Consider the following 72089-nt stretch of genomic DNA (forward strand, 5'->3'; position numbering starts at 1 on the left):
ATGTAGTGTGGATTTTTATCTTTCCCACCATGGACATCAGAAATAGTCCAAGAATTACACTTGAGCTATATTGACAAGAGTGGCAGCTTGACGGATATCCTTGAATACTAATTCCAATACTAATAGGACAATTTTCTAGGGATCAACAGCAAAATACCCAAGGAAGAAAAATAAGGCATTTTTTTTTGTCATGAGGCAGAAAGCAGAAGCACACACATGCATGTGCATAGATGCATGTGTGTATGTATGTTGAATCAATTTTCCGGTCAGTTTTGACACCTGCAAATTACCTGGACCACCAGTCCCTGCAGTTTCCTTTGGCCAGGTTTCAGAAATGATTTGGCCTTGCGTCCTTCCTAGGGCTGAGAGAAAGGGACTGGCCCAAGGTTACTCAGCTGGTTTTTGTGCCTAAGGTAGGATTAGAATTCCTGGTCTCCTGGTTTCAAGCTTGATAACAATAGCAATAGCTATTTACATTCTAGCGAATTAATCAATATTTCATCTTGTAAAATGTGACTACACCAAAGAAGGCAATAGAATAGAACAAATATTTTCAGGATCTAGTTAGGAATAATTCTGATTCACAATGTCTGGCGTCATCATGGTGTAGATCTGACTTTGACCTAATGATACTCCAAACTCTTTATCTTTTCCCCCATGAAAAAGCAGATGGTATTGACTCTTAGTGAAAAAGTGACATAAAACAGTGGGGAACCCTGATGAATGAAGGATAATTTTGATGCTCATCCATGCCATGAGTGCCTATATCCTCCAAGACTTGTGTAATAATAGGTCTTTGATCCATCTCCATGTCTATGTAGGCCTTTTGTCCACGTCCATTAATACTTCGGTAGTTCCAAAGAGTCAAAAGATTCTCCATTGGCTCGTTTAATAGCAGGCTGGCCAGTTTTAATCTAGCGTATACTGAACACACAGACTTGTTTTAGGCCATGCACGCAGACTTAACTGAATGCATAACTTTATTAAATAAATGCTTTGTCATAAGAAAAGACAAAGATCAAAGAGTAACATAAATTATAAGTTGAATAAATAGTATACAGCAATCTTCACCTTTTAATAAAATGTGAGATTCTTTTTTTTTTAAGTACAAAATGCTAAACAGAGCATTACACTCCTCATCCATTGTCAGGTTTTTTTTTTCTTCACAAACTGCATTTCCCCCCCACTGGTAAGAGTATGAATATTCTTGTTTACTGCAAAGGAAAACAAAAACAAAACAGCCACAGAACTAAGGTATGTATGTATGTCTGTAAGTATGTATGTAAAGCTATTAAAAGCTACTGTAAAATGTGTAGTGAATAAATGGTGTAATGAAAATCAAAAAACAAAACCAGGCAGGTATCTCGGAATCTTGTCTGTTCACTGTGCTATTGTGGGGTGTAATCATTGCATTGGAAGGGCAAGGTTGGAAATGGAAGGACTCAAGTTTTGGGGCATTAGCCAAGCAGTCCTAACAAGAAGAGAGTGGGAGGTGCTGGGAACTGGGGTAACTGGCTAACTGCGTAAATTTATCTAGGCTCTATTAAAAGTGAAAGAAGGAAGGAGAAAGAGAGGGATGGAGTGGAGAAATAGTGCAGTCCTCCTCTTTGAACTAGTGGTTTCAAAATACAACTGTCCACCACAGCACTGACAAAGGATCTCTGGCTGCAAATAGGTTTGGGCTATTCTAGAAGCTGCCTGCCTTTGAATATTATCAGCTGCAGTGTGACTCTCTAGAGAAGCCTTCTCTGACTTGGTGCTTTCCAGATGCCTTGGAACCCTAACATCTGGCCAGGGTGGCTTAGGATTATTTTGGAGAATGTTAAGGCACATCTGGAGAGTCCTCAGGTTGGAGAAGCCTGTTAGAGGCCTAGGTGTGCTCCTAATCCCAACTGGCTGATGATTCTCTTGGAGCTCAGAATTTACTACCTGCGGTGCCTCCAAAGCCTCCTTCGCGCTTCCATTGTTTATGCTTCTGAAGGGAGCTTCCCCCACTGCTTTGTCTTTTATCATTTTTCTTACCTCCTCGCATTGTGATTTGCTCCTCTGATGGGAGGAGGGTCATTTATTGGGGGACAAAAATAATCAGGGGAGTTTTCTCCCTTTGGTCAAGAATAAAGATGGGAATCAAAGCAGCAGGGTTGTTGGCCAAAGTGACTTGCTTCCCTTTTCCTCCACATAGGGCAGGTCTGATCAAATTATTTCGGAACTTGGGCAGGAAACCTAGAAAGACCTCTCCTTTGCTGGAAAGAAAGAAGGATGATCTTTACCCAGAACCAACTGCCCGAAGCAATTTCATCTTCTTCCAAATGGCTGGACTTGAAGGTAAAGAAGATTAGTAGGGGGAGAAAGAATAAAGGTTAATTCTCAGGATAGCTGCCCTCATGGGGAAGAACTCCCCCTCCCCAAATTTGCTTTATTCACCTTTCCTGAAATAATCAAAGCTTGCAGGGATGGCTTAGAAAAGGAGCTCCATTGCATTTCTAGTGAGATTTTAAGTGCTGGGGCAAGAAATCCAGCGAAGACTTCTATGGGTTGAATCTATCCTCCAGGCTATTTAAGTTAAGATTAAATAATAACAGAGGCAAGAGAGGTTCTACTCTAGCTAATGCACTTGGGTTGGTTTCTTTTTCTTATCTCAGTCAGCCAAATAGTAAGATGAAGGGACTATCCTTGGAGGCAGTTGATGAGTTTCTGAAACAGCAGTGCCAGAAATATTGCATTGGGGCTGACAAGGGAACAGTTATATGGGGAAATTATTCCCCCGCCCCCAGTCACTTCCCTTAACAGTAGAATTTGTGTCTCACGGATAGGAAGACCAATGACCTTCCTCAAGTCTGTTTATAGAGGAAGAAAAGCTAGCATTTTCTATGGGTAGGGTAATGTTTTCAAGTGTCAGGAAACAACAGACACATATCAAGGATGGTGGTAGTGGTGGGGCGGGGAGGAAAAGGAAATAACGAGGTTTGAGTTAAAACTAGGGAAGGAAGGAAGAAGCATTTGAGTTACATTCTTTCGTCTTAGGTAATTTAGGATGAATTTGTATCTCAGGCTGACACTTAACAAAAAAATTTCTTTCTAAATTAACAACTATTTCTCTTTCTAGGAAACTTAGGAAATTCAGTCACATAGTAGGATTCTGGACACTCTTAGAAAGCTATTGTTGTCAGGATACTTTGGAAAGAGCTAAACAACAAAAATATATTATAGTAATAGAAACCCAGCAAGACCTGTACATTTGCCTCACTTATTTTTCTTATGTGCCTAGTGCATCTCCTCCCACTTTATGTTCTAGGCAGATGTACCTGCTGCAGATGTATATACCTCACCTTCTCTTCTTTAATGCTAGCTTTACAGAAAGGGGTATTGATTTTAGAGTCCTCAGACTTTCTCTCTCTTAAAACAATCATGTGTGCATGGAGACAAATGGTTTTGTTAAAGAGTCTCTGCCCTATAGAAAATAAAGAGGCTCCAACCCACCCTTAGGCAGGGACAGTTTCTTTCGAAAGGGGACCAAACTCAACCTCCGCCATCAAACGTCAGAAGTTAGCAGATATGACACACATGAGAAGGCTCATTTGGTTAGTCTAGTCTAGCCTAGCCTAGCCTAGCCTAGCCTAGCCTAGCCTAGCTATAATGGATGGAAGGCAAAGGGGTTTTCTACATGAATTTCCCCTGGAAATGTCAGGCCCAGAGTAAAGATAGGAATAATCATGGCAGCGATTGGTCATTTGAAGGAATTCTAAGACAAATTACGCTTTCGCAATATTAGGTCATCCCGATTGGGAACGCTGGCCATTTTTCCGAAGAAACCCCTGACTGCCATTTGGCTATCATTGGAAAAGAAATTCTGTCCTCAGGGCTTGGATTAGCAATAATTGATGGGGATTGGATTTAACTCTTCCCAACTCCGCTTAGAAGACCTGACAGAAAATCTAAATCACACACAAATCTCTTGCTTAGGCATAAGTTACCACAGAGGCTGGCAAAAAAAGTGCCTCAAGTTGCCAACAGCAGAGATAATCTTCCTCCTGTCACCATCACATTGATATGTACCCTTTTCATGCCTCATATACTTGGGACAGAGAAGTCCATTCATACAATTTCTGGATTTATTATGTAGACCAACCTTCTCCTACTTGATGCCATTGATGCCATCCTAACAGAAGAGCTTTTCCCTGGGGGTTTTGAGGATCACTGTCGCAATACTTTTGAGAGTTGCCAAGTTGGAGAAGCTGGCGCAGAATTTCTAAATGAGCTACACCGTCATTACTTAGCATTAGTGGTCTCTAGCATCTTATCTATTATAGAATTTGAAAGGAAGGTTTAGGCTTTTGACTAATTATAGAACCAGCAGAATACTTCAGGGCTTCCTTAAAACAGAAGAGGACAGAAACAATTCAACCAGCTACCAGCCCAGTGGAGATAGTAAACTTAGGCATATTTTCCTCTTCCTAAAGCAGGACGGGAAGGGGGAAAGTACTTGGATCCAGCTGTCACAGTAGCAAATATTTCAATCAAAAGTACAGTTCAACCATTTGTTTGTATGAACGCTCATGGTAGGCTGAGCCTCAACTCTTAGAAGAATAGCTATGAAACCACTGCTGCCAAAGCCCAGGGAAGAGGACAATTTCTGGAAATAACAAATAATTGGATCAGATATCAAGATGTGGGACAAATGGATTGAGCCGAATTTTTCTTTCATGGTTGATAGTAACCAACAGCTCATCAGACTTCAAACAGGTATACCTACTGAAGAAATAAGTGTTTGCATCCATCCTTATAAGGAGAGGATTTTGCCCATCTACCTTCTGCTTTCATAGTGAGCCCAAATATCCCAATTTTTTCTTATCAATTCCCATATCCCTGCTAATGCCAGATATTCATTAGCCTTCCAATGTAGGTTTTGAACCGAGTTGAATATTAGTGGCGAAGAAGCAAAACCCACCACAGTCACTTGGATGCAATAGCCAATCCTGTCAGGAGGGTTTCTCCTTTCCTTTCATCCATGTTAGCTGTGAGTACTGTGCATCATGGGTGTCCTTCTGGTTCTCCCATCAGTAGCACCCTTTCCGGATGCTGGACAGTTGTGAGCTTGTTGTTCCTGCTCCTAGGAAGCCAGCTTTTTTTCTCCATGCTTCTGATCAGGACTTGGCTTGGAAGTGCTTGCAGTCAGCCCCAGCAAGATCCTCAAGTCCTTTAGAGTCCTCTCTCGGAAGGGAAATATATTCAGGACTGTCTTATATTGGCTAGTTAGATCATGGTGGGCCAATATTTCTTGCCGGCTGCTATTTCAAGGATTCATCCCACAATCAGAATGGGAGCTGTTCCTTCTTGTTGTGGCCTTGCCTTTCATTCATTGTTATGGGCATTGGGGGAAAAACAACAACAACCTTGTTATGGCAGCGTCCATGGAAACATAACAAAGAATTAAAGCAACAATTATAATTACAAAGAAATTAAAAGGCTTTAGTGGTCTGCCCGAGCCTGAATGCCAAAGCTGTTGAATCAATGGTCTCTACAAGTGGTTGTATGGGTTTGGTTTCTCTTCCTTTCCTGACAGGGTCCCTAGGTTTTCCACAGTGGGGCACTGTCAAAATTAAATAGGTGCAGCTTCTCCCCAGGACAAATAACACATTAGTGTAGTAGGTCAAATCTTCACTGTTGAATTTCTGCTTACTAAGCAGCTGTTAGAGATGCCGAAGTTCTGTCAGGAGAGAGAGAGAGAGAGAGAGAGGCAGGGGGGAAAAGGGATAACCTCTTTTCAGCCAGCCACTCAAGTAGGCTTTGAAATTGTAAAGGCCTCTGCCGACAGAGACTTCTCTGAATGTTGTAGATATGGGGAAATGGTAAAACGTTGCCCTTATTACAGATCGTGTTTACATTTTTAGTATGGGTAAATTTTATGAAGCATCAACCAGCCTCTTGGAATTTTCATTGTAAAGGACATTTGGGATCTCGTAGTGAAGAATCAGGTGTCCTTCCAGAGTTAAAAACAAAAACAAAAAGGCAAAGGGATCTTACTGTTTAAGCCTGTCAGAAGGTGGAAATCCACAGGTGTGTTTATAGAAGCAACAAACGTCTCAGGCTTTAAGTGCCTGCAAGATGTCTGGCGAACCATGTTTCAACTTGGGCACTGTTCCTGCAAATACACGACTCTGAACACCTTTGACTTACGCAAGTAGCCCTGAACAAGTTGCGGGGCCTTCATGCACAATTAAAATCAAAGGGCTTTGCATGGAAGGAAATGGGATTGTTCAATCGAGAACAAAGAGTAAACATCTGTGCACGCATCTGTATTTACATAGGAAAGGACTGTACAAAACACTTTAAATAATCAGGTTGAACCCTTTTGCTGTCCTGGGAAAGAAACTCACTGGGAACAGTAAGTTTTTAATTCTTAATTTTGCTTCATCCCACTATAGGATTCTGTTGTCATCTGACCTTTTGCTTTTTAATAAAAGGAAAGTCATAGAGGGCAAGGGCACCAACACGCTTTTAGTCCTTGTTAGGGGAAAGAGAGAAGAGGTTCCAGAAATGAACATTTTTTTAAAAAAAAAGAAGAAAGAAAGAAAGAAAGAAAAACATGCCCAAATAGATAATAGATAAGGAGAAGCCTGCTTGTCCTAAGAATTGTTTGTTTAAACTAAGTACTTTTTTTAAACTGGAAAGGCTTTAAACTGCAATATCAAAGAAAGGAAAAAAGAAATTATCATTCAAGTGCCTCTGAGAGCTTCCTAGGTCAGTGCTTCTCTGGGTGGCAGGCTAGAGTCAAGGGCAAGCATGGTGGTCTATGAGCTTCTTGATGGCCCTGTCCCATGGAGGTGGTCATCATGGTCATCTTCCTTCCTTCCTTCCTTCCTTCCTTCCTTCCTTCCTTCCTTCCTTCCTTCTTTCCTTCCTTCCTTCCTTCCTTCCTTCCCTTCCCTTCCCTTCCCTTCCCTTCCCTTCCCTTCCCTTCCCTTCCGCCTTAATGGGTTGCCTTTTCTCCTTCAGTCTCTGTCATTGCCACTGAGAGAAGCTGATGACATATGCTGTAGATTCCGAGGTCCACAGTTCCTTAAATGAGATGAAAGGAATCAGTCTTTTGGGGCATCGTGAGGTGTGGGTGGGTAATGGGTGGGGGAAGGGCTCTGGCAGAGAGAGGCAACCGGGATCTTCATTCTGTGTTTCCGCTGTCAAAGTTGTGACACTGCAGGTCTCCAGCTACATAATCAGTTCCTGGAAGCTTCAATCCATACTTGTCCACACACCAGCACAGGCCACGTTTTCGGCCCCGAGATGGTTTGCACTAGAAGGGGGAAGGAAAAGGACCAACAGTGAGCAGGAGGATAGCCGGGCTGCCATTTCTAACACCTGATTTGTCTTGCAGGGAATTAACCTGAACTTTCAATTTATCATCAAACTATCAGGAGAGGAGGACAGAAGGTAAATCCAGCTTGTTACTTAGCTCAGCAGGATTGATCTTACAGAATATTCTCCAAGGTCAGAAATTCATTTATTTGGGGTGCAGGAGAAGGCTATGCAGTGCACTCCTGATATGATGACTGGCCTCCCCTCTAATACAGGGGAAAAGCTATCCTATCTGGAACCATGCATCTACAACAATTGCAGTGGTTCTGGATCTAAAATGTAGCCAGCTTCTCATCATTTTGTGAGGGCTTCTATAGCCTTCATACAACTGAACAAATATAACTTCTCTCTCAGCTATGGTCTGGAATTCAAAGCTCCAAAATGGTGGTAGGGCAAGAGGTTCTCCATTGGTGGGAACTCAAATCTGGTGTCTGGACTGACAATGAAAAAAAAAAAAAAACGGTGCAAATTTGTCCCTGCTCCTTATCTGCCAAGCATACATTTTTATTTTGAATCCAGCAGGAAATAATACCTGTTTCCTTTTATAGAAACCTTTCCTGTCACAGTTGGGAAGATGAACAGCTCGAGGGATCATTCGCTGGCTAGATTTGAGCTCCTGTAACGACGCCTCCATTTGCCGACGGCAAGGGCCCTGAAGAAAGAGAAGCAACCACAGAAATGTTGGTTAAGGAATACCAAGAAACTCAAGGCTTGAGTGGATGAACACAGAGCTTCCAATGTGGGATCAGATGCACCAGACTATACCTCATAGGGACCCCATTCTTGACAATGGCTCAATTTATCTGAGTGTGAAGACTGATATTGTTATTTATTTAAACATATTGGCCACAGTCAACGTCAGTGGACTCTGGGCCACTTTTTACAAAACTGAAAAACAAACCAGCTAAAAGCATAAAATCAGACAGACAAGCCAGACTAAAATGATCTGATAAATAACAAGATGAATGAACAAAACAGAGGGCATTGAACAAAGAATACATCTCAGGCTTGGGACCGAAACCAGGTTTTTTAAAGCTTTCCAGAACCCCAGGAAAGAGGGTGTCATCTTTACCTGGGGGTGGGGGAAGGGATTCTGTTTGGGGGCTACAGCAGAGTAGACAGGGTTCCTAAGTCCCACAACATGGCAATAATTAGTGGAGGGGACTTGGACTGCACTCATTCTGCTGGAACATACTCATCTATAGGAGATAAGTTGTTTCTCAGGTATCCAAGCTCTACGCCATACAGAGCTTTATATAGGTAATAACCAGCACCTTGAGGTTATTGAACTCCTGAGGATCCAAACAAATTTCTCTGAATGAAATTCCAAACTGAATTCACATGCCAGCATTTTTAAGCAGGAACAAAATTGCAGAAACTTTCTGATAGTGCCTGCCCAAATCATAGGAAGGCTACTAGAAAAAGCAAGAGAGAAAGAAAGCTCTCAAATTGAAATGGGTCTTTTTATCTGAAACAGGAATTTTTATCTGAAATTTGGCAGGTCTGATAACCTCATAGAAATTGGAAAATGCATTGTTTGGTTGGAAAATATGTGTGGTGCCGGTTAGAATCCTGGTTCGTTCCTCAGCTTAAGCCAATTGAAACAATGCAACCAACGTGACAAAAATGGAAAAAACAAAAACAAAACACCTGTCTTTTTGTGAAAATATCAGGAGAAAATGGAATCATGGCTGACTCATGTGCAGCTTTTTGTCAAAGGCCACAACAACCATGTCCTTCTCAGATGTAATGTTTCCAAGCTATGAGTCTCCTATCTTGTATGTGCATCCTGTATTTTTTCTCTCTAAATATAATAACTTACATTTATCCTTGTTAACAGGCATCATGTTCTTCTCAGCCCAGTCTTCCCATCTAACCAAATTAGACTGAAAGCTTGTTCTGACATCTGACTATTGGCCATAATGTTACTTCTGGTAACTCCCAATGTTGTCCTCTAAATATTTGATAAGTAGATCACCAATCCTATTGTTTATTTATTTATTTTTAATCCAGCCTTTATTATTTTTATAAATAACTCAAGCTATCAGACAGATACACACAATACCCCTTCCTCCTCCTGGGCTGAGAGAGAATGACTGGCCCAAAGTCACCCAGTTGGCTTTTATACCTAAGGCCAGACTAGAACTCACAGACCTCCCAGGAGAAACTTCTCCTAATTTCAAGCCTGGAGTCTTAACCACTAGACCAGTGGTGGGATTCAAAATTTTTTACTACCAGTTCTGTGGCCATGGCTTGGTGGACATGGTGTGGCTTGGTGGGCTTGGCAGGGGAAGGATACTGTAAAATCTCCATTCCCTCCCCACTCCAGGGGAGGGTTACTCCAAAATCCCTATTTCCTCCCATTCAGCTGGGACTCGGGAGGCAGAAAATAGATGGGATCAGTCAGAGGTGGTATTTACCGGTTCTCCGAACTACTCAAAATTTCTGCTACTTGTTCTCCAGAACTGGTAAGAACCTGATGAATACCACCTCTTCACTAGACCAAACTGGCTCTTATGCAGGTAATTAATAAAAATGTTGAACAATACTACCCACAAAACAGTTCTGATTACTGTTTTCCCACTTCATGTTGAGCTTTTAATGCTGTCTTGCTGGTTGTCCACCAATTCTGTGTCTACCTCATAGTATTCCAAACTCTTCTGGGTAATGGCCTCCACTCAAAATAAAGGTAGCAGGAATATGGGAGGAGAAAAGCAAGACAAAAAGATATAGAGAAAGTGTCAGAATATTCATGACTGGGAAGACGTGGTAACAAGGTCAGCCAATGAATAGGGATAGCAATTAAGTCAGCCAATTGGAAGCTGAGACAGACAGTTGGCTTCCAATTGGAAGCTGAGACACGCCAGGGCGTGTCTCAGTCTGCAGCTTCTGAGTCTATAAAGAAAAATTGAAACCAGTGTGTGTGAACTTGTCTGCTGATCTGAGGTGAAATGAAACTGAATCTGCTGTTGGTATTGTAAACTTACTTCATGTATTATTGTGTATACAAAGAAGTTAATGAATCCAGCTGAATCAGTTATCTGTGTGTGCTCCTGAATTTGTTTTTTTTGCAATAAACTCTGACAGAAAGGAAGACATAGAGATCTTAGGAAGGATGGCTCTTACCAATTCGAACTCTGGTCTTAGCTCCGGAGCAGCAACTCGAGGGTGTGCAGTATTTTCTGCCCCACCCACAATCTTAGATAAGGTCAATTTCTTCTTGCGGTCTTTCTTCACTGCCTCTGCCTTTAGTTCAGAGTAGCGCCCGAGCCCCTTGTTTCTATACATTTTGGATGAATAGGTCTCCTCAGCCATCTCAGAAGTGGTCGGGTCTTCGTGCTCCCGGGATTCCCTTTCTAGATGGGAAAAACAAGAAAGAACATTTTCAATTTGGGTTTGGACTTGTCACCATGTTCACCAATGTACTGGATTCCAAATGGCGATCACATGATTTTGGAATATTGCAATTGTCATAAATATGCCGACTGCCGAACAGTTTAATTTTGATCACATGATTGTGGTGATGCTGTAATAATTGTAAGTGTGAGGATCGGTCCATAAATCATTTTTTTCAATGCTGCTGTAACTTCAAACAGTGGCTATCTGACCACTTGACCTCATTCAAACCAACAGATGAAGCCTCATGGACATTCAGAGGACTCTGCATACCACCTCTGGCATATGTGCCCTAGGTTCGCCATCATGACCCTAGATCATGGATAGGCTCCCTTCAGGATAGTGTCATCCCATCAAGAGGTCAGCCCTGGGGTGCCTATCGTATTTTGGCTTCAATGGACATTCCCCATCTGAATATACTATTAGCAAGAGTAACAATCATTTTTATCAACATTGTCAATATACAAGTGTATATTCTGACAAAGGGATAAAAAAATTTGGACCATCAGAATTTTTTAAGGTCAATATTTCTTTTTTAGATCTCCCAAGACAAGCCTGAAATGCAGGCAAATAGCAACATGGATTGCATCTGAAAAATAGATTTCCTCTCAAATGTGTATTAGATAAAAGTATGCAAAAGAGAGAGAGAGAGAGAAAGAGAGAGAGAGAAAGAGAAGAATTTTACTACTGGAAAAATATTTGCATTTCAAAACAAATGCGTGCACAGAAGTTCATATGTTAGGAAAAGTGTATGGAAAACTGCATTAATTTACATTTGTGTATGTTTTTGTGTGTGAGAGAGTGTATGAGTGGGAGAGAGAGAGAAAGAGTGAGAGAAAGGGAGGGAAGAAGGAGGGAGGAAGGAAGGGAGGGAAAGTTAAGTAATAAAACTGTAACAAATTAACTTGACAGAATTACCTGCCCCTGTTCTGACATTGGCTTACTGGCTGGCCCAAGAAATTTCAAAGCAGACAAATTGCTGATACCAGCTTCTTGCTAATCCTCAGTATTTGATCACTAAAAATACATTGCCACTTAAAAGGAATTTTACTTTTCTGAGTTTCATAGTCTAATTGCCAGTTGTTTCTTGTCCAGGTGTTTGTTTTATTATATTTTTTTCTGGAAAGCAGTTCACGTTGGTGGTTTTACCCATGCTTTTGTGGCATTGAATTCCAGAAGAAAAATACATCCCACCTCTTAAGTTTTGTACCTGATCCCTGCCAATATGATCTCTTTAATAGATGGTCATTTTCAGAGCTCCAGGGTGGTTTATATATAGGAGCAACTTGGTGACAGCTATACTTAGCTAACTTATGACCTTTAATATGGCTCTTAAAGCAAAAGAGGGTTATTTTTGGTTCCCAATTTAAATGAATCTTAACTCCCAGAGTCTATGGAATCCTCTACTGACCATGTCTACTACTAGAAGAAAGGAGAGGGGGATGGGGAGCACAAGCTGGTAACAGGAAAGAAGAGTAGAAACATGGCTTTCTGTATCTATAGATCCAAAAAGATGAGAGTTTGCTGAACACTCTCTAATCCCCAATTGGTGCTAAGCTTGCTGCTCATTTCCAAAAGAACTTTATTTCCATGCTCACATGACCAATGGGCTCAGGTTGGTGCCTTCCAAATACGTGGGGATGCAACCCCTTTCATTCTGAGGCAATAATCTCTTCAGGCAGAGAATACTGGATTTTGCAATCCCAGTTTATGTCAAAAGTGCAACCTGGGAGGTATCCAAGATGTGGAACTTGAAAATCTTTATGGAGAAGAAATGCTCTTGGTCTCAACAAGATTATCTAAATACGTAGCTGCAGGGTAATCTGAAGCAATTAGACATTTCTTACTGTAATCTTGAGAATTCTAGGATACTGCTGGGGAAAATCCTAGCAGGGAACAAGCCAGTTTTGAACAGTTCAGGTTTAGCTGGTATGCTAGCTATGGCCTTCCTTGAAGAAAGGTAAATCGACCAGCATTTTTGTTATCTTCTGATAACAGCTAGCATTATAGCACATGGTCCATTAAGTAGTCTTTAGAGACACCAGTTAATTCAAAATACTGTATACTGATGGGCTAGAGGCCAGGAAAATATTTTCCTAATACCGAAGATATTTCATTGACTTCTAATCATAAAAAGATGTTCCTTGATCATATATACACATATTTTTGCAGTCTGGCATTTGGGTTATTTTTCCCTTCTTGTCTAATGCTGTGCTTTTATCAGAAGCAGCTTTATATGGAAATTTAGTAGGCACTTTTATACAGTGGTGAAATTCATTTATTTTTTACTACCGGTTCTTTGGGCGTGGCTTGGTGGGCGTGTTGTGGCTTGGTGGGCATGGCAAGGGAAGGATACTGCAAAATCCCCATTCCCTCCCCACTCCTGGGGGGAAGGATATTGCAAAATATCCATTCCCACCCCACTCTGGGACCAGCCAGAGGTGGTATTTGTTGGTTCTCCAAACTACTCAAAATTTCCACTACCGGTTGACCAGAACCTGTCAGAACCTGTTGGATTTCACCCCTGCTTTTACAGGCACAGAGATAAAGTGGTGAAAGAATACATCGCAACACAATAGGTTGCTGATAAAGGCACAAAGGCAGCAAAAATAGCAACAATACCTCCTAACCTCACCTAATTTTTAAAAATGCAAATTTGACTATCCCCATCAAGGATAACATGCAGTTTTTGTGTGAGTTTTGTTGTTTTCTTAAGATTGTCTCTCACCTCTTCTCCAGGAACTCAAGGAATCCTAAACACAGACTTCCCTTCATGTTACCTTCACTACAACCCTGGGAGGTAGAGGTGGGAAGTAGCTCAAAATCACCTCTAAAATTCCATGATAGAGACCAGATCTGATCCTGGACCCTCTTAATCATAGGCTTTGACAGCTATGCCACTAAACTGCTATTGGGCTCTTCCAGTACATGTGGGTGCAACTCATTTTTGTTGTTGCTGCTGCTTTCAATCTCAGTGGTGTTTCCTGGTAACTGCCGAGACTAGTCCCTGCATTTTTCTTGGCAAGTTTTCAGAAGTGCCTGCTTTCTAGAGCTGAGAGAGAGAGAGAGTTACTAGTTCAAGCCCTCCAGCTAGCTTCAGGTCTAAGTTTAGACTAGAACTCACCATCTCCTAGTTTTTAGTCTGGTACCTTAATCACCTAAAATTAGTTTGGCTCCTTAAGTTCCATTACAGCTTCATGCTCCAAATATACATGTACTTGTCCAGATTTTATTTTAGAGACAGAACCGAACCCAATTCAAGTTTAATCAATTATGAGCATGCATCAACAGTTTCTTTGCTTGCTTAAAATGAGTCTTTCTTTTTAGGCTCAACCGCCATTTTCTGAGATAAATCAAATGCTTAATGGAATCTCCCTCTCCCTCTCCCTCCCTCCCTCCCTCCCTCCCTCCCTCTCTCTCTCTCTCTCTCTCTCTCTCTCTCACACACACACACACACACACACACACACACAATACAGTGAGAAACAGAGAAATAGAATTTTTATGCAAAACTTCTTTCCCACGGATAGATCATTACCCTGCATCCTGAAGAGGGCACCAGAGGCATGTATAACATGCCTGAGAAATATAATCTGGTTATAAATAAACTAGGTTATAAATTACTGAAAAATAAACTAGGTTATAAATTACTGAAAATATAAACAGCTTAAAACTGGAATCTGTTGGCAAGTCACAGTGGGGAAGCACTGGCCAATTTCTAATTCCTTTTGGGCCCTGGCATGGAGATGCCAGCAGCTTCCAGGAAAAACAAAAAAACAAACAAACAACAACAACAACAACAAAACCCACAACAACCCCAAGGTCTACTTTGGGAGGCATGATATGGGGTAGTAATGCTCTGAAGGGTCTCTAATTTGTTTGGTGGGTTTTAACTTTACTTCTTTAAAGCTAGTTCATAAGATATTTGTCAGAGATTCTGACTTTAAAACCTGGAAGATTTCAGAAGCCACAAAAAAGGAGGGGCGTGTGTGGAGAAAGAATGTGTATTCCAGCCTGTTGGAAACAAGGAAAGTCTTCCTGGGCATGCCTTTTGCATAAATATATAAATGCTTCTTGAAAGCTGAATAGCAGTCGATGAAAGCAATTGCTTTTGCTCCAGTTAGACCTCAGCCACTGCTTCTAAAAAGATATGCTGCCTCTGCCCATGGATGTTCCATATAACCAGTATGGTTAGTAGTCATCAGGGAAAGTCATGCAGAAAACTGCATTTTGAGGAGTAATGGTGGCTTGAGCTGTGTTAGTTTTTGTGGTATCTATAGTCTCTCAGCCTTTTTCTATCTTATCCCGCAGTATAAGTAGACCTGGCCTAGTCCCTCCCAACTGGTTCAAAATTCCTGGTGTTTTTTTGGGTGTGTGTGTGAAATAAAGCACCCACTTTCCTTCTTTCCTATCTTTAAGCTACTTGGAGAACAGACTGGATATACACAAGCGTAATTTGCACGGTGTCCAAATTAGTTATTTTAAAACTTCTCCATACAATAGTGTTCTCCACAAACCTAATTGTGTAAGTTAAAAAAAACCAAAACAAACCACAGTAGTAAGGAGGTTTACTTAGGATGAATAAAAGATGATTCCCTGTAAGCCAGTGGTTCTCAACCTTTATAGTGCTGCGACCCCTTTACTACAATCCCCCACGATGTGGCGACCCCAACCGCAGAAGGGGGAAAAAGGCGGCAAACTGTTTTTTTGAATTTATCGCACCTGAAGCCGTATTGGCTAGCAATCTGAACTGCTGGCGATTGCCTTGAGGACGGAGGCATTACAGCGGAGACTACTCCCCTATTAAGTTTATCGTGCCTGAAGCCAGATTAGGCTAGCGATTGGGAGTGATTGCAGCTGGCTTGAGAGGGAGACATCAGAGCAAAGATTTCTCTCTTTTTTAATTCATTGCGCCTGAAGCCGAATTCGGCTAGCGATTTGAAGAGCCTGCAGCTGGCTTGTGGAGTCAACCATTGGAGCGCGATTCTTCGACTCACAAGTATACTTCCCATATTTCCGATGGTCTTAGGCGACCCCTGGCAAATCGTCATTCGACCCCTAACGGGGTCGCGACCCACAGGTTGAGAACCGCTGCTGTAAGCAGACCGGAAAGGATGGCAAGGTTAATCTCTTCCCTACCATCTTTGCTTACTTTCCTTCACTGCAAGTGGTCTGAAGAAAGTAATAGCCTTATGATCTTCCCGAGAAGCTCTGAAAATTCTAACAAGTTTTATATCAACTTAAACATTGTGTAGATTCATTGCAGCCAAAGTGTTTGTGAAATAAACCAGTTGGTTTAAGACACGGGTATCAAACTCGCAGCGTTACTTTGCCGTCACATGATGTTTTGTGGTGTTTCCCCCATTCCCAGAGCTGGGGTGGGTGTGGCCTGTGCGTGACGCAGTCGGCCGACGGGCTGCCAGTTTGATACTCCTGGTTTAAAGATGTCACATGGCTGCAGTATTTATTTTGCTGAGATGAACATAGAATTAGTCCAGAAGATGACTTGGAGGAAGTTTCATTTTTTTCCTGGGCAAAATAGCATCATTTAACAGGAGTTCCAGCATTCCTGTGATGAAGAGAATAAGCTTTGGAGAAAACTGGAGATTGGAACCCCAGATTAAGTTGAGGTGTAATGACAAGAAAGCCGGAGCCTTCAGAGTATTATGGAATCTGGAACAATTTTTATTATTGGCTGGAAAGGAGGAGGAATGCTGGGATAAAGGACTATTAATGAGCAAAATGTTTTGAAGTTTTTATGTTAATTTGTTATGATAGATACGATTGAATTAGATATTGATGCAACCTATATGAATGAAAGAATATATATAATTGAAATGTGATAATTAGTGTAAATTTGTATAGAGATACGGAAGTGTATTAAGTATAAGGTAAAATTTGATGAAAATGTTTATGCCAGAGATATTATGCTATGTCCACTGTTTTTAATTTGTATTATTAATAAAAAACTTAAAAAAAGAAAGCAAGCCTGTGCCTTAGTGGATCGAACCTAAACTTTAACATTTTAGTCCAAAGGGGTATTTTTGTGTGTGTGTGTGTGTGTGTGTCAGGGGAAGGATCAATTTAATCATAACCCCACAACAGAAACACACAACACTAATTTGCATAACATTTGTCTATGCTGATTTATACGTATAAATGAAAGTGTAGGGCGAAAAATAACCTAGTGATTTGTTTCCTGGCATAGCCCATTACTCTTAACGGCCAGGCTTCATCTTTATACCAGAGAGACAGGACAGGTCTTATGAGCACACGAGTCTGCTTCAAACAGCATACTATTTTAACAGGCATGAGTCTGTTAGTAATGTCTTACTAAGAAGACATTAATGGATAATTAAAAAATAGGCTGTAAGGGCAATGGCTATCTTTGTTTCCAGTGGTGATATTCAGAAATATGCTACTGATTAACCTGGTGGTAAAACTGTATATAGGGTGGAGGGTGGATTTTTTTTAATTTTTTTTTTTGCTTGCCTTCAAGTTATCCTCTGACTGTTGGACAAGTCTCTGGAGTTTCTTGGCCAAAAGTGTTTAGCCATTGTCTGCTTCCTAGAAAGTGACTGGGCCAAGGTCAACCAGTTGTGCCTAAGGGATGAGTAGAGCTCATGGTATCCCGGTTTCTAGCCACTACACCAAACTAGCTTTCATTATATAACAATCACACATAACGATATAATCATGTGGGTATTTATTATGTAGGACAGATAGGAATAGAATAGAATTCTTTATTTATCTATATTCATTTGTACCTATGACTATCATTAAGTGTTGTACCTTAGAATTCTTGATGAACGTATCTTTTCTTTTATGTACACTGAGAGCATATGAACCAAGATAAATTCCTTGTGTGTCCAATCACACTTGGCCAATAAAAAATTCAATTCAATTCAATTCAATTCAATTCAATTCAATTCAATTCAATTCAATTCAATTCAATTCAATTCTATTCTATTCTATTCTATTTGCCAAGTTTGATTGGGCACACAAGGAATTTGTCTGGGTGCATATGCTCTGAGTGTACATAAAAGAAAAGATACTAAGGTACAACACTTAATGATAGTCATTGGGTACAAATAAGCAGTCAGGAAACAATCAATATCAATAGAAATTGTAAGGATACAAGCAACAAAGTTACAATCATACAGTCATAAGTGGAAGGAGGTGGGTGATGGGAACGATGAGAAGATTAATAGTGAAGATTTAGTAAATAGTTTGACAGTGTTGAGGGAATTATTTGTTTAGCAGAGTGATGGCATTTGGGAAAAAAATGTTCTTGTGTCTAGTTGTCAGGCCAGTGACAAAAATTGGGAAGAAATAGTATAAGGAAGAGACCTAGCATAATATTATTAAAGAGGAAACTGGAGGGATACTTACATGAGGGTCACATGATATGCTAAATCTGGGTTAGCAATACACCCATGCTTCGTTCATGTAAGATGCAGTGCCCAAACCAACCAACCATATTGGGGCATTAAGAAACTGACTGGTTCACTTACTTTATTAAAGCAGGGATTAGGTTTCCATTTGGAAGTGGAGAGACAGAGGATGGAAGCAATCTCTGTTAAATAAAGTGTGCTTTATAGATTCTGAAATCATTGCAAACACCACTCAAAATAGGGTAGCCAGAATCTTACCCTGCAACATTAGATTGGAAGCCACATTTTTAGTTTTGTTGCTGGGCAGGTGCATAACCATGCCTATGTGTTAGCAATCCCAAAATCAAATTTCAACTCTGATCTTTCTTTGGCAACGCTATGATTCACTTGTCAGGGGATGGGAGAGGGAGACCGAGAAAGACAATCACTCAAAGAGGCTACATTTTGGGCTGATCTTTCTGAATAACTAGTCAAGCTTTGGTTTTAAAGCAAAACAAACAAACAAAAAATCTGGCCAGGTGGCAGCCTTAGCAGCAAACTGGTTAGACTGGTTGAACTGCAGCTAGAAAGCAATGCTTGGTGGTCTCTTCATCTTTAGAATTCCTTTCTGCCTGTTCCAGTGAGAACAAGAGGAAGGGGTTTAAAAGCTCCCAGGCATTAAGGGTGCCTGGAACTGACAGGGGTGGAATGTTAGCTGGAATTCTGAAGGGCAGGGGTCTCTCTTGCTTTCCTCCCCCTGCCCAGAAACTTGGGTTTGTCCAAGGATCACGTGTCCTCTGAGTAGAAGGAAGAGGAGCTGGCTTCATCAGCTGAAACAAATGGAGATGTTACTGATTCTACCTTGTATCATTACCTGCTATTGTAGCTGGTCTGCAAAAATTGCAGAGAGAATTTTCTGTATATCTTTGCTGTCCCCGGATGGCTGTCTGGAGTTTTGCATGCCAGATCTGATAGACTTATTCTTGATACTTAATGTGAGTTGAACTTACATGATACAATTAGAATTCTGTACCCAAGTCAAACACACATGAATACACCTAACAATTTTAAGTGTCCTCCTCCTACCCTTACTGCAAGAACATGACAGAGAGGGATGCCTGACACTTTCATTCTGAAGATATTTAGAGAAGGGATAAGGAATTTGTCCCACTACATCTCAAAGGAAGGGTCCCCCAAAAAATGCTTCCAAACAATAGTCCTCATTCTTAAAAGTCTGGAAACATCTCCATTAATGATAGCAGAAGATGTATCAAGGACCCCTGTTGTCACAGGTCTTGTGCAAAGCAACCACATGTGTAGCTCTGGGAAGTTGAATACAGATAAAATGGAACATGACAATCCATCACTTCTTATATCTTAGGATTCACTACTTGGAATGAATATTCTTGAGAAATCAATGTGCTTGCATTTTGCATGTTAAAATGTGTGTTTTAAGTTATTATGCCAGGGGCAAGTTAACTGATCATGCTAGAAAGTGAAGTAATTGCAAGCTTCAGAGAATTATAAAACCAGAGGCCGTAGTAAAACATTAGCCCTCTTTTGTCTCAAAACAAACATGGAAACTGAACAGGGATTTTAAAATGTATACACTATTAATATTCTTAACTGGGTTCAAATCTTAGTTGGGATTATTCATGGATGCTTGACAGAGTTTTAGAATAGAAATGAGAAGTAAAAGAAAAAATATAAACATTTGGATTACATAATCAGGTATATCTTCTACCAAAATACTTTGGATTTTGGCTTTGATCAACCTTTTTCTGTGAAAATGATGTACTAATTTATGATTTCTTTGATTCTCCTTAAAAGACTAATCCTCTAGTAGCTATTGTTGAGCCAATAACTATGAGATAGAAAAAGCATAGCTAAATGTACTTCCCATTTCTCATGGTCTGTGGCCAACCTACAAATAGCATCATCTACCAGTTGGATGCAATTTTAAGCTTTGTTTCATCTTTTACTTTCAAAGGGCAAATACTTTAGCTTATGAAGTCAGCATTTTCACCATTTTTTAAAATCAGCTTTCCGAGCGGATGGCCAAAGACTATATTGGTTGGGAATAACAACTGCTATAGTCCAGGACATCTGGAGAAGAAAATCTAATTCAAAATGTTATTCAGGATCAGGAATTTGGAACAAAACTTCTAGAAAATGTATTTGGCCAAGAGAAGAGAAAAAAGAAACATAGTAACAAAATATTTTCCTTCTCTAATCAAGTGAGCCAGTGTAGAGAAGTATAAAGATGATCTTGGAGAAAGTAAGGTGCGCCCATTAGTAGAACGTAAGCTTAGCCTGGGAAAACAGGAATGCATGAGAAAGAAACTTGAGTCTCTCTGGTATAAGAGGGAAGGAAATGGAAATACAATTAGGCTTTCAAAGTTATTTTATTATAATTTATATCAATAAAGCGGAATTTTCTTATTTCTTATGATTCTATTTCCTGATCTGACCTACAGTACCTCAAAGTGCTGATAATAGTGTGATACAGATGGCAATTATGTTGAGGGGATGACAGATACTGGGTTAAGAATGAGAATCCTTTTTGCCTGCTACCACTGGGATTATTTTTTTTTAAAAAAAGTTATAACCTTGAAATCAACGCGAGTCAATGATTAGTAGTAAGCATGTTACGGCTGTTACCACATACATGATCATACTTTAAACAAGGAGTATAATTTTTGGTTCACACTTTCCTGAAGTACTTTTTATCAAGTCACCTGTCTTGCTCATATGTTATTTCTAGGTAGCATTTTCCATCTCATGCTTAATAGAAACAGTGGATTTGAAGCTTTGTGTGGTCCAGCAGTTTAATTATTCATGAATTATCATGTCTTGGTGGTAAACTTGTGGCCCCCTCTACTTTTCTTGTTTAATACATTCGTGGCAAACTCTGAAAATATGGCCTTTAGCCCTAGAAATTCAAGATCCTACGACCTGGGAGAGAAGGTGGTGAGTGAATCAGACTTATGCTGCAGGGTGAGCGTAAAGCCTTTTTCCTTTTATGTAATGCGTGATACCTTATCATATGCAGGCTAAAAAAAAAAATTAAAAGCAATTACCACTGTGCATGTTTGTGTGTTCTCCTCGTTCCACCATCACCCCTGCAAGTTGTAACTCTAGATATTTTGTGCCAAAATAAAATAATTGCTTGTGATACACTCACAAGCTTGCTGGCCTCTGTAATCTCGCACGGTGCTGCTCCGATAACAATCACTAACTCAGCAATGTGCAAATAAATTTTACATTTGTCACCAAATTGGGAGCAGCTGCTGGTGGTGATTGCATCTGGACACCAATCCCTACTGCTGCCCCAGCAGGCTGCTTTAACCCCACCACGATTGCAAAACCAAAACAGAAGCATATCCCTTTGCTTCCCTCCACCCACCGCAATGCATATAGATTCTCACAACATCTTTCTAAGCTTGAAACAGACATGCCAGAGTCAAGGATCCCCACTAGAAATGCCTCTCTCCTCACTGTCAATGACTCCAGAGATGAAGGGTAGGTCGACATTTTCCTTCAGAATCTTCTCCGAGTTATGGTAACAAGAGAAGGATCTTTTTGCTTCTAAGATTCTCCTTTGGGTTCCTAACCACCCGAGTGGTGAGTGAAAACTGTTATCGGGTGACAGCTGTTGGTGCCCAGCTATCGAAGGGGATGGTGGGGGGGGGGAAAGGGAGGTGGTATGGGGGGAAGGATTAATCACAGTTTAGTTTCTGGAGATAAAGTATCTCTGCAAGAAACTGTATCCTTTGCTAATGCATTTTAGGTTCCTTTCTTGCCAGAAAGGCCACAGACTGGAAGGTCCAGGGTAGCAAGACAGAGATGCTATCTTAAGAAAATTGTCTTGCCAGGTCAAACACAAGGGATTGAAGGTGAAATATCTGAATTCTGCTTGTGTTTTCTCATGGGCATGCTATGGATTCAAAGCAGTAGTATGTTCCACTTACCTTCACTACTGGTTTGGAATTGTGAGCGCACGTGTGCACGCGCTCGCTTCGCTTACGTGTGGCGCTTCCGCGCATGCGCAGAACATCCATGACAACACCTGGGCGGGTGGGTGGAGACTCCCGCCGCCGCCACTACTAGTTTGCCTGAACCGGGGCGAACCGGTAGAAACCCACTAGTGATTCAAAGCAGCCATTTCTGCTACCACAGCCTTGAGTAGTGGGGAGGGAAGCCCTGTACTGACTTAACCAAGGTCAGGTTTGGTTAACAGTTGGGGTCTATTTGGCAATTTTTGGAGTTGTATAGTCAATATCAATCAATCGATCACCTTGGAAAAAGACAGCAACAAAGCACTTTTCTGTTGTCCTCAAGAAAAATATCACGGAGTTGCCCATGAAATCATTAGGTATTGAACTCAGCTTAAAGGGTACTTTATCTTGACCTACCGTATATACTCGAATATAAGCCGATCCGAGTATAAGCCGAGGTCCCCAATTTTACCCCAAAAACTGGGGTAAACTGGGGACTCGAGTATAAGCCGAGGGTGGGAAATGAGGCACCTACCGGTTGGGGAAACCCTCCCTCCCTCAGCTGAGAAGGCTGGCGGCTCCCCGCCCGCCTCTCACTGCACCGCAGGGCTTCAGTCCGTAAAATGTGAAAAAGAAAAAACTCGAGTATAAGCCGATATACTCGAGTATAAGCCGAGGGCTTAAAAAAAAACTGAGTATAAGTCAGAGACCCGAGTATAAGCCGAGGGGACGTTTTTCAGCACAAAAAATGTGCTGAAAAACTCGGCTTATACTCGAGTATATACGGTAATCAAATAAGGCAGAAATCATTAGAAAGAGATAGGTAGGTTGGAAAACTTTTCCCTCTGTAGCTATTTTGTAGCTACTTTTTAGAACAGGGGTCTCCAACCTTGGTCCCTTTAAGACTTGTGGACTTCAACTCCCAGAGTCCCTCAGCCAGCAAAGCTGGCTGAGGGACTCTAGGAGTTGAAGTCCACAAGTCTTAAAGGGACCAAGGTTGGAGACCCCTGTTTTAGAAGATGAATTAATGGCTGAAAAGGGGGGGAAATACATACCTTGTCTATGATGCAACAGTTATGGGGCCTATAGCCTTCTGCTTAGAATAAAAAAATTGAAACTGATCCAAGAGTTGAATTTGTGCAATTCAGACACTTAAAAAATCTCAGTCATGGTTTGAAGTCACACAGACTTCGCTAGTCTGCAAAGCATTCAGCATTTTGGATTTTGTACTGTTAGGGACTAAGTGAAACTGCATCTCACTCTCTCTCTCCCCCTCTCCCTCCCTCCCTCCCTCCCTCCCAATATAAACAGACTGTACCTAAACTCCAGCCCCAGAGACTATTTACTATATAAATAATATTAAAGATTTAAATTTATTGCCCTTTCCTTCTAAATACTTGCTTTCTTGTTTTGCACATGATTTTTTAACATTCCTAAGTACAGTAACATTTCCTCTGAAATATTTTTCTGAAAAGAAATACTAATAAAACGTATTATAATTGTTCTATGCAGTATGGAGTGCGACCTGTCCTATATGTTTATGTGTGTGTTTTTGTGTGGATGTGTATATTGTATATTGTATATACAATAAATAAATTAGCAAAACATATTGTGATTAGCTTAGGGGCCTGATTTTTATCACATTCTATTTATACATATACACACACGCTCAGCCTCTTTTTAATTTGTTTCTTTATATTTGAATGCTGAGGGCTTCTAATAAAACTCTTGCATGTGTGTGTGTGTAGGCATGCATGTGTGTGCATACATGCAAGCTTATATTGTATAAGGTTCTTCAGGGCCTTTGCCAAAGGTGGACAGATCTTAAGTAAGCCATACAGTTGATATCTTTTGAAGAATGAATTAACTCATAGGAATTAAGAGTAGATGACACTAACACAAAAGAAGGCACTGACATAACTACTTTTTGTAAGTGGACATTTCCTTTCGCAAGGTCTGTAACCAGAATCTAAAATGGGGAGAATTATCCTATCCCTTTCCAGAGAATGACCATGAGGCAAAGTTTCTGGAATCCTTGAAATGAAATGTCCCATTGGAACATCAGCCTAACAGGAAAGATACTTAAACCGTCCTTTACTGATATCTTGCCAGTCATTTCTTAACAATGTCCAACTCATAATAAACTGTTGGGCATTTCATTCCATCATAAGATAGTTCTTAAAGTTAAGAAATATAATCTGAATGCTTACCCAAACCTTTTCCTTGTTTTCAAATTATCATAATTAGAAACAGAACTTTTTCTTTAGACTCAAAGAAAATATAAAAATAACTATGCCCAAGCCTCAGAATAAGATTGAGGGAACATATAGGTCTCAACCCTTCATGCCTGCTGCTTTATTAACAATAGGCAGTCTGAAAGAATAAACACTGATGTAGTAATCTTAATTAATCCATTTTTTTTAACCTTTGTGCACTGAGCTCTCTTAATGGGGTACACATGCTTTACCCCTTGGTTTTTTCCAATTTTGCCAAATCATATCTTTCAAATTTAAAAGTAAAGATGGCATTGTAAAACAACGCCCCAGCCCACCTAACTCCATTTATTTTGAGCAAGAAGGCAACCTATTGTTTTGTATATAGATTGTTAGCTTTTGCCTCTGGACCAGCCTTTCAGCTCCAGAGGGCTAAGACATTTTTGACTCTCCAGAAGTGGCTGAAATATCGCTCCCAATATCTTTACCACTGACCATTTTGGCTAAGATTGTGGGAGATTCTTAGCTTAGCAGCATCTCCTCCAGCATTGTTTATCTCTGCCTCTGTCTTACATTTTAAAACTATGGCTTGGATTTGGGGGCTGTCTGCCTAGGTAGATTTCCCCTGCCAGTATTATGTTGTCATGCTCCAGGCCTCTCCCCTCAAGGTTTTGACAGGTTTTCTCAGTTATCAGTTCCTGGCACTGAAACTGTTTGAGGAGCCGTGGTGGCACAGTGGATAGAATGCAGTACTGCAGGCTACTTCTGCTGACCGCTGGCTGCCAGCAGTTCGGTAGTTCAGTTCTCACCGGTTCAAGGTTGATTCAGCCTTCCATCCTTCCGAGGTCAGTAAAATGAGGACCCAGATTGTTGTGGGAAATATGCTGACTCTGTTAACCGCTTAGAGAGGGCTATAAAGCACTGTGAAGAAGTATATAAGTGCTATTGCTATGAGGTCATAATGGCCCCCTCCTCCTTCTTGTTCTTCCGAAAGAACATTAAAAACGGTTTTCAATCAAAAAGCTTCCGGTGCAGGGATTGACTGGGAATAGCTGCCAATTAAGGGTTGTTCTCTTAGGGTTAAGGTAATGTTTTAGATTTGCATTTTATTGTCGTGATTGTAAGCAGCCTAGAATTGATAATGAACTCAGCAGCCTACCTGGTTATGCAATAAATGGTGCCATAATAAAATGGTACACCCCTCTTGAAGCACATTGATCAAAAATACATTGTATTGCTGCTAATTCACTCTAGATTAGGCGTGCCATTTCCTAATGGCCAGAAATAACTTGCAGGTTATTTTTCAACAGGTGCAGAGCTTCCTGCCTCGGGACGCCCCCCCCCCCATTCCAGGAAAAGATGCAGCCATTGATGGCATGGTGATGGTAAGGTTATCAGCCGTGACCCACTTGTGAGAACTGAAACGCAGCCAAAGAAACCCCACTATACATTTCACAGACTGGGCTGAGCTGTCCTGAGTACCCAAAGTGCTTCTGACATTTTGAAGGAGCCCATTTTTGTTTCCAATGGTCTGCTTGGATGATGCTGAGTCACTTCTGCATGATAGTTGCCAACTTTTTTTCTCTCTCTCTTTTTAAATTGGCAGGGCTTCTGAACTGACAACAGGTGTGTGACAGACAGAAGTTCTGGAACTGGAGCTTCTCTTTTTCCATCCTGTTTGCTTTGGAGGGGAATGATTAGTATTGTGCTTCTTTTGAGGAGAATTTATTTTGGTTTTCCACAGACTATTTTTAACCGAGGCTAGGGAACTGTTAATGTTTCCACTGCAAAGGGTTCCAAATGCATTGCAGAACAGAACAAGGTCATCCTTTGGCATCCTTTCTGAGAAAGAGACGGCAAGGGTTCTCCTGCTGCTTGGTCTAACCCTCCCAAATCATTTCTTTTCAATGCCCTGATTAAAATATTCTTCATCCTTAATATTAAAAAGAGGCAAGATTCCCCCCAAAGGAGAATTGGAGAAAAATCTTAACAAAAGCAGGAAGCATCCCCAGTCTTCCTGCCATAGGAAAACAGCCTCAAGCAGAAGCTTGAAGAAGCTGGTCTTTTGGAATGGAGATTTAGTATCCATTCAGAAAGACTGGGCCAATCTATTCATAAGCAAAGAGACTCCAAATAAGCAACAGAATAGAAAAGCCAGAGCTGACAAGATTAGCTCAGACAAACACCTAGGATTTGTATTTTCCTTTCTGCCTGTAGACCAGCCATGATCCCTACATGAATCTGGCAACAGCCATTAAAATATTAAAGGACACATTCTTACCCAGGAACAGGCATTTCAATCACCAAGTCCCAAAGAATATATAAAAGCCCACCTATCCCAACCCCATTTTGCCAGCCACCCCAGAAACATGCTGTTGACACTGAAGTTTCTGGCATCCAAATAAACAGAGACTTTCTTTTCCTGCAGCTAGCCTCCATTTTATTTCCAGTGTCTTTCTCCTGGCTTGGAACTGGACCAGATTTTTCTTCCAACACACTGAAACCCACTCCCACCTCATCAGGCTGAGTCCAAATCCCGGTGATTTTATGAGCAGATCCCTTTCATACCAACAGTCAAGAATTGATTTGTCATGGACTTCTGGAATGTAAGTCCTGGCATTTCCTAGTGAATTCTCACCCAGAGATCTGCTCTGCTGATGTTTTTCTATTTCAGATCAAGCTAGGATCAGCTTGCTCCTGCCATCCAACTGGGCAAATTATTTTAGATTCCCACTACAACTGCAGCCAAAGCACATTATTTTAAAGGGAAAAGGTGCTGGGGTCTTGAATATAAGCTCTAAGTCCCAGAGCTCACTGTAACATCATTGCAAAAAAGGCTTTAAGAGTTGTCAATTTTATTTTATGAAGTTTTCTCTCTGGTAACACTGTACTCCAAACTAGGGCATATAAAACCTTTGTCAGACCTATACTTGATTGCTGTTCACCAGCCTGGAACCCTCACTGTATTTCAGACATCATTACATTAGAGAGTATTTTACTAGGAGAGTTCTCCAAGCTTCTGCTCAAAATAAAATTCCCCATATCACTAGGCTTGAAATCTTAGGTCTAGAAAGCCTCGAACTACGTCGCCTATTATTTCGACCTATGCTTAGTTCATAAGATTATTTACCTAAATGTTCTACCTGTAAACGAATACTTTAATTTCAACCATAATAATACAAGGGCCATCAATAGATTTAAACTCAATGTAATTCACTCTAATCTTAATTGTAGGAAATATGACTTTTGCAATAGAGTAGTAAATGTCTGGAACAATCTACCTGATCCTGTTGTTAGTCTCTCTAATCCCCATATCTTTTACTGTAAACTGTCTACCGTGGACCTTTCATGTTTCTTAAGAAGTCCCTAAGGGGGCATGCATAAATGCACCAGCCTACCATCCCTTTCCTACTGTCCCCAATTATATGTAATCATTCTATGTGTTTATGACTATGTTTTGCCAATTTATATCCTTTTTTTTGGTGCCAAATTTTTTTCATGTATCCATGTTTGTGTCTACTCTGTTACTTGTTCTCTTGTATTTGTTGACAAATAAATAAATAAATAAATAAATAAATAAATAAATAAATAAAGTAACCATTTTGGTTGCTTCTCTAAAACCTCTGCTTGTTAAGGCAGCTCCTAATTCAGCCGTTTCATTGATAACCCAACCTCTTTTCCTCCCTTCTGTTGAAAAGGCAGACCGACTGTCTCCACCAGCAACCATGCAGCTCAAACAAATGACACAGACAGACAGGTGGGATCTCAACATAACAAAGTCTCAATCACACCCTATTCCTGAGCTCCTTCAACCCCTTTTTCTGAAGTAGCTTCTCAGCACTCAGCAGGATGGACCCCGGGGCAGCTGCTTGGAGGACATACACCTGGTGACTTTGGGAAACTCATTTACAATGTATTTATCCTGTTTGTTTATATAGTGTCTTTCTGTCCCGGTGTTTTGGTTGAAAGAGGGATTTCAGCAAGATCCCTGAAAGGCAAGGGCTGCAGGGTGGAGGAGTTGAGTGATAGATAGGTGGGTGCTTGAAATAGTAAGCTCCTTAAAAAGCAGGGTTTGGTCTCAAAAGAAGCATCAATATTTTCTTGCATTTTGGTCCAGCTAAAGGATTGTCTTGAGGGGGAGGAGGCCTAATTCCATGAGAGCCATCCAAATTTATAAGCCCTCAATGCCAGGAATTGCCAAACTTAATAGTACTACTTGATTAATCAACATAATTAAAACCTATCACTAACTCAGCCCCTTTTCATTTCAAATATTGGCTGGAGTTCCAGAGCCATCTGGTCACTTTGCCAATGAGACTTGAACTCCTCCAATCTTTGGAGGTATGTGACAAGAATGTCCCTCTTGGGCATGTTGGGTACATGTACATGACACTTAACAGTCATTTGTACTGCTAAGGAATGACTGTTTCTTTTAGATAACATTGTAGTTACTGGTTCTCTTTGCTACTTTCAGATTCATTCACTAAATGCCACTGATCTTAGTGGGTGAGGGCATAGATAGTTCTATGTATACTTTTATCACTGGCCTCTATCATGTGCAAAGACCTGCCAATGGAAGGATGTGTTGTTCAACGTTGGCCAAGTAAAATAGAACCAGAATATGGCTCATCTTATTTTTTGGTGTGTGTGTGTGTGCCTTTAAGTCAGTATTGACTCCTGGTAGCTACCTAGATCAGGGGTCTTCAACTTTGGCAACTTTAAGACTTGTGGACTTCAACTCCCAGAATTCCTTAGCCAGCTTTGCTGGCTGAGGGATTCTGGGAGTTGAAGTCCACAAGTCTTAAAGTTGCCAAGGTTGGAGACCCCTGACCTAGATAAATCCTTGTAAGTCCAGGTTTCTTGAAAGTGATATGCCTTTGCCTTCTTCCTAGAACTGAGAGAGAGTGAGTGTCTCACAGTCATCCAAAGGAAGACTAGAGTGTCCCAGTTTTTTGTCCAATGCCTTTAAACCAAGCTGGCTCTCCACCTCATCTTTTTATATATACAATCATGCTATGATGGGCTTTGTCATCCTCCGAGAACTTCAGCTGACAAACACTGCATGAGTGTCCTGTGTTTATTACAAACTTCTCTAACCATCCTGGAAATGACAACTTTTGAAGAAAGGATCTAGATCTCAAAGATGGATTGGCTTAATTCAATCAGATACGAATTTGGATTGAACTAGAAGCGTCACTTAAGAGTGTAGGTGTGAGAGGAAGACACTGCAGAATGCATTCTTTAAGATCTAACAATAGCTTTATAATCCATTTTAAATGCATGGTGATTAGCAGCCCTGGATATTAGAAATGAGTAGGGGCTTTTAAAAGCCTTTGCCTTGTGATTGTAAATTAGAAAAATCTAAAGAGGGAAGACTATCTGGATTATTATGGATACGCTTTGAAAGTTTGCTACAGAATAAATGGTTTTTCTTAGGATCTGTTTTATTCCCAAGGCAAAATTTCCTCTTCTCAATTCCCTCGGGCTTGGCTAATAAAACAGCCTGAGCTGATAAAAATGCATAACCCTCTGGAATATTTGCTGTGAAACATTTCATATACAGATGCCACAATGTAAGGAAATCCTCTTTCTAAAATGTGGAAAAAGAAGGCATTATACACACCTAGATCAATTTACTCATGGTTAATTGAACCATCCCTTATACAGTCAACCCTCTGAACCATCAACTAAAAATACAGGTTGGGCTTTCTGCAAGACTCTTGGCCAGGAGTGGTCAAGAGCTAAAGTATACATCGTAACAGAAGGCTGCAAAGGAGATGTGGACCTATCATAGATGTGGGTGGGAGTTATGGGCTTTCTTCATCTTAAAAGTGGAATGTGTCTGTTTTAGACCATTTCCCAGCTCAGATCCTACCCATCACCTTTTAGACACAATCAGAGGAGGTGGGGGTGGGGCTCAAAAAATGGGGACTAGAGTGGCACATGTAGCTTTGGGATTGTACAATGCCCCTTACTAAAATAGGCTCAGATGAAACGGGCTATTTTGCTATTTAGCCCTTCACATGCCACAGTATTCTCTAACATTTCATTCCCATTTGTGCTTCTTCTTTCAGCCACTGCTGCTTCAAGTGGCTGTCTCAGTTTTAACCTCATGGTAAGGGTGACTCTACTCTGGAGGATGTTCTTAGCTTTAATGCTTGGTTCTGTTTTCATTAATTTGCATCTTATAAGAGGCTAATCCTTTCCCCTGAAACCAATGGTAACTTTACCTTTCCTAGGATGGCAGGGCATTGCCTGTTTATTCCAGCTGCCATCTGTTACATGCTATCTTCTCCTTAAGTTTCCTCCATCACCTACAATAAAGGCATTGATTGCCCAAGGGGAAAAATGGAAGGAGAAGAATGAGCCTGGCTGCCTCTTTAACAGTAGTTTGGTATGCAAAAGTCAGCAGCTGAAAGTTTTCAAAGTATGGAGCCTATATATTATCAAGTGTTAATTGCTGTAGATAAGACTGCTGTTAAACAGACAGAGAGTGTAAGTTTACATCTTAGGTTCAGTTGTAAAATGATTTGTTTGAGCTGGGCTTACCCTATAGTGAAAACTCAGCTGATTGAGTTGTGTGGTTGTGTGACCCCAGCTGCAGTCTCCTGTTGCAGAGCTGATAATTCTTTGTCTTTGAACTGTATAACACCCTGTTCATCTATCTGGGAGTACTACAGAACTGCAGTCAGCTGCTGAATGTGAATCTAAATGCTGAATCTAAAATCTAATGATTTTAGCTAACTTCACCTAGCTCAGCGGTCTCCAACCTTGGTCCCTTTAAGACTTGTGGACTTCAACTCCCAGAGTCCCCCAGCCAGCAAAGCTGGCTGAGGAACTCTGAGAGTTGAAATCCACAAGTCTTGAAGGGACCAAGGTTGGAGACCCCTGACCTAGCCGGTCTGTTTATGTTAGAGAGCCTCTAGTAGTCTACATAGTTTCTGCCTTTTTCTCAGGATAGATGGACTAGGTCATGAAAGTAATATAACTGGTACTAATCTAGAAACCTGTGATCATCCCTAACCAAGTAACTTTGATTGGAAAAGTAACAAATATAGCAGAAGATTATTCAGAATGCTAAGAATTCTAGAACTGCCTAGATCCCGAGAGAACACTGGCCCAGGCAAAGATCTATCTTACAAATAGGACTGGAATATGTATGTATGTATGTATGTATGTATGTATGTATGTATGTATATATAGGGAAGAGGCAAGCCTTGTCACTTTTCAGTGATGAAAATAATGGTATTGAAAGAGACAGCTATAGCTGGGCTGATTACCATTCTACAATAGTTTTAAGGTTTTCTTAAGCAGAATGTTAACTCTATGAACGCGGTACTTGAATGTGGTAGTTTTTAATAGATGTCTCGTGTGGAAATTTTATGCATACAGATCTAAATCTCTGTAACTATTCTATAGCCCAGCTCTCAGGTAAAGAAATACAAGAAATGGTGAGGATGTAGAGATGCTAGGAATATGTCTATTGTGGATCACTCATATATTGAACTTTGCTTCTTTGCCAATCCAGCCTCCATTCCTGGTCAATGCCCATCATCTGTCTTTTCTAACAATGGAGGCCAAAGCCCAACAGATGTTAATGTATCTTGCAGATGCTCCCAGATGGTGTTGGAATGAAACAGAAAATGCTCCTTTAACACTGATACAGCCTAGGATTAAGCTTGTCTCACTCATGGGCTGAGGATTATCTGAAGGCAATGTTGTGGGGATGCAGCAGAAAAAAAGATGTCGCTGTGTTAAGTAAAGCTGTGAAAAAGTGGGCTATAACTCACTCAATTGTTAGAATTAAGCTCAGTTGAATTCAAGTTTGCTAACTGCTAAGCAGCAAGCTAGTAGGGGAGTCTGACATAATAGAATGAGTTTTACTTTTGCAAACTGCAGGGCTCGGAAAAAGGATGTTTTGAAGTCTCCTCTGCAATTTTTTAAGGTCAGCAAGTTGAAAATGAACATAGACAGAAGCAGGCTGCAAAGAACTCTTTGATTTGCTAATGGCTGAGGTTAATTGAAATTGAACTTCCCACAAATTTGGAGACACACAGATTCCCTATCCTAGTTCTAATGGCTGTACAGGGCAAGCCGCAGTTGGCTTTATTCTGAGTAAATTGCTTCCAGAATCTTCGGACAGTTACTTAACTCGGGTAGTTATTTAAGAGACAAAACTCTCATCCCTTTGGGACTTGCTCTTTGATAGTGTGACGAAATACAGGCAGGAGGAAGAGTAACATTTCTGAGCACTTAATAAAGAGGGCGCCCTGTTGTTGCAGTCCACTCTCCAATAACATCCATTGCAGAACTGTGAGATGCTACAGGGCAGAAAAGCAGAGGAATACCTTCCTTGTCTCATCAGCCATTATAACAACATAATAAAGTAAAGGTAAAGGTTCCCCTCGCACATACGTGCTAGTCATTCCCGACTCTAGGGGGTGGTGCTCATCTCCGTTTCAAAGCCAAAGAGCCAGCGCTGTCCGAAGATGTCTCCATGGTCATGTAGCTGGCATGACTGAACGCCGCAGACGCACGGAATGCTGTTACCTTCCCACCGAAGGTGGTCCCTATTTTTCTACTTGTATTTTTTATGTGCTTTCGAACTGCTAGGTTGGCAGAAGCTGGGACAAGTAATGGGAGCTCACCCCGTTACGTGGCACTAGAGATTTGAACCGCCGAACTGCTGACCTTATGATCGACAAGCTCAGTGTCTTAAGCCACTGAACCACCATATCCCTTCAACAACATAATAGGCTTTTATAAAAAACAGAATGGTGATGTGGGAAATTGAAGAGCCAGAGTAATACCCATTCCTCTTTGAAATGCAAACTAGGAAAACAATGCTCAAGTTAAATGGAAGCAAAGTGACTTCAGGCAGGCACAGAACCTCAGGAAATTCAGGAAAATACTATGGTCTTGAGACATCTCTGGTAAAATTTCCATCAAGCTAATCTTTCCTCCCAATGGGAAAAACAAAGCAAAACACCACCCTGGCTTGGCATCCAAATGTAATCATAGATAGCATGCAGTTGATTAGCTAATTATGTCTGTGTCCATGCTTTTGAAAGAATGAGCACTTTGGCATCGTATGGTATTGGATGTACTGAGAATAGGCACAACCATAGACCTGTCTGCTGTCTACCAGGTTACACTGGTTTGTTGAATAACTTACTACGAACTTGGTTTGCATAATAGGCTTAAATTCAAGCAGGCAAATTGCATTTTGGTTCAGGACAATCTACAAACCCAGTTCCTGAACCCGCAGGAGTATCACACATGTTTTAGAACTGTAGCTGTTTGCATGTCTTTCACAATAATATGATTTTCAGGCATTTGTGGATGAACAGATTTGTCTCCAGTGTTATCACTCGGAATCTGTCCTGCTTAAAGTCTACCATGGGAACATCATGCTCCCACATTTTCTCTCTTGCTCATGAATGGAACAGCCTTAAGATATATTTATAATGTGCAGGCCCCACCATCTTATTCTATATTTAATTATTCTTTATAATCCTATTTACCTTGTACTTTCTGCCTCGTTGGTTTCATTGCGAGTTTGCCCAGAGTCAGTCTGAAGTCAGGGAGCGCATAAGTGGAATAATCAAACAAAGATAAGAGTAAATAAATACTAAGCCCCGACTATCCCAGCACAAGATTAAAAGTGTATAAAATCTGTGATATTTAGTTTCTCATATTCTTGGAAGCAAGCTTAGATGTTCTGTGGTAGATATGACCTGAGATGTACTTTGGCAGTATCAGAAGAGAGAGAGAGAGGTGGTGGTGGTGGGAGAAGGATGAGCCTTCACTCCCCTTGGGTCACAGCTATTTCTGCCTTCTCCATTAGCACTGGATTTTTTCTAATTCTTTGCATACCTTTCAGCTCCTTCCCTCTATCCATTTTTTAAACCAACTTCTTTCTAGGCTTATAACAATGTAGGTCTGGAAAGAATGGTGGTTTATTTACAAAAAAACAACAACCATCTATTTTATTCAAGGAAAAAGAGGGACCTATGGTGCAATTCAGCTTTCGTGGTGTTCTGACATGACTTCTTTGGGGGAAAAGAGTGCACTTAACAAACTTCAATGTTGTTATATTCAGAAATGGCATCTGAATGTTGAACTGGGCTCTTCATGATTGTTGGTCAATCAAATTACTGTAGAAGATTGGTTGCCCAGCAGTTAGTCACTTTCACTAATTCTAGGATCCAGCTACAATATAGTACATGTCCAAAGATGGGAGGATCTGCCTCTCTGAATTTATTTTTACTCTGACGTCCTGGCCAAGTCTTCAAGCACCCCTTGATAAAGTTCTGAATGACAGAGAGCAGCAAAGCTAAAGGAGAACAGTTAATCTCCTTACCTATACTGACAGGTATGCTAATAAATCAGGACAACACCAACAGGAGCTAATTCAGTACAGGTAATCTTCGGCTTTGACTGAACAGTTCATTTAGTGACCATTCAAAGTTACAACCGCATTGAAAAAAGCGACTTAAGACCATTTTTCTCCTTTATGACCGTGGCTGCATCCCCATGGTCACACGATTTACATTCGGATGCTTGACAACTGACTCACATTTATGACGGTGGCAGTCTCCCAGTATTCGTATGATGCCCTTTTGCCACCTTCTGACAAGCAAAGTCAACGAGGAAATCAGCTTCACTTACCAACTGTCTTAATAAGTTAAGAACGGCAGTGATTCACTTAACAAATGTGGTGAGAAAAGTCGTAAAATGGGGCAAAACTCACTTAACAAATTTCTCACTTAGCAACATAAATGTTGGGCTCAATTGTTGTCGTAAGTTGAGGACTACCTGCATAGCCAGGACAGGACTGGGAACAACCTTAGTATATTTTTTGAGAGCATTGTTTTGTTCAAGAATGAATGGACAGCGCTTGGATTAAGTAATGGGGAAAAGCCCTCGGAAGAGAAAGCTCATTTTAGTGAAAGTAGCCTGGAATTTAAGAAATTGTTTGTTCCAATCTTTCCTATCCCTTCCTGCCGCTGAACTGGAAGCTCTGTAGCAGGAATAGCAATAGCACTTAGACTTCTATACTGCTTCACAGTGCTTTACAGCCCTCTCTAAGCGGTTTACAGAGTCAGCATATTTCCCCCAACAATCTGGGTCCTCATTTTACCAACCTCGGAAGGATGGAAGGCTGAGTCAACCTTGAGCCTGGTGAGATTCGACCTGCCAAACTGTAGCCAGCCAGCAGTCAGCAGAAGTAGCCTGCAGTACCGCATTCTAACCATTCTGCCACCGTGGCTCATAGGTCTTCATCTTCTATCATGTCAGGATGTTGGGCAGGTACTAAAGGTATATTTATGCAGCTGATAACAGCCACCTGAAGCAATGGCGTAAATCAGTTGCTAGTAGACATACTGCCCACTAGCGAAGTCAGTCCAAACATTTCCTAGCATCTCCAGGAAAAATTCAGATAGGGTCCTTCTGCCAAAAATCCTGAAAAGACCCTGATTGTCAGTGCAAAATGGAGAACGCTATGCTCAAGGGACTCATTGCTCAATGCAAGTGCTAGATTGTCTTCATCAACGAACAGGTATTTACTGGGAACCGTTGCAGTGTGGAGGTCTCCATCTAGTCTGTGCTTGGAAATTGAATGTTTGACGAGACTCTCCCCTCATCCCCTTTTTGTGCATTGAACTAATGGAAGGGTGGAGCCGCCATTCTACCACCCAAGGAAACGCAGTGACGTTTCCTAGCTCTTTGGTGATCTCTGTGCTGCTGCTGCTTCTCTGCGAAATGATCAAATAACACGAAATCATCTGCTGCAGTGGTTTTATGTTATTTGCAGAAACCTGTTCCTGTGCTAGAAATCCAGGTGATGCCTTTCCCCTCCCTCTCCGTTTCTCCACAAAAGACAAGAAACTCAACTTTCCTGCTCAGACCTGATAGATTAAACTTCTCAATTCCCCCCCCCTTCATATATATCATAGCAGATTAAACAAAGGGGGAAAAAAAAAGAATGGAGTTTTTCCAGTTTCTTGAGGGAGCCATGGGCCTGTCGCTACCAGCCTTGGTTATTACCGTACATGGATCTGAAGCTCGTGTGGTAAGAAAGAAAAGCACCCAGCTAGAATCGCTGGTTGCATCCCAGACAGCACATACTCAACCTTGCAGAAGGCATGGCATTTACTTGCTCCCATGACCCTTGCCCCAACCCTCACCCTGCCAACAACCCTCAGGCCACCCCCAACCTTCCTACCCCCTTTCTGACTCTGCACCTGCCCCCACATTTCAGTCCCAGATGCTCCTTTGCTACTGTTCCGCCTCTGGGATTGCCAGCCCAAGCAAACTCATTTGAGCAGAGGCTGCAAGAGGAGACACTCTCTGAGGTAAAAGAAAATAGAAAACCCACAGCCTAACAGGACAACCTTCTTGCTTCTTTTGCAAATGCGAACATGGAAAAACCAGGACATTTTTAAAAAAAGTCATAAGGCAACCTTCTTCCAAACAACAGCTTGGCTTCAGTCACAATCTCACAAATTAGGAGTCTACTCAAGAGACTGTCTGCTTCTTCAGAAGCAAAAAAAAAAAAAAAAAAGTGCGGGTGGGTGAGGGGGAAAGTGAACATGGAACAGAAAATTTGGGGTTTTGAGTCACCTCACCAGTAAATAATGTTGGGGATCCAAATAAGCCACAGGTGTCAGACTTGCTCATATGACGTATCGTGACATTTCCCCCCCCCTTCATGGAGCTGAGGTGGGCGTGGCCTGTGCATGACACATCCGACCTGCGGGCCGCCAGTTTGACACCCTTGAAATAAGCAGCCCTCTATTTTTCTGCAGTGTTTTATAAACTGTGCCAAGTTGTGTCCCTCCGCTCAGTCGAAGTGAGCATCCATACCACACAGGCAACGAATGCATGTAGCTGAAGATATAAATAGGTGGCAGGGATCACTAATCACTAGGCTCCTCACCTAGACAGGCCAGGCAGTAATTGTGGTTGGCAAGTAGCATTTATGGTTTCCCTGTGACTTGTTCAACAAATCATGGTTATTACAAACACGTTTGGTTTGATCCAAATGGGAGCCATTTGAACCCAGACACTGCCCTATTGAGCCCAGAATGGTAGTTACTCATGGATAGGAAGCAGTGGTGGGTTTCAAATTTTTTTACTACTGGTTCTGTGGGTGTGGCTTCTTGGGCGTGGCATGGCTTGGTGGGTGTGGCTTGGTGGGTGTGGCAGGGGAAGGATACTGTAAAATCTCCATTTCCCTCCCCACTTCAGGGGAAGGTTACTGCAAAATCCCCATTTCCTCCCAATCAGCTGGGACTTGGGAGGCAGAGAATAGATGGGGGCGGGGCCAGTCAGAATTTTTACTACGGGTTCTCCAAACTACTCAAAATTTCTGCTACCAGTTCTCCAGAACTGGTCAGAACCTGCTGAAACCCACCTCTGATAGGAAGTAGCAATGGAAGCGGAGCAGGGACTTTTCATTTCAGAGATTTGACAAAATAGAACAGGCTCTTTTGCTTTTAATAAAAAGCTAAAAGAACATTTCATCCACTGTAATGTAATTGACATATCTTGGAATTCCCTCCTTTTTTGCAATATGGAAGGTGGGGGAAAATCTCACTTTCTTCTGCACTCAGCCATCTTTACTAACAATGTACACAGAAATAATCTCTTCTGCTGCAAACATCTCTCTCTCCTCACTTTTTACTGAGCAAGTTGAAAATGAAGGGTATGATAATAACTCACCGTTGCTCTTGCTTTTAAGAAGTAAACATAGGCTTGGACTACTAACTTCCTCCTCAAAAGTTAAGTTAGAGAACAGCTGGAGTGGTGTCACAAGGCCAAAGCAAGCAGTAGAAAAAAGAAAATCTGGGACAAAGTTATAATGATATTGCAAAAATGACCGATGACTGTTTTTCACACATACGACCGTTGCAGCATTCCCCCCACCCCACTCCCCACGGTCACATGATCAAAATTTGGACGCTTGTCAGTTGGCATGTATTAATGACAATTGCATTGTCCTGGGGTCATGTGATCAACTTTTTGCAACTTTCTCACAAGCAAAGTCAGCGCGGATGTCAGATTCACTTAACAACCCTGTTTCTAGCCTAGCAAGTGCAGGGATTCACTTAACGACGGTGTCAAAAAAGGGCGTAAAATGCGGCAAAGCTCGCTTAACAACTGTGTGGCTTAGCAGTGGGAATTTTGGCCTCCATCGGGATCGTAAGTCGAGGACTACCTGTATAACCTGGAGGGTACTGTTTTTATTTCTTCCACTGAGCTGCAGTTGCAGCATGTGGCCACCAGGGGCTGCTTCTGTAACAATTGCAAGTGAGGACGAAGCCTTTCTCTCTCAGGTGGGTTAAAGCAGGGGTCTCCAACCTTGGCAAGGTTAAGCCTGGAGGACTTCAACTCCCAGAATCCCCCAGCCAGCAAAGCTGTCTGGGGAATTCTGGGAGTTGAAGTCCTCCAGGCTTAACCTTGCCAAGGTTGGAGACCCCTGGGTTAAAGGATGTGGATGGTTTTGAACAAGAGCTAAATGTTTAAAGAACCTTGTGGAGAATCCTTTCAAATGCAGACAAAAATGCAATAAAAAATCCCCACTCAAAACCTCTCAGGGCATGAGAATTGGAGGAAAAGATTTTTAAACACACCACCTTCCTTTTTACCTATTTTTTTTTTTACATGCAGGGAAAAATATAAAAACCACCACGGAGGAAGAGTGATGAGGGACACACCCACATACTGCATACAATATAGTTCTATCCCAGGAATAAAAATCCATGTGTGCTGTGTTTGCAGTGAAAGGAGCATAAAGAAATGAACAGAACTGATACCATATTACCAGTGATGGCGAACCTCTGGCACGCGTGCCACAGGTGGCTCGTGGAGCCCTCTCTGCGGGCACGCAAGCCGTCGCCCAGCTCAGCTCCCCTGTACATCCTCAAGAACTTCCCGCTGGCCAGCTGATTTTTGAATCTCTGCTCTGCAAGTGGGAGATGCGCACGCATGCGCGCGGTGGGACTACCTTTCTCCTCAATTTCTGCTGCCCATGTCTTCCCAGATCTCTGGAGATTCTCCTCCCAGTGCTGTTTTGGGAGATGAGGCTTCCCCCCCACCCAGCCATTTTGGGAAGCAAGGCTTCACCCCCCCCAGCACTGTTTTGGGATGTGAGGCCAAAAGGGGGGGGTTGCGCGTACATGCGTGGGGTGGGGAAGGGGAGCGCAGGGGGGGTGCGTGCATATGCGCAGGGGTCATGAATGCATGAGCAGGGGCGGGACATGTGGGTGGGGCATTGCATTATGGGTGTGAGCATGCACGCGTGTATGACAGCACACACACACATGCTTTTGGCACCCGAGGAAAAAAAAGGTTAGCCATCACTGCCATATACTGTATATGAAAAGGTTGAAAAAAAAAACCCTTGCTGTCTTTTTTATGGGCAGGGAGAGCTTAACCAGCAACTGCACCAGAGAAATTAAGATGTAGGGCTCGGAAAGTACCTTAGAGATCATCCAGCCCTACCCCTAGCTCAATGCAGAATCCATGGAGCAACTTCCATACATGATCACCCAGGCTTGGTCTGAAGACCTCCAGCAAAAGCAAACTCATCACTTCATGTGGCAATCCATTTCACTGGCTCATAGCTTGAACCCTGGTTCTAATCCTGTCCCCTGGATTAAGTCCATTTCTCTGTGAGGGACCCTTTAGATATTTGGAAACGGGAGCCTTTATTGCTCTTCGTTTTCCTGGATTGGATGTTCTTCTGTGTTGCTTTTTCCCATGGATCAGGGGTCTCCAACCTTGGCAACTTTAAGCCTGGCGGACTTCAGCTCCCAGAATTCCCCAGCCAGCTTCTGGCTGGGGAATTCTGGGAGCTGAAGTCCGCCAGGCTTAAAGTTGCTTGTGAAGTTTCTAATCTCACATATTTTATATTCTGTCCAAATGGAAATCATGCACTGAAACAAAGCAATGAACAGGTGCTCATTGTTATTTTAAAAAAGTGCTTGACTCCCATTTAGACAGAGCCTTGACTTTTACCCTTTTCATTGTTATCCAGCACAGGGCCAATTCTGATGAATAAACCCATAGCCAGGACTCACTCCTTGAAGTCTTCTCCAACCTTGGCACAAGCTTTTGAGTTCAAGTCAAACTTTATTTCTTCCCCTTCACCAGTTGCTTAGAAACATGTCTACAAAAAAATATACTTCACAGTTCTCACATTTTGCTGTTCTGATGCTAAAAGGTCCCCTCCCAACTCTTGCCCTAAGGGTGGGAGGGAACCCTGCTTTTTTTAAACACACACACAGACACACACACAGACACACACACACACACACACACACAGAGAGAGAGAGAGAGAGAGAGCAGATATAAATATCTGATTACATTTGAACCATCCATTCCCATCAAGCTTCTGTATTTGGTTAAAGAAGTCCTTGGTGGTCCACCTTTAACATTATTGGATTCAAGTTTAACTGAGAAGCAAAACAAGGTATTTTGAAATTAATTTACAAGTTTTGGGATAGAGAACAAGGTGGCTGGCAAGCTGACAAAACTTCCAAGTATTTTTTTTAAAGGGAAGAGCTATTTAGAAATTAGCAGCTCCATTAAAATATTTCAAAATCCTTGAAATACATCAGGTATCTCAAGAGGATGCCTGGTATTGATAGGTATCTAAACATCCAATCTGAGAGGCAAAGATATGAATTGGTCTATATTCCAATTGTTTCCCTTCATTTTAATAATGAATGGCAAGCTACCAAGGACAATCTGGTTGGTGAGGATCAGACTCTTGATGGTTTCTGATTGTTTCCCAATGGTTTCTGATGCCTCCTGATCCAGAATGCATCAGAAACAACTGCACACCACAGATCATCAGCCTAGAAATCTGCAAACCTCCGACAATTCCATCCAAAGTTCTCTGTAACTCGGTTGAGGTTAATGGGCCAGTCATTTGTGTCATATTTGTTCCATTTGTCAGTAATTTCTTAAACCGTCACGCCACTGATAGACAAATCCAGACATTTCATTTATATGGAAAAAGACAGAAAGCAAAACAAGTGATTCAGATGCATTGGCCGAAGACGTATGTGCTACGCCATGGTTTGTCAATTACTAAATAAGCTACAATGAGCTGGATCATTAGAAGACAGTAAGCCATAACCCTGGTTCACAACTCCCCTGGTTGGCTGCGAACAATACATTAAGCCCCACCACCCCCTGAATTAAATGGTGTAGTATAATATATAAACCTCTGGACTCCTTTCGGTCAAGGTTGACAATGATTTTGCCCCTCCCCCCCAGGAGACAATATAAGAAGCTCTTTCAAACAGCCACAGGCAAGTGAGGGAGGTTCCATGTTTTGCTTAATCACTCTTTGGTCTTCCCAAGACATGCATCAGCTTGTGGCCACTCGGCTGACATCCACCACTTTGGAGCACCTGCTGCTCAGCTGGGACCAGAAAATGTGTGTGTGTGTGTGTGTGTGTGTGTGTGTGTGTGGGACAGAGGGCGAGAAAGGGGCAGATAGACAAAAATGCAAGGGTGTATTCAGATTAAATCCAAACTCAAAATGCTGCAGGTTTCAGCAGTCTGTAAGGGGCACTGTTGTAACTCTAAAGAGAGGAGTGTGAATTGCTCAGCATTGCTGCTGCTCTCCCTGTAGGTAGCGATTCTGCTTGTGTTCCTGGCCAGCCTTCTTGCACACACACACACACACATGTACTCACAATCTAAAGAAGCGCAAATGAGTGCAAGGAGGATATTTTACTTAGCTTTAGCGGAAGCAGTTCTTTGCATAGTTTCCGGAGTTCCAAGGCAGAAAAATCAAAATTAAATATTCTCCTCTCCTCTCTTCCTCCCTCCACCCCTCCCTCCTTAAGACCACAGTAGTTTGACCAGAATCTCTGGCTTTAGCTTTCTTCTCAAAAAAAAAAAAAAAAAAAAAAGCAGCAATTGAAGTTTGGCAAATGTGTTGATTTTTTTTTTTAAAAAAGAAACTTTTGCTCTGCCAAATGAAATGACAACTAAACGGAACCGATGCTTTCAAAGAAGAGATGCGGGATGGGGATGGGGTGGGGAAATACAATGAATGGAACAAGATTTATTGAGGGTTAGGAAGAGGCTTATAGCTGCTGTTCTTCACCGGTTAGATGCAACAAGCATTCCCTGGATGCTGGATTTTGCAGAAGGGGACATCTGATAAAAGAGTGGCTTTTGTTTGGGGGTCGGGGTTGGGGGGTAAAGAGAAGAAAACAAAGAAGCTCTCTGGAATTTTAATATGGAGAGAGGAAGAAGAGGAAGGGGACTGCTAAAAAGCCAGTAAAAAATAGAGTCAGGATTGGATTTGAGGGTTTCTTCTTGAGGGCAAGAAAGCTGACTGAAGTTTCCTTCCAAAACTCTCTCCCCCCCCCTCCTCTCCCCCAACTCTTTTTCATTATTCTGTTGCACCTGTTTCATTCTGATGCCACCCTGCCTTCCCCTGCAACAACCTACAGATGGAGTCAGAGGGAAACTCAGTCTGAGGATGGGAAGGGTCTGCAGATACAGGTATGAAAAGTCAAGTCAAATGGGACTCACCTGGATATTGGTTGTTGCCATATTGAAGCTAAGGGTGCTATATACTGATTCACAAAGGCCTGAGAAGATAGACTGCCGCTAAGCCCGGCACTATTGGGGAAGGGTCGTGGTAATGGAGAACCCCAGGGGTAAGTACCAAAGGCAGTTATTTGTAGAATTGGGGGCTTAATCTTAAACCCCCAATCCCCAGCCTTCTTTCAGATGGGAATATGCATTTACTTCAAAACGGGGGAAGCTGGCACCCCTTTCTTAGGGACGTCTTGCTCATTTTCCTGGGTGCCCCAAATTATCTGCCCTAAAGCTCCTTCAATTCCCAAGAGATGGTGAAAGAGAGAGAGAGAGAAAGAGAGAGAGAGAGAGAGAGAGAGAGAGAGAAACCAGGGTCTAGTCAGGGGTAGCAGAAGTTATGCAAGATGAGAATGCTCTGGGAAGACTCAGCTGGGGGAAGGGGAAGATAGCTCTGGAGAAAGAGAAGCAACACTGCAGAAGACAAGTGGGAAGGGAGGAGAATGCCAGAGAGGCATCAGATCCGTGCATTAATCGGATTAAGAAAAATGACCCGATGACGCCTAAACTTGCTTGAAGGAAGTAAAGGAAGCTGTTCAGAGGATGCAAAGTGCACAGCAAGCAACAAATAAGACAGGGAAGTCCTCTCTTCCACCCCCCTCCCCACCCCCCAGCAGAAGAAAGTAAAGAAAGGAAGCTGAGCCAAGGGCCCAGGGCAGGACTCACCATTCTTAGCTTGCTCTCGGTAGCTCTTTTCATTGAGGCAGACGCCTCTGCCATGGAGCAGGGCGTGCAAGGGTTTCTCCTCGCCTTGACGCGGCAGGCAGCGCAAGCCTTGGGCGCATCGCTCTGTGTACACCCCACAGGACTGCCCTTCAGCCAGGGCGCATGTCATGCAGCATCCACAACCGGGCTCCTTCACCAGCTCGCAGCCCACAGGGCTGGGAGGGCACATGGAGAGGGCTTTCTCGTCACAAGGTTCACAGTGTACAAAGGAACCCAAGCCCTGAGAAAGCCCCAGGCACAGGGACACGAGCAGCGCCTGCATCAGGAACATCTTCAAGGCTCTTTCTTGTCAGGCGCACCGGTGCAGGAGTTGTGAAAGGCAAAACAAAGTTCTTTTTTTTGGAGACCAAAAAAAGGAAGACAGGAAAAAAAAAAAGTCTCTTCTCCTTTAAGATTCCAAAAGAGGCTTAATCAGAATGTTGGAAAAAGAACACCTAAGATTGTTATAAAAGAAACAAGCTATCACAGGTTTGTCTGCAGCTGACAGTTGCAAGAACTACAGATGCAACAGGTTGGTAATTTTCAAAAAAGGGGGAAAAAAAAAGTCACCAGAAAAGGTTTTTTTTTATAAAAAAAAATTTAAAGAGCAAGAGTAGCTTTGGCGAGGCTGCACAAAGAAGTATAAAATAATCCACACGCCCCACTAAAAAGCAAAGTCTGCAAGAGGCTGGGGAGGAACCGAAGAACTGAACAACCTTCTTTTCGACTGTCCTGATATGATCTGCAGCAAATTTAAAAAAAAAGTCTGGAGTAGCACTAAAGCAGGTAAAGCTGAGCTTTGTCAAGAAGAGATTTTAGCTTGGGACTGGCTGCATTTTTTTTTTGGTTTAAAAAAAAAACCCCAAAACCCTCCTTTTCCTAGATTGGGTTAAAAACAACAAAGAGGTTTTCTGTTGAAGGGTTTTTTACAAAGTCTCTTTGACAAAGAGAGCAAAGGAGGAAAAGAGGAAAAAGAAAAGAATTCCACTTTGTAGATCTCCCAACACTTTCCCCCTGGAGAAGTTTCTAAAGAGACTGAATAGTGCCGAGCAGGCATGTCTTTTAAATAGACTGCCCCTGGCTGCCTGCCAGACCCTTGCTGCAATCTGAGATCCCAATGACACCTCAGCCTGAATTGGTGCCAGGAACCAGGGCAAGCTCAGTGCACACTCCAAGTGTGTGTGTGTGTTTGTGTGTGTGTGTAGGGAGGGGAGGGAATGGGGTGGGGTGACTGTGCAGCTTTTGACTTCTAGGCTTCCAACGCACACCACCCAAAGGCATCCAATTGCCACCTTTATGCTGTGCAAGAAGAAATCAAGTGTGGGTTTGTTTTTTTCCTTTTCTTTTCGAACTGCAGGAAAATTTTCTTTTTCTTCTTCAAAACATTCAGAAGTTCGGGCTCATCTGGTGTCGTGTTTATTCTCGGTGCCTCAAATTGTAAACACGTGTAGCCACACTTTCATTCAACTCATTGGGATTTTATTCCGAGTAAGCTTGTGTGTGGGAATGGAGGAACATATCAGATTGCCAACTTTTTCTTTTTCTTTTTTGGTTAAGCACAAATTTACTTCTATAATAGCCATAATGTGCAGGAGTTTGATAGTGCCTTATCTCTATGACGTGAAAAGCTTTATCGGTGGTGTTTCTGAAAGGATAGAAGCAAACCAACCATAATTGCATATAGTTAGCTAGCAATGTTCATTACGAAAGCATTACTGTGATCCAGTTATCATTAACTTGCCATCACTACATGCTCCATGCCCAAAAATACATGCCTAATGCATTGTTGTCAGGCAAGGATGCATTGCAGCTAAGTTTGTAAACTAAGGGGGTTCCTTGCAGTGGCGGGTTGCTCCTGGTTCTGTCCGGTTCTTGCAAACCAGTAGTAAAAGCGGTGGGAGGCTCCGCCCACCTGCTCGGATGTCATAATGGACAATCTGCGCATGCGCAAAAACGCGGGCGTGCTCCCGTTGCGAACCGGTAGTAAAGGTAAATAGAACCTACCCCTGAGTTCCTTGCAGGATCATGTTTACACCTCCTCTGGAATCAACTCTGGCTTCATGGGTTTTCAAGTGATGGGTGTGGCTATATATGGCATGATAAGGCCCTGCAAGACTAAGGCCTGCATGGTGGATTTCACTGATGTACAGTCTGTTCTCTAAGGCTGAGCCCCTGAGGCTTTTGTTGCCACTCTGTGTGTGGATGTACGGGATAGACGGAGATAGATACGTGATAGCCTCCTCCCCCTTCACCATAACTGACTTAAATTGAAAGCAGGAACTGGGGACAGAGAAGGGTGGGGAGGAAGAATCAATGGAAGTGAACCCTGTGGGGAGGAGAATTGGTTACAGGGTATAACAAGGGGGAGGGGGTTGACTGGTAAGGCACATACAATATTACAAAAGTTTTTTTTTTTCCTTCTTCCACCTTTCTCCTCACAAAACATCCCAAAGCATCCCACAACATTGGAAACGTTTTTTGATTCTAAATGATAAGATGATCTTTGGGACGTCGTTTGACCTAGGACAGAACAATACTCTGCTCTTCTTACTCACAGACAGGACGAGGAGTATTAATTGCCTTCCCAGGACCCTAAAAGTCAGTAACTTCTTAGAAAAAGTAGAGTCCTCATTCTCTCTTTTCAAGCTTTTTCTCTCTAACCCGCAGTATAGACTGACCCTGCTGTAGCTGTGCCTTTTTGCCTGAAATCTGGAAGGGGCTGACGAATCATTTAAAGAAAAATGAGGGTCTGGGTGACTGAGAATCTTTTTTTTGTTTGAGATCACAAGTGGACTTCTTCTCCTCAAGTTAAGATGCCAGCCCTTTTCTTGCAGCCTGGACAGATCTGTGCCTGCATTACCTTATTTCTGCCACTAGAATGCACCCTAATCTATGATAAATCTAACCTCTCTGCAAAATGTATTTTAATACTTTTCTGCTAACCTGACTATACTTTTTTACCTTACTGCTTGAGGACTGCCTCAAATTCCCTTTCTCGCTCTCTCTTGCCACTTAGATGTGATTATAGCCCTCAGAAATTAATGAAGCAATTGGGGGAGGGGGACGGAGGGGGGAGAGCGAGTTGCCCAAATAGCGGCCCGTTTCTTTCTCTGTGTGGAATCTGGCAAATCTCCAGAAACTAATGGAATACTAGCCCCTTTGATGATTCATGAGGTGTGGCTCCGTTTTCTCTGATAGAGGCTCTGTCTTGAAATGCCATGCAACAGGCAGAAACTCAACGGATGCAAGCCTATTCAGTGTTGCAGTTCCAAGTGGGAGAAAAGAATATGGAAGCAGTAAACGGTCACAGAGTTGGAAGGGACCTTGGGAGGTCATCTAGTCCAATCCCCCTGCTCATGCAGGAGACCTGTACTAGGGATTCAAATTGCCGAACTGCCAACCTTTCTGATTGATAAGCTCAGTGTCTTAGCCATTGAGCCACCAAGTGTCTGTCGCTTCTGAAAGTGAGTTTTCTGATCCTCAGTGGTGGGTACATGTCCATCCCTCACTTACAACACTGTTTTGCTCCCTGGGCACTTTCCACCACCGATGGGTATTTGACAAGTATCTTCTCATCACAAAAAAGTTTTGCTTCTGAGTCCTTCCTAGCAAAATCCAGGAAGACAATTCATCTTCCAAGCATTTATGGCCTGATGGATAAGAGTGTTTTTTTTCCCCACACCAAGGAAAAGGACTTCTGAATAAACAGAGGTCTGGGTCTATCTTATACTTCTCTTACCCATCTTACTTGCCAAGTGACGAAGAAGAAGATCTTGGTGTAATTTATCAGCAGAAATCTACTGCTGATGCTTTTCTCAGCACAAAGATAAGTATTTTCAAATCATTCCTTGAGGCAGAGAACTAGGTATAGCCTCCTCCTGCATCAGCTGATCCTGCTGACAGCCTGGTTTTGATGCTGAGTGGCAGCTTGGCCATCACTCTGTGGCTGATAATATTGTTTGATCTGCTTTAGAAAAAGGATGTGTTTCTTTAAGCAGCCATTGGAAATACGACACTTCCCAGATGCTTGTCTTCATTCCCCACAGTCTTTACTGAACGTAGGTAAAGGTTCCCTTCACACATATGTGCTAGTTGTTCCCGACTCTAGGGGGCGGTGCTCATCTCCATTTCAAAGCCAAAGAGCCAGCGCTGTCCGAAGACGTCTCCGTGGTCATGTGGCTGGCATGACTCAATGCCAAAGGTGCACAGAGTGTTGTTACCTTCCCAACCAAAGATGGTCCCTATTTTTCTACTTGCATTTTTTACGTGCTTTTGAACTGCTAGGTTCAAACAAGTAACGGGAGCTCACTCCATTACGCACGGCATTAGGGATTCGAACCGCTGAACTGCCGACCTTTTGATCAATAAGCTCAGCGTCTTAGCCTCTGAGCCACTGCGTCCCTTACTGAACATATTTGGTGGCAAAGATGGATGTTCGGAATCCCACTACATCTGTAGAGTTACATGGCAGCTTGGAGGACAGGGGAGTTCTAAAATTTTTGAATAGCATCCATGAATCTAAGAACTTTTATCAGCTTTGGTTAGAATATTTGCCAATCAATATCAAATCTGCCCATGTTCTGCATGCAGGGATTATTTCCAGGATAAATTGCTATTTCCTGCATTGGCTTAGTACCTCTGCATCAGTGGTGGATTGTCCCCGGTTCGGACTGGTTCACAAGAACCGGTAGTAAAACCAGTGGGAGGCTCCTCCCACTGACCCGGACATCATCAGGAAGCTTCTGAGCATGCGCAGAAGCGCACACGTGCCCCCATTGCAAACCGGTAGTAAAGGTAAGTAGAATCCACCCCTGCTCTGCATGTGTTGGACTCTAACCACTATCAACTTAAGCCACACTTCCAGAAGCCAAAAGATCGGATGGGATGGTTTTGAAGAAGTTCCAGACTTCAGGATTTTTTCCACCCCAGAGTACTGTCAAAGTGTAGCGAATTCAATCTGGTATCCATCTCCATCTTTTAAAAGCTACAGTAGAAGTACAACAAAAGTGAAAAAACATGCAATCCATTTACCAATACTTCTTTGCAATGTTAGATCCCTCAAAATGAAGGGGCCAGGAATTCAGGATTTTCCTGGAGGATATGTTGAGATCTTGTTCCTCCAAGTAAGATTAACTATGAATTCTGACTCATACTTTTCTTTTGGCATATGACACAGCCCTTTATGTTGTTGGAACTCATGACGTTGCTAGCAATACTCATTTGGAGAAAGGCCTTCTGAATTCATTATAATTTACTTCTGAATGTATAGGATTACATTGCTAGGATGTCATTAACTGCATTATATTGACATGCTTTCAGGAAAACCTTTTTACCGATTGAAGATAAAAGAACTTTCTTGATGGGAGTCCCATCGTACATTTTAATGGAGGGGGGGGGGATCCCATTTGTCAAAACTTAAGCAGATGCATTAATACAATCAATTTTGATCCAAGAAATAAAAAGTTAATTTTTTTCAATAACATGATCCTAAAATTGAAGCTGTTCCATATCAAAAGCTTTTTTGGCATCTAAAGAAAGCCAGTGTCTTTCAGTGGCTTTCAAGCTTTTTAATCTGAATTGTTAAAATATCCACTATTAGTTTCAAGAGTGAAGTTGTTCTAATTTTAAAACATTTAAATATTTATTTTCACTGAAAAGTATCTTGCAGAATTAATAATCAAGACACCCATTAAAAATCGTTTTACATTTTTTATCTCAGGGTTGATCTTACTTTAAGAGCAAATGATTCTGCTTATACAGGTGATGTAGATGTAGTTCCTATGCTCCAATGCATATGCCTCAATTAATCTACAGACTTAAGAAATACAGAAGTGTAAACTGGACTTTTTTGGTGAAGAACTTTTGTCCTGATCTATTTCTAGCTGGAAACTGGAAAAGAGTTTCAGCATTTATTTTTCTTCACCACTCACTGAGGCCAAATACAGTACTTGCTGTCTGGATATAGGACTGAATTTAGTGTTCTGTGTATTGCATGATCCATCAAGGTCGATGGGTCTCTAGATAGTTTGTTCATCATTGTTGCTTCTGAATACATGGCTGGAGTTCAATGCGCCACTTTGTAACCTGTTTTGTAGGGTAATAAATAAAAGTTTTAGCTTTGCAAATTCAGATGAAGAGATATTGTGTTTATTTTCCAGAAAATATGAGTTGATCTGTATTCTGGTTTCTTGTTAGAATAGAATAGAATAGAATTTTTATTGGCCAAGTGTGATTGGACACATGAAGAATTTGTCTTGGTGCATATGCTCTCAGTGTACATAAAAGAAAAGATACGTTCATCAAGAATCATAAGGTACAATATTTAATGATAGTCCTAGGGTACAAATAAGCAACCAGGAAACAATATCAATATAAATCATAAGGATACAAGCAACAAAGTTACAGTCATACAGTCATAAGTGGAAGGAGAAGGGTGATGGGAACGATGAGAAGATTAATAGTAGTGCAGATTTAGTAAATAGTTTGACAGTATTGAGGGAATTAGTTGTTTAGCAGAGTGATGGCCTTCGGGAAAAAACTGTTCTTGTGTCTAGTGTTCTGTGTGCAGTGTTCTATACATCAGAAATATCCAAGGCCACGAATAAAGATAGATGACTCAAGGATAAAAATTGACCTTTTCTGAAACGTATGTGTGTGTTTGTTACAAGGATACTTTTATAAGCAGAAGTAAAGGAATGATAATTTAAAAAACTCATGGTAAATAAAGTGTTTTTTATTTATTTATACACCTAAGAAAGACTGATCATGCATTATTATTTTTAAAAAAAAGCAAAGATAGTGTTTTTTAGAAACTTACACATCCCTCTTCTGAAATATCAGAAAGCAATGCCAACAAGTGAGAATGAAATGAGACAATGATAGGAGAAAACGAATAAGATTTTATTGGCTAACCAAATTCAATTAGTTGATGAAAGTAGAAAGGAAACAAACAGATTGGCATTTATTTATATTGTTTTCAGTCAGTGTGGTCCTAGATCTCACTTTTCAAGGTTAAAGACAAAGCACCATACTCAGAAATTGAAATCCCATCCATCCAATCCTCCTCTGGGAGAAATCTGACATTATGCATTTAAAATCCCCTAGAGCTTTCCTTGTTGTTGCTTTCCAAGATCAGAAAACAAAAGCCAAAGGCAGACATGGTGGGGATTGGCTACTGCTGGATTCTACCATAGTCTCCAGTTCATTAAAATATAGTCTAGTTTTCTACTACTTTAAATGCATTTCCTCTCATCATTTGTACTAGGAAGGATTTTTCTTAACAACAATCACTCCAAAATATCACCAAGCATACACCCCGGGGGTTATCCTGGGTTAGCCAGGATAACCCCTCCTGGGTATCACATTCAGCAGGGCTCTCCAACCTTGGCAACTTTAAGCCTGGCGGACTTCAACTCCCAGAATTCCCCGGCCAGCTTTGCTGGCTGGGGGATTCTGGGAGTTGAAGTTCGCTAAGCTTAAAGTTGCCAAAGTTGGAGAGCCCTGACATACAGTATCTGTTCTGTCGCTGGCAAGGCCATGGGAGGGTTAATGCTGCTGTTATGGGAGCTGTTAAATGCATGAATATGGATAGCTGCTGCATGAATACAAAAATTGAGTAAGATGTTTTAGAAACTGGCCATCTGCCTTGTTACCAAAGAGATCAATGAAAGGATTGCATTGAGTGTGCTGAATCAATCAATACATTCAAAATGAGATGCATTAAAAGACATCTCATCTTTAAAGGGAACTAGGTAAAAGTAACCATTGTTTTCAAGAAATAAAGAATACAATATCTCCCTCTCCTTCTATCTCTCTCACACGCCACGCTACGCCACGCCACGCCACATCACACCCACTTCTCTCTCCATATCTCTATCATCTCTCTATTATATCTATCTATCTATCTATCTATCTATCTATCTATCTATCTATCTATCTATCTATCTATCTATCTATCTATCTATCTATCTAGGGGACACAGTGGCTCAGGGGCTAGGACGTTGAGCTTGTCGATCAAAAGATCGGCAGCTCAGCGGTTCGAATCCCTAGTGCTGCCGTGTAATGGGGTGAGCTCCTGTTACTTGTCCCAGCTTCTGCCAACCTAGCAGTTTCAAAAGCACCTAAAAATGCAAGTAGAAAAAATAGGGACCAACTTGGTGGGAAGGTAACAGCGTTCTGTGCGCCTTTGGCGTTTAGTCATGCCGGCCACATGACCATGGAGACGTCTTCGGACAGCGCTGGCTCTTCGGCTTTGAAACAGAGATGAGCACCGCCCCCTAGAGTCGGCAACGACTAGCACGTATGTGCGAGGGGAACTTTTACCTTTATCTATCTATCTATCTATCTATCTATCTATCTATCTATCTATCTATCTATCTATCTATCTATCTATCATCTCTCTATCATCTATCTATCTGTCTGTCTGTATGTCCGTCTGTCTGTCCTTCTGTCCATCTGTATCTATCTGTCTATCCATCTGTCTGTCTGTCTGTCTGTCTATCATCTGTCTGTCTGTCTATCTATCTATCTATCTATCTATCTATCTATCTATCTATCTATCATCTATCTATCTATCTATATCTATCTATCTATCATCTATCTGTCTGTCCGTCTGTCTATCCATCTGTCCATCTGTCCTTCTGTCCTTCTGTATCTATCTGTCTATCCGTCTGTCTGTCTATCTGTCTATCTATCTATCTATCTATCTATCTATCTATCTATCTATCTATCTATCTATCTATCTATCATCTATCTATCTATCTGTCATCTCTCTATCATCTATCTGTCTGTCTGTCTGTCCGTCTGTCTATCCATCTGTCCTTCTGTCCTTCTGTCCATCTGTATCTGTCTATCTGTCCATCCATCTGTCTGTCTGTCTAACTAACTATCTGTCTATCTGTCTATCATGTCTGTCTATCTATCATGTCTGTCTATCTATCTATCTATCTAATCTAATCTAATCTAATCTAATCTAATCTAATCTAATCTAATCTAATCTAATCTAATCTAATCTAATCTAATCTAAAACTATAGTCGGTAACGACTAGCACATATGTGCAAGGGGAACATTTACCTTATAAATCTAAAACTGTATACTGACAGTGATTTATAGGAAATACCCTCACCTCTGATACGACTATTACATCCTGCAACTGTCCCACCAAAATGAGCATGTTTCTTTTTGGGGGGGGAGGGGGGTTGGGGGGAGAGTGATTATGGATCCTTCAATTTAAAGCTGGAAGCACTCTGAAAACGTGTCAATCTGGTTTGACTAGAAGCTATAATGGAACAGGTACAGACTCAGGCACCTGTCTCAGAAATGGATAGATGTATATATACTGTGTAAGCAATGAATGCTACTCAGTGCTGCCTCCAGGTTTTAAGGGGAAAAAAATGTCTGTAATTTGGGGAGGTTATAATTCTGACAATAGCAGCGTATTTAGATCTGATGGAGGAATTGCAATTCCCAGATACAGTTTTGAGTGACACTGGTGTGACTGCAATGGAAAGGGATATTTTTTTCCCTATTCATTTCTGTTCAGTTCTCAGAGACTGCTTGAACAAGTCCCTACAGGTTTCTTTTAGCAAGGTTTTCAGGGCTGAGAAAGAGTGGATGGCCCAAAGTCACTACAGTAGTTCAAGATCAACCAGCTGGCTTTGTGCCTAAGATAGGACTAGAACTCACAGTCTCCTGGTTTCTAACCTAATGCTTTAACCACTACACCAAACTGGCTCTCAGTTGGAAAGGTAGTCTGGCATAGAAGCCCTTAAAAGCTATTTTGAATTGTTCAACTGTATATAACATTATGAGGGACACAGTGGCTCAGTGGCTAAGACGCTGAGCTTGTCGATCAAAAGGTCGGCAGTTCAGTGGTTCGAATCCCTAGCGCCACGTAACGGGGTGAGCTCCCATTACTTGTCCCAGCTTCTGCCAACCTAGCAATTTGAAAGCACGTAAAAAATGCAAGTAGAAAAATAGGGACCACCTTTGGTGGGAAGGTAACAGCATTCCATGCGCCTTTGGCGTTTAGTCATGCTGGCCACATGACCACAGAGACGTCTTCGGACAGCGCTGGCTCTTTGGCTTTGAAATGGAGATGAGCACATATGTGCAAGGGGAACCTTTACCTTATCTTATATAGTGTTATATAAACTGAAATAGACCATATACTATAGCTGCAACAGCTAGTCTGGGCAGAAGATTGGAACTGTGTGAGAGAAAAGAGGCCTCCTTGTTCTCCCAGCCATCCAATATAAAAACCTCTTAGAATCTTGATCTGTAAGGATCAGAATTGCACATGGAGCTGATAGGATTGCAGTGTTCCTCACTTCGGTTGCCAGTGTGTGGAGGGCTGAATAACAGAGATATATTGGAGGACATGGGCCTCCAACAACATCCCACTTAGTCCTGCCATGTCTTGGATAGGAGTTGCAGGCTCTCCACATTCATTCCTAGATTTTATCTGGCATAAATCAAATGTTGGAAGTCTCTATTTGTCTGGCACTCCAAATCCAGAGATTCGTGTGTGAATGGAATCTGCAGGAGCGATTAACATAACCTTCATTTATTTTGGGGTGGGAAAATATTTTCTGAGAGTGAGATTTAAAAATCCTCTTTAAATATGTGAGGAACATGAATTCATGAATCAGATAACTTAATCCTTGCACAGAAGCACATTATCTTCCAAATGTTCAGAATTTTTACGTAATTTTTAGTCTCTCTTGCATTCATTAAACCTATTAACACTTGGTGGTGGTGGGGGGAAGGGGCTATATTTTATTGTGCTACACTATTTTTTCACCCAATGCCTGGAACAAAGCAAGAAGAATGTGTTGCATGATACAAGGGCTCCCTTTTCCATGAAGCAGCAGGACTAGGACTTTTGTCTGTGTTTGTTGCAATCATCATGGTCAAGGCTAGGGGGCATCTGGATTCACATCTGCTGCAGCTGGAAATCAGTTCACATCCTGCCTCACACAATCTCCTCCCCCTCCCCCTCCTTGCATTCTGCTATGGATCTAACCAAGTACAGGATCTAACCAAGATCCTAGATGGCTCAGTGGCTAAAACACTGAGCTTGTTGATTAGAAAAGTCGGCAGTTTGGCAGTTCGAATCCTTAGTATAGGTCTTCTGCGTGAGCAGGGGGTTGGACTAGATGACCTCCAAGGTTCCTTCCAACTCTGTTATTGTTAGCTGGTAAAAACTGTGTAATGAAGCAAATGTATTTGTGACAGCAACAGTGTTTGTGCTGCTCAGGGGTCCCCCAAGGAACACTGACTACTGGTGAAGAACTTGGATCAAGGATTTCATTTCTCAGGTAGCTGGCCAAGAGTGTTGACATTCCCAAAGATCAAATGCATGGTTATAATAAAAAAGTAGATAACCTCAATGACAACAACAACAACAAAAACAATTGGGTTATGATTACCCTATCTCTATTTTCTCCTATCCTTTAAAAGGGTGTTTCTCAAAGTTTCTGCAATCATGGATCACTAAATAAACATTTAGAAAATGTGAGGACCACCCAGTTTCAAACAAATGCTCCTCTCCCTAAGTTTCTATCTTTAAACTCATGTAAGTTCAGATTTTTTGGCAAATAAGATAAGTACGGTTGCATCTGTGCCTGACTTCCTCTCCCCTTGATTTTTAAAGGGCTTTTAAAACTAATTTTTGCACAAAATTTTTAAATCCCAAATTAAGTGCTTATTTACCACTTCAATCATTTTATGTACCCCATGCCATAAGAACAAGCTCTCTTAGCACAAACCTGATGATCAAGATGTTTGTCAGTAGAATACCAAGGGCAAGTAGTCCTTCAGCCTAATTAAAAAAAAATGTTTTTAGGTACTTGTCATTGTCATTATTGTCATTGTCATTATTCACTCATTTCTTCTGGAGTTGCTTGAGCAAGATCTCAGTGCTACTTAGCACAGCACATGTAGACTTACTATTAATAACTGCACTTGAGCCAGTTCACTGGGGCCAGACTTCTGAACATTATTTTCCCCATTGCTACCTGCATTACGGTTCGTGTGCTTCAATGAAACGGTTTTGAGTTGCCGCTCCCTCTGTATGAATTAGCTTTTGGCGTGCGAGGGAGGTAGAGCTGAGGAAGGAATAGGTGAAGGCCTGTGAACGTGGAAAGACTGAGACCAGTGTCTGCAGGCCACACTTTGAAATTCATCACCTTGGAACAGAAGGTGGAAAAGTATGGCCACAATATCCATGTAAGATCTACTTATCACGTTCCTCTTTGCAGGGGAAGTTTCTGAGAGTGAAATCATGGGTAAAAATTTTTTTTTTATTTGCATTTATATCCCGCCCTTCTCTGAAGACTCAGGGCAGCTTACACTATGTTAGCAATAGTCTTCATTCTATTTGTATATTTATATACGAAGTCAACTTATTGCCCCCAACAATCTGGGTCCTCATTTTACCTACCTTATAAAGGATGGAAGGCTGAGTCAACCTTGGGCCTGGTGGGACTAGAACCTGCAGTAATTGCAGGCAGCTGCTTTTAATAATAGACTGCATTAGCAGTCTGAGCCACAGAGGCCCTGAAATGAAAATGAAACCGTGTATATCTAAGTTGCTTTAAAGTAAAGATAAAGGTTCCCCTCATACATATGTGCTAGTCGTTCCCAACTCTAGGGGGCGGTGCTCATCTCTGTTTCAAAGCCAAAAAGCCAGCGCTGTCTGAAGACATCTCCATGGTCATGTGGCTGGCATGACTAAATGCCAAAGGTGCACAGAACACTGTTACCATTCCACCAAAGGTGGTCCCTATTTTTCTACTTGCATTTTTTTACGTGCTTTCAAACTGCTAGCTTGGCAGAAGCTGGGACAAGTAACTGGAGCTCACCCCATTATGTGGCACTAGGGATTCGAACCGCTGAACTGCCAAACTTTCGATCGTCAAGCTCAGTGGCTAAGATCGAAAGATCGGCAGTTCAGCGGTTCCCACCGCGGTTCCATAAGTTGCTTTATTCCACAGCAAATCATTTGTTGCTTTATTCAAATCATTTTTTTATAAATAAATAAAAAATAAATAATTTATTAAATAAAATCATTTATTTTATTATCATTTATATAATAAAATCATTTTAAAATATTTATTTATAAAAATAATTTTTAATAAATAAACAAATCATTTGTTGCTTTATAAAGTTGTTTTATTCCACAACAAATCCTTTGTCAGCCCAGTACTATGCAGCCAAATATTGTCTATATCATGCATGTATTATGCATGTAGTTTGCTGGCTCTCTGTAACCTTTTGGAGCCTCCAGCATGGCCTGCACCAAGTGCCAAAGCCATCATTCATCAACTATTCTTCTTCCATTCTAAGTTTGCTGGCTCCTTATTACTTATTGCTAGGTTGGGAGGGAGTAGGTTTTCTTTTTGACCTAGTATAGAAATTTAGTGTTCTGACTGATCTGAAAGCTTGTGGGGCTTCTATGAATGCCTAAGAGACAGCAAATGAATTTGAAAGAGATGGAGAAGTAATAGAGATGTCCTACAATTTCTCTTTTATCCTACATCTTTGTAGGCCTGACATTTAGATTTCCAATGTATGGCTTCCCCAACCAATTTCCCACTGCTTTAGATAGAAGTCAAACCTACAGGTAGAGCCCAGAGCTGTCTCAATGCAAAACAAGTGGCCTTTGCTATTGACTTTGTCTCTTCTCTGAAAATGCATGCAGTACAGCAGTGAAATCTGAACCGGTTTACTACCGGTTCGCTGGTTGCGCACGCACGCTGTACTGCAAATGCACGCTACGTGCAGGCATGCGCAGTGCGCACCACGCACCAAATGCAATGTGCGTGTGCAGTGCATGCCAAAAGGAGGCATGGGGTAAGTAGAACAGTGTGTGTATGTGTGTGTGTAATCAGCTGTGGCACATGATCTTTTTTTTTTTTACTTTTAAAAGCATTTTTTACAACTTATTCCTACCATTCCGGCGGGAAAAGCGAGTGAGCCGGAAAGACGCGGCAAGTGGGCAAGCAGGCAAGTGGGCAACTGGGCAATTGGGTGGGCATGGACGGGGGGCGGGGGGAGGGATTTTTGCTACCGGTTCTCTGAACCACCCGCTGCCATCGCTACCGGATCGACCAATCCAGTCTGAACCAGGAGCATTTCAGCCCGATGCAGTATATAGTATCTAAGGACTAGGCAAATGATAGGAGTCTGTTTTCAGAAAGGAGCTAAATATGAACACTCCTGCATCTGAATCCAGCTTTCAAACCAAGACAGTCTGGAAGAGTCTCTGCAGATGCCCCAGTCTTTTATAAACCAGGGCAATTCTGCTGATAAACTTTGGATACTTTTCCATGTTATCATAAATGCCATATGCTGTCCAGAGTTTTTTTGATAGTGACATGGGCACCATGTAAATTTAATAAATAAAATAGCAAATAAAAGGGGAAGGAAAATCATTCTATTTTAAGGAATTTAAATATATAAAAGGCAACATGGGAGGCATTTAAGTTTAATAAATAAATTAATAAATACTTCTTTTTGGATCTACCAACAGCTGCATAGCATAGAGTTTAATTAATAACTAAAAAGGTCAAAATAAACAATGAGTATCAAAGAACACATTAGAAAACACTGGCATCAGGCAGTGAAAACACCAAGGGACATCAAAAAACACAAAACCTACTGCAAAAATTCAAAAATGTGAAAGCATTCCAAACACTTCTTTTTTTTAAATTTCCTAATTTTATAAACTTTCATAAAGGTTTTGGTGCTGAAAGAGCCAGAATGTAGATGTTGAGCAAGAGTTGTTTTAGGAGTAGCAAGGCACAGTGAGGAGCCACGACTGGAAAAAAAAAGTTTTCTTCACCACATTTGACATTTACAAAAGAAGAAGAAGATAAAATAAAGGTTTTAAGTTTCAGGAAGGTAAAAATGGGAATAAGTGCTTCTTTGGGTTACCTTAAGATCAAACAGGGCTTTTAAACGTTAAAGTCAATTCATGGGATTGAGTCCAGAAATGCATTGGTAGTCAGTGCAAATGTCAACAACTTGACACAGTGGTTGCATTACAATTGGTGTGATCCAGGAAAACATGGGGCTGTGAATCACAGCTTGCCAAACAACAATTCTCCCCCTTTTGACTATAATACCAGGAAACACATTGTATGTAGCTGTGTGGGCTGAGTTGAGCTTCATGGGTCACAGGCTCCAAGGTGATGAAGTGATTAGCATGATACATTATGACTGAAAAAAAAAATCAAGTTTGACTTTGCACTAAGCCATAAAATTAATTTTATTTATTTATTCATTGAAGAATTTATATAGCCACCTGTCTAACCAGTGGAGTTCTGGGTGGCACACAGAAATAAAAACATAATACCATTTAACAGAAAAACCTAGAAAAACAAATATTTTATCTTAGAGGGAGGTTATGTGTAAACACCGCCACCCCCGGTAATTTCCCTATTAGATTGTTAGAAGGAAGATATACCTATAACAGGTAAATTATGCTTACAAGATCTGTAAGCCTGGTCAGTTACACTGATTAAAATCTCAACGTGACACTGTTCAGGTCACGCACAAAAACACAAAGGCTTTTCTCTGCCAAGACACAACATACTCAGTTTGGTTTGTTTTAATCTTGGCTAGGGTATATTTTAACATAATGGGTGGATCCAGCCTGTTAGTTTATTGTTAGTCCTAGCATGGAACCAGAAAATTCTGTAACTAGGTTATGTTTATTGTGCCTACAGACTTGACCTTGTTCAAGTCAGCCATCTCATCTCATAGACAATTAATTCACTTATATTGCATCATCAGGTGATTAGATCAGCCATACAGGTTAATAGTTTTTTCAGCTATTAGAAAGGAGGCTGGAAGACTGTTAATTTTACCCAATATCCTATTCTCTCTCACCTCCCAGCTTCCTACAGGCTCCCACCTACCAAGGGGGAAAAATGCAAACTATCTATAGCAGGGGTCTCCAACCTTGGTCCCTTTAAGACTTGTGGCTGAGGGACTCTGGGAGTTGAAGTCCACAAGTCTTAAAGGGACCAAGGTTGGAGACCCCTGATCTATAGTAATCCAATAAGAAAGCTACACCTACAGGCTTGATAGGTGGGACTGATTATGTGCCCATATTTATTACATTATTGTTCCACTTTTATTTTTGGTCAGCTCAAGCAATGGTGGTATTCAGTCAGTTCTATCCAGATCACACGGGTAGTGGCGGCTGTGGGAGGCTCCGCCCACCCGTTTTTAATGCTCTGTGGATGCACGGAAGGCTCTGCGCATGTGCGGAGGTGGTGCGTGCGCTCACATTTGTGAACCAGTAGTGAAGATAAGTGAATACCACTCCTGAGCTCATGGGTCCATACATCACAAATCCTCCTGCCTCCTATTTTCCTCCATGCTAACAAGCTCCTGAGGTGAGATGGGCTGGTCTGAAAGAAAATGACTGGCCCCAAATCACCCAGTCTGTTAGTTCTCTCCTAAGGCAGAACTAGAACTCTCAGATTCCTGATTTCTAGTTCATCATCATCATCATCATCATCATCATCATCAGCCTAAACCGATTGGCTGTTTCTGCCCCACTGTTTTTTGTTTTTTGTTTAACTGCCCACAAAGACATATGTGTGGCCGCTCTAGGATTTCATCTTAGTCCTGGACCTTGAAAGAGACTATTTATTTGCCAATAAGTCATTTGCACAGCACAGGAGGCATGAATTTAATTCACAAACAAGCCCACATCTGTTTGGGCTAAGTCTATTTAATTCTGGGTTAATTAGCTCGCCCTTTTTAGAACAGCAAGATGTACTTACAGTACGGTGTCTCCCATTTCCTTCCCCAACCCATTTAAGTGCGTTGTGTGAACAGGACCATAGAGTGGGGACATATTCATCTTCCTCCTCTTCATCTCACTTTTTCATTTGAAACTGCTCCCTTTGTCATCGGAAACAGAAATACAGCTTGGTTTTCAACTGCGAGGTAGGGAGGGGAACGGAAGAGAAGGCCATCTGCTGAAGCCACAGAAATCGGCCTCCTGCTTATCATTTATTCTCCAAAAGGTGACAGAATACAAACTGGGGTTGAAACTGGCTAGGAAAAAGGGAAAGGACCAGCACCTGAAGAGCAGACAACAGCTGCATCTCATCAAAACAAGCGAAAACCGCTGTCAGCAAACAGCAAAGGATATTGATTTAAAAAAATAAAAGGAAGTATAAGTCCAGCATGGTCTTCTCCAAAGACAAAGACGGATGCTTTAACATCATGAGTTCTCCAGGCACTGTGTAAATAATTTCTTTTACCGTGCAGGGGACTTAGTAAGGCCATTGCTAGGAAGCTGCTTGATCTTCCTTCCAGGTTTAAAAGAGAGTGTGAAAAGAAACTAGAGAAACAGAGAAAGTAGGTGAATGGGCCTTTTAAGGCACCTCTAGGGAATGAATAGGGATGCGGTGGCTCAGTGGCTAAGAGCTTGTCGATCCAAAGGTCGGCAGTTCAGCGGTCCAAATCCCTAGTGCTGTGTAAAAAGGTGAGCTCCCGTTACTTGTCCAGGATTCTGCCAAGCCAGCAGTTCAAAAGCGTGTAAAAAATGCAAACAGAAAAATAGGGACCACCTTTGGTGGGAAGGTAACAGCATTTCGTGCGCTTTTGGAGTTGTCGGCCACATGACCACGGATACGTCTTCGGACAGCGCTGGCTCTTCGGTTTTGAAATGGAGATGAGCACCGCCCCCTAGAGTCAGGAATGACTAGCATATAGGTGCGAGGGGAACCTTTACCTTTAGGGAATGAGTAGAGTATTCCTGGATAAATTCTTCATTATTATTTAGTTCTGTCCATGTGTGTTGCTGTTTACAGAAACAAATAGTCTGGTTTTGCTATATACCTTTTTATTTAATGCATTTATTTATATTTGCCTCCCCAGATTGCAGCAACTAGCTGCCCTTGGGTAATTTAGGAAGTTAAGCAGTGTCAAACCAGGTAAATATTTGAAAGGGGATTCACCTGGAAATCTCAGTTGAAAACATTCTATTAGGAGGTGAAAACAAACTACTTCCCTATTATGCAAAGCAACTGCATGGATGCATATATGTAAGTCATTTCAGGAAGAGGGGGGGCTGATTGCTTTGTGGTTAAAGACACTGAGCTTATCAGCCGGAACGCTGACAGCTTAGGTTTGAGAGCCAAGCATTGCATGATAGGGTGAGCCCCCATTGCTTGCCCACCTATCAATTGGAAGGCATGCAAATGCAAGTAGATAAATAGGTACCACTTTGGTGGGAAGGTAACGGTGTTCTGTGCACCTCACCATGGAGGTGTCTTTGGACAATGCTGGCTTCCTTGGCTAAGAAACAGAGATGAGCACCCCCCCCTAGAATTGGACATGACTGCACAGGGGGAATATTTACCTTTATCTTTAAGTCACCGGCAGCCAAGCCCAACTTGAAGACAACCTGACTTTTCGTTTTTACTATTTTTTATAGGATATGTTTTTTTTAATTTATCTCCATGTGGCCCATCACAACCCACTATTTGAACACTTCAAAATTGTGGTAAGTAAGCAGATGCTCCTGTTCCATTCTCAATTACATTTTAGAAGTGGAGGGAGACAAGAAAATGGGTGGAGGAAAGAGAGAAACCTGAGAGATGAATGTGTCTTTCCTTGACTTAAGGCTTTGTTTCATTTGACGATGAGAACTAAATCACCAGGAAAAGAAAGATCCTTTCAGGTCAGTCTGCTCTCCAGGAAGCTGAACAAGTCATTCTCTCTTTATGAGTTGGTTATGTGGAAAGAAGAAACATTGGCGTGTTTTGTTGCAGAATGCTTGGATTTGTCTACTCACACATTGTTTTCTTGCTGAAAACTGACAGGAATAAATATGCTGCCTGCCATGACCAGGTCCCAGCATTAAGAGGAGAGCCAAAAATCTTTCCAGGCATTCAAAAACGAATGTAAGGAAAGAGGTAGCCCTACTCTCCCCTCCCCCCACCATTTCTCATATTACTTCTTCCAACGGTTACAGTGCCCCACAGTTATAGCCTGTGTATGACAAGCAACATCTGCTGTAAGTATGCCCTCTTCTATATATTTAAGAAATGTGCAGAAACACTCGGAAAGGATAGGATTTTCAACTGCTGGAAACTTCAAGGTGGCTTAGCTGCTGTAGGACTCATAAAAAAAAGGCAACCATTTGCTGCCTGTTCCACTCCACCTAATGGCAGGACCAGCCCATGTCAACCCTTCAAGGTTATTCAAGCTCAACAAGAAGAACCCAGAAGTAAGCTTTATTGAAATAGGCTATATTAACCGAAGCTTGCAAGTCTGATCGTGTCCCACACCCAACCCCCTATTTTTATTCCCCATTGAATCAGAGAGAAGTCAGATTGAGTCTCTTCCTAATAGTGCCTTCTTTTCAAGGATTCGGTGATGACCTGGGGCATGACACAAAGGCAACACAGCCAGAGAACCGGTATGAGTCCCTTTATTATCACCAACTGTGCCCCCAATGTCGCTTTCAACTCTCCTTTAAACTCCATCCCCAGGTGTGCCTTGTGAAGGGAATCGGGGCCCTTTCCTCCCTCATAAGCCATGCAACCCACGTTGCTCTCTTCTCTGTTCTTCCCTGCAGTGCCTAGGATGAGGAGGGGGTGGGCCTTGGTCTTCATCTGAACCCCCTCTTCCTTTTTCTACCTCTCCCCTGCTCTGCCCAGCCTGACTTCATCCTTCCTCAGTTTCTTCCACAGCCAATGGAGCCACTATCTTGTTCTTTATCAGCTGTTAGTCTTCCCTTTCGGATTCAGACTCCAACAGGGTCATGACAGATTCAAGGAATGCTTTTGCCCTTTTTTGTTTTTGCAACAGCTCTGGATGTTTTCTCTCTCTTGCCCATCCATTCTTTCCTTCTGATTCTCACCCATCCTTTGACCTGTACATTTAGAAAGCTTTTCTTACAGATAGTCCTCAACTTATAAGCATTTGTTTAGTGACTGTTTGAAGTTACGATGACCCTGAAAAAAATGACTTCTGACCATTTTTTCATACATGCGACTGTTGCAGTATCCCCATGGTCACATGATCAAAATTCGGGCACTTGGCAACTGGCATCTATTTATGATGTGTCCTGCGGTCATGGGATCATCATTTGTAACCTTCCCAGCCAACTTCCAACATGCAAAATAAATGGGAGTAGAAGATTTGCTTAATGATCGAATGATTCATTTAACAACTGCAATGATTAGCTCAACAACCATGGCAAAGGGTCATAAAATGGGACAAAACTCACTTAACAACTGCCTCACTTGGCAACAGACATTTTGGACTCAATTTTGGTTGTAAGTTAAGGACTGTTTAAGTTTCCTAAGTGCTCTCATAATTACAATATGGTGCTTGATTATCATTCATCACACTTGTCACAGATCTGGACTGACATGAGACATAATCTAACGTAAAGGCCCCATCTTGATATCCTCTATGATCTTTCTATCATATTATATTTTTACATATATCTCCATTTTCCTTCTGTTAGTATTCCTTACTGTACACTTATTTTATTACAGTGCCTTGGCCTCTATTGAAGAAACATCAGAATGTTGAACTTTACACTGGATTTTTTCCTCAAAAATAAATGAAGGTAGCAACTACTGCATGGGTCTTTGAATAATCTAAAACTTCCATTTTTTTTTCTTTTTAACAACCCTGTAATCTCTTGCATTGGGGTGCAGTTGGGGCAACTGAATGGAGCTGAGCGTGTACTGACCAGATGCCCTTCCTGTGCAAAATTCACAGCATATATTTTCTTTTTGCGCCCAGAGAAAGAAATATCTGTCACTAGGTAGAACTGAACTCTCAACCTCCTGATTGTGAGGCAAGAGCTTCACCTATACAATTTATACAAATTGCTGCTTACAATTTAAACTTCCATGAAACTTGCATTTTAATCAATTAATTAAAAGATGCCTCTTTTCCCAAACAGTTGTAAAGCACTGGTTTGGTATAGAGACATCAGTCTCATGTCAGCCCTTTTATGCACAACCTTCTTCCACCAAAGTATTTTCTGTACGGCTGGGAATTCTGGGATGTATCATTCCAAATAAAGTTCTAGGAAGCATCACTTTAAGGAAGGTTGATCACAACTTTACCCCATTAGCCTGGACTGAGTTGGCAATGGAGCAATAGAATAGGCAGCTACAAGAGGCATAGGAAATGTTAACTTGTAAAACGTTTTGAGACATACTGATGGCAGAGCTGAGATGTGCAACCTGATACTTTGCATGTTTACTTAGAAGTAAATCCCAATATTTGACAACACATTGTCTCAGTTAAGTGGGCAAAGAATCACAGCTACAGGGTGCTTCCAGATGGTGCTATCCATCAAAAGATGCTGTGCAGCTTTTCTGCTTTCCCCTCATAACATATTTTTCTCATGGAAAATGATGAGAAAATATGGTAGGCTTCCAAGTAGAAAACTATGTTACCTGAATCATACATGCATTCATAAAAAAGCTGTCACTGAAGCAGGATGACAGCACAACAAATCAGGGTCTGGAAAGGAAATTCAGATTTCCATACTGATACCCTTAGTGCAGGGGTCTGCAAACTTGGCTCTTTTAAGATTTGTGGACTTCAACTCCCAGAGTTCAAGTCCACAAGTCTTAAAAGAGCCAAGTTTGCAGACCCCTGCCCTAGTGAAAGGACCAGTCACCAAATACATCTTGTATCAAAGGAAACAGCTCATTTATTTAGGAATGGCTTCTGGATCAGGGATTCAGTGAGGAAATATTGGGAAACGAATAGTTCTGCATGCTAATTTTGCTCCCGGAGTCCTTGTTCATGGTGCCTAGAGCCTCCTATCTTTACATACGGTGCACTAAGAGCGAGCCGCAAGGATTGTTCCCTCTCTGCTTGTCTTCGTGAAGGTCAATTAGTGGATGAGTCTTTTTTTCTTTCATTCAAGGCATTTAGTCCCAGGAATTTTAATGCTGACTCCCTTGAAAATGGAAATCAGGAAATAGGTTTGTACATCCTACTAGCCAAAATGCTGCTTGTTTGGTTCCCAGTCAGCATGGGATTTGAACCTAGCCCTTGTGGTTTTTAAGCCATAGTTTACAAATTAGCACATAATACAAACCCAGGCAGTTGTGGATTATTTAATAAATCATGACTGAACAAACGAAGACTTAGGGCAATGAGCAAGAATAAGACAATATGCCCCATTTCCTATCAAACTGTCATGGCGAGCGTAAGTCCCCTGTCCCCGTGGCAGTAATGTGAGCCAGCAGTTTGGAAGATCCACAAGGTGCATGCAGATTTACAGAACGAAGAGGACCTGTGTGGTCATATGGTAAGTTCAAAGGTCCCTTATTCTGTTGGGCTTCTGAGGTTTGGGAATGGCTTGGCTTAGTGGAATCATAACAGCCTTCGAGACACTAGGCAGAGAGCCAGATGCCTGTAATGTCAACCTGTCATAAAACTGTTTATAGCTACAATCTTTCTTTACTGTAAACCTGCCATGAGGACTCAGCAATTTGGCAGGGTAACAAGTGTAGAGGCAGATGTGAAACATCTGGAGCTGCATGCAAGAGCATAATGTATATGTCTGGTGTTCTGCACTTGTTGAGGAATTTGGGGAGCTGACTTCTGGATGGACACATATACAAGTCAATGGAGAGAGATGACATGATGGAAAGAGAGAAGAGGCCTGGATTAAAGGAAATCTGAGCAGAGATGGCATTTAGAGGGGAACAACTCCCCCAGTTTTTAATCATTATCATTTTTACTTGCAGCCAGCAGAAATGGTGAATTCACAAGTGACATTCTGGGCACAGCTGCCACAGAATGGACACATGACTTGTTAGGTGGAGAGAAAAATAAGGAAACTAATAAGATATAAAGGAAAAGAAAAGATGTATTAACAGCTGGCAGATTTAACAACTCTCTTATATTGCTATAAATGACTAAAACAAGGTAGGGACAGTTTGCAGAGTCTCACATGACCAGGAGGAAGGAGAGAGGAAGGAAGGAAGGAAGGAAGGAAGGAAGGAAGGAAGGAAGGGGGGGGCTTAAAAGTGGAGCAGTTGGCATCATTCCAAGCCATTGGCAATCTGCCTCTCCCAAAACTACGGCTGGGGGGGGGATGTTTTCTGCATTCCCCCCTCCCCCCGCAGCCCTGGGTATGATCCGACCTGTTTTCCAACCTGATCTTTCTTTAGCTAGCTTCTCCCTGCAACACCAAGTTTGGTCCTGTTCTATTCTGTTTTCAGAGACTTATCCTGCTGACAGACAAAGAGCTGAGCTCCTTTACATAATTTCTTTCCAACATTCCATGAGATTGGAAAGAACTTCTAAAAAGTACCAGGGGCAGTAATTTTTATTTCGCATGCCCTTCTGTCTAAGTGTTGCGCAGTACTGGAAAGCCAATATCTGTAATAAAGCAATATAATAGCGTCAGTACTATAGCATATTTCCTAAAGTTTACCAACTCAACCACAGTATAAATCGGTATGGAATAAAGATGAAAGAAGCTACCGTGCCTCTTGCTGCTTTGCCTGCTGCAGGCTTGAAGGTTAAACATTTTTTTTAAACACCCGCTAAACACCCAACTCTTGACTGCAAAATGATTAGTTACTGCTGGATTATTGGAATATTGAAGGAGACACAAATGAAATTGCTGATATCCAGTAGCAGGAAAAGAAGAGGGAATGTCCTAACCAATGTTCTCTGAATGTCTTTTGTCCATTCTGCTAAAGTGAAACCTTTCTTCTTTTCCAGGTTTATGGTGTCTCTCCAGCCTACTACAGTAGTGGCCAAAATTGTGGAAACCTTTTGGAAAAAGTGTATTTTCTAAAACTAGCTAATAACACTTTTTTTTGGAGTAGTACCATAAAATTATATATCAATGGAAAGATAATTTAATCAAGAATATAATGCAATAACTTTTATGAAGGATTTGCTATTAGAATAGCAGGTACAGTATAAAGAAGAAAAATGAAACACCTAGAAAAAATGAGGTATACAAAAATGATCACCATAGAAAAAGCGAGATGTACAAAAATGATCATGTCAGTTAATACTTAGTTGGGTAACCTTTAGCATGAATTATGGCCTTACAATGTCTTCCCATGGAGTGAACCAAGTCTTTTAGTTCTGTAGCTGTTATAATGTGAAACCAAGATTGAATGATTGCTTCTATTAACTGGGTTTTATTGCTCAGTCACTTCTGACTAATAAGTTTCTTTAGTCAGCTCCATAGATTTTCAATTGGGTTAAGGTCTGAGCTATTCCCAGGCCATTCCAGCAGTGGAATATGATTATGGGATGAATATGATTATGGGATGAAGCTGTCTATCTAGACCCGTTCCAGTCTGGCTTCCGGTCCGGATATAGCACGGAGATGGCTTTGGTCGCGTTGGTGGATGACCTCTGGAGGGCCAGGGATAGGGGTTGTTCCTCTGCCCTGGTCCTGTTAGATCTCTCAGCGGCTTTTGATACCATCGACCATGGTATCCTGCTGCACCGGTTGGAGAGTTTGGGAGTGGGAGGCACCGTTTATCGGTGGTTCTCCTCCTATCTCTCTGACCGGTCGCAGACGGTGTTGACAGGAGGGCAGAGATCGACCGCGAGGCACCTTACTTGTGGGGTGCCTCAGGGGTCGATTCTCTCGCCTCTCCTGTTCAACATCTATATGAAGCCGTTGGGCGAGGTCATCAGTGGCTTTGGGGTGAGTTACCAGCTGTACGCTGATGACACTCAGCTGTACTTTTCCACCCGGGCCACCCCAACGAAGCCATCGAAGTGCTGTCCCGGTGCCTGGAAGCCGTACGGGTCTGGATGGGGAGAAACACTCAGGCTCAATCCATCCAAGACGGAGTGGCTGTGGATGCCGGCACCCCGGTACAGTCAGCTGCAACCGCAGCTGACTGTTGGGGGCGAGTCATTGGCCCCAACAGAAAGGGTGCGCAACTTGGGCGTTCTCCTGGATGGATGGCTGTCGTTTGAAGACCAGTTGGTGGCCGTCTCCAGGAGACCTTTTTACCAGGTTTGCCTGGCTCGCCAGTTGCACCCCTTCCTTGACCGGGATGCCTTATGCACGGTCACTCACGCTCTTGTCACTTCTCGTCTGGATTATTGCAATGCTCTCTACATGGGGCTACCCCTGAAGTGCACTCGGAGGCTTCAGTTAGTCCAGAATGCAGCTGCGCGGGTGATTGAGGGAGCCACACGTTGCTCCCGGGTAACACCGCTCCTGCGCAGTCTGCACTGGCTACCTGTGGTCTTTCGGGTGCGCTTCAAGGTGTTGGTTACCACCTTTGAAGCGCTCCATGGCTTAGGGCCCGGGTACTTACGGGACCGCCTGCTGTTACCTTATGCCTCCCACCGACCCGTACGCTCACACAGAGAGGGTCTTCTAAGGGTGCCGTCCGCCAAGCAATGTCGGTTGGCGGCCCCCAGGGGAAGGGCCTTCTCTGTTGGAGCACCTACCCTCTGGAACGAACTTCCCCCTGGTTTGCGTCAATTACCTGACCTTTGGACCTTTCACCGTGAATTGAAAACGTACTTGTTTATTCAAGCGGGACTGGCTTAATTTTTTAATTAATTTTTTAATTTTTCAAATTTTTTTAATTTTTCAAATTTTAATAATTTTAATTGGGGTATTTTATTTATGGGTCAAATTTGACGGTTTTAATTTTCGGCCATTTATAGAATACGTTATTTTAACTGTGGTTTTAATTTGTATATTGTACTGTTTTAATCTGGCTGTACACCGCCCTGAGTCCTTCGGGAGAAGGGCGGTATAAAAATCTAAATAATTAATAAATAATAAATAAAAAAATTATCTTGAAACTCAAAAAAAAAAAAGTAGTGTTATTAGCCATCAAACCTCAAAACTACACTTTTCCCAAAAGATTTCCACAATTTTGGCCACTATTATATGTTTTCTATAGGATGTATGGAGATGGGAAAGATAAGACTATATTAAAATACAGTCACCAATGGAGTTGAACTCTTTAGCATTAAAGGTAGCCTTTGCTTACCAACCACTCATTCAATGACTGTTCAGAGTCACAACGGTGGTAGATGAGGAGACAAAGTTGTGGCCATCATAACATCCCTACAGCCACGTGATCACAATTTGAGTGCTTGACAACCTGCATGGAATCGCAACAGTTGCAGCATCCTGCAGCTATGTAATCACCATTTGCAACCTTCCTTGCTGACTTAGTGACAGAATTCCCGTTGTTAATTATGGTCATTAACTGAGGACCATCTGTCTTGTGCTTTCACAATAATGCTACCAGCAAACCACATCCTGTGGAACGTGCAGGCCAGCTATTAAAAATATGTATTGCATTCCAAATGAAAGAGAGTGAAAGTAATGGACTGGAAATTCTAAGAAAGATACAACGAAGGAAAAAAAGCAATCCACGCTAAGCAGAGGGGCAGTGTACTATTAAATGTATAACAGTCTCTCTAGTTCCAAAACATATAAGCACATATCAAAGACCTGAGGTCTCAACCCCTCTACCCAGATTACATAGTCCTATATGTAAAACATTTCCCTAAGATTTTTGAATCCCGAAATTGTAATTTCTTGGGTGAATTGATAATTGCTATCACTGAAAGAATCAATAAAGGAGAATATTTGTAGCTTGAGGTTGACATGAGGGGTCCTTGGTGCTCTCTGAGCTTGCTTGTTTTCTTGCAGACGTATCATTACCCAAACTAGGTACCATCATCAGTGCTAGGTAGTAAGGAGTGCTATTTGCTGTTCAGTTTATATTCTGGTGTCTTGCCTGTCTATGTGTGAGGGTAGTCTTAGAGATTCTTTGGTTGGGCTGTTTACTGATGGGTTTTTTTGGCAGTTTCTTGATTGCGGTATTGCTTACTTGATTGTTGGTCTGAAGTTAACCTTGGTTAACTTCAGACCAACCAACCAGATTAACCAAGGCAAGAAACCAGAATACAAACTGGCAGCAAGCAGCACTCCTTTACTAGCACTGATGATGTTTACCTAGTTAGGGTAATGAAACATTTGCAAGAAAACAAGCAAGCTCAGAGAACACCAAGCAGGGGTAAAATGCCCCCTGTTCGGACTGGATCACATGATCCGGTTGCGATCGTGGCCGGTGGTTCGGCGATCCAGTAGTGATGGCGGAGCAAAGCTCTGCCCATCCGCCCGGGTGTTTAAACCAGGAAGTAATGTGTTTTTTACCTTCTGGTTTTGCATATGCGCAGAAGGTCTGTACACGCATGTGACGTTTGCGGTGTGTGCACTTCCGAACTGGTAAGGAAGGTAAGTAGATTTCACTCCTCACTGAAAGAATCAGAACAGAACAGAATAAGTAGAATCGACAGTAATGTGTAGGCAAAATCTCTAGGCGAAAGCAACTTCTTTTTATATGTTTGAATAAGAAAGTCCTGCAAGTATGATTTTCCCTTTTTTTTTTTTTTTTGGTTTTGTTATGCTATGGCAGGGTAATTTTGCTACTAGGAGCAGCAGTTGCAAAGCTTTAGAAAAGTGGATGTGTTGGAACGTGCCTCACAGCAGACTATTTACTAGCTGTGCTTAAATCTCAGCTTTCCTCCAGGGGCTCATTGGTCTCCCTCAACCATATATTATCCTTACAACCCTGGAAGGTAAGTTAACCCCAGAGATAGTGGCTGCCCCAAAGTCACCAGGTGAGTTTCACATCTGAGGGGAGGGGAGAATTTAAATACAGTCTTTCCGGCTTTAGTTCAACACTCGAACCACTACATCACACTGGACAATTTTCTGCTGGTGTGCTTTGCATTAACTGCAGGGGAAACAGCTTGCCATGTAATGAAGTTATAATGTCCAGATGCTGAAGAGAATGGAGAGGAAGGGGGGTGTGTGCATCAGTATGACAGAAGAGGGAGCCTCCAAGGTGCACTGAAAATGTGTACTTTATTAGGCTTCGTAGATTTGGAGCACAGACTTTTTGTTCAGGATACCACACGTTCTATAGTCTTACATTGACTTTGCAATTAAGGGCGCCCTGACAAGGAATCTTCCTTCAAACCACTCATTTCTAGTGTCTCCCCCCCCCCGCCTTGGGGACTTCCTTTGTTGCAGATGCAAAGCATCTGTAAAATCATCCCTGCAGACGAGAGGGAAGTTTGGCTAATGGAACTTACAGTCCAGGAGAATGCTGCTTCTTAGATAAACAAAAAACAAGACACCAGCTCTTTTCCACATAAAGAAGTCTTATGGGCAGGACTGGCAAAAATTGAACCTGTGGCATTACTAAAGTTAGGGTGTTTTCTTGCATGTCTGGTTATTTATTTTTTTATTTGTCAGCTCTCCTTAAGTCATCCACTTAACCTTTTAATCAGGCTTATTGAAATAGATTTGTTTTAAATATAAGCCCAGCTATTAGAGAGCCCTTTTGGCTAAATGTAAAGTGTGTTCCTTTTCAGA

The 72089-nt window shown here is 41.8% G+C and overlaps 1 protein-coding gene across 1 annotated transcript; it reads right to left on the reverse strand.

Moving 5' to 3' along the window:
• Positions 1–938: 938 nt before the first annotated feature.
• On the reverse strand, positions 939–44710 carry IGFBP5 (insulin like growth factor binding protein 5). The gene is made up of 4 exons (XM_058196063.1): positions 43633–44710; positions 10480–10709; positions 7886–8005; positions 939–7291 (listed from the first exon to the last, which is right to left on the reverse strand). The coding sequence occupies exons 1-4, from the start codon at positions 43961–43963 to the stop codon at positions 7160–7162; spliced, it is 813 nt and encodes a 270-aa protein (XP_058052046.1). The 5' UTR covers positions 43964–44710; the 3' UTR covers positions 939–7159.
• Between the last annotated feature and the right edge of the window lie 27379 nt (positions 44711–72089).

The sequence above is a fragment of the Ahaetulla prasina genome, chromosome 1 (assembly GCF_028640845.1).
Source record: "Ahaetulla prasina isolate Xishuangbanna chromosome 1, ASM2864084v1, whole genome shotgun sequence".
NCBI lineage: Eukaryota > Metazoa > Chordata > Lepidosauria > Squamata > Colubridae > Ahaetulla > Ahaetulla prasina.

Coding starts and splice junctions, on each gene's coding strand:
- IGFBP5 (XM_058196063.1), bottom strand. CDS start 43,963: ATGTTCCTGATGCAGGCGCTGCTCGTGTCCCTGTGCCTGGGGCTTTCT. Junction 10,710..43,632: donor CCGAGAGCAAGCTAAGAATG/GTGAGTCCTGCC, acceptor TTTCCCATCTAG/AAAGGGAATCCCGGGAGCAC. Junction 7,292..7,885: donor GTTTCTATAAAAGGAAACAG/GTATTATTTCCT, acceptor TCCCCCTTCTAG/TGCAAACCATCTCGGGGCCG.